Source organism: Arachis hypogaea, chromosome 15 (assembly GCF_003086295.3).
Source record: "Arachis hypogaea cultivar Tifrunner chromosome 15, arahy.Tifrunner.gnm2.J5K5, whole genome shotgun sequence".
Lineage (NCBI taxonomy): Eukaryota > Viridiplantae > Streptophyta > Magnoliopsida > Fabales > Fabaceae > Arachis > Arachis hypogaea.
In genome coordinates this window covers 131,459,252-131,522,237 of record NC_092050.1, presented here as the reverse complement: position 1 = coordinate 131,522,237, position 62,986 = coordinate 131,459,252, and the positions used below count along the sequence as shown (strand labels likewise).

At 36.3% G+C, this 62,986-nt stretch overlaps 1 protein-coding gene, 1 long non-coding RNA gene and 1 other non-coding gene across 42 annotated transcripts; all 3 read right to left on the bottom strand.

Moving 5' to 3' along the window:
- Positions 1–31,940: 31,940 nt before the first annotated feature.
- On the bottom strand, positions 31,941–34,370 carry LOC112750715 (uncharacterized). The gene is made up of 2 exons (XR_003175982.3): positions 33,591–34,370; positions 31,941–32,301 (listed from the first exon to the last, which is right to left on the bottom strand). It is a non-coding gene; the product is annotated as an uncharacterized lncRNA (long non-coding RNA).
- Positions 34,371–44,328: 9,958 nt separating this feature from the next.
- Positions 44,329–44,436, bottom strand: LOC112753141 (small nucleolar RNA R71). The gene has a single exon (XR_003177538.1). It is a non-coding gene; the product is annotated as a small nucleolar RNA R71 (small nucleolar RNA).
- Positions 44,437–46,494: 2,058 nt separating this feature from the next.
- LOC140178975 (uncharacterized) lies at positions 46,495–51,870 on the bottom strand. 40 transcript variants are annotated; one of them, XM_072216797.1, is made up of 13 exons: positions 51,282–51,870; positions 51,091–51,179; positions 50,985–51,015; positions 50,264–50,352; positions 50,099–50,132; positions 49,911–49,990; positions 49,701–49,832; positions 48,725–48,959; positions 48,011–48,116; positions 47,324–47,459; positions 47,058–47,127; positions 46,882–46,955; positions 46,495–46,697 (listed from the first exon to the last, which is right to left on the bottom strand). In XM_072216797.1, exons 9-12 carry the CDS (start codon positions 48,016–48,018, stop codon positions 46,927–46,929), a joined length of 243 nt encoding a protein of 80 aa, XP_072072898.1. In that variant the 5' UTR covers positions 48,019–48,116; positions 48,725–48,959; positions 49,701–49,832; positions 49,911–49,990; positions 50,099–50,132; positions 50,264–50,352; positions 50,985–51,015; positions 51,091–51,179; positions 51,282–51,870; the 3' UTR covers positions 46,495–46,697; positions 46,882–46,926. The 40 variants fall into 40 exon arrangements, 26 of the variants coding, with proteins under 26 accessions (XP_072072898.1, XP_072072892.1, XP_072072887.1 ...); XM_072216791.1 differs by having other exon boundaries at positions 48,734–48,959; XM_072216786.1 differs by having other exon boundaries at positions 49,701–49,809.
- Positions 51,871–62,986: the final 11,116 nt, after the last annotated feature.

Here is a 62,986-nt window from a genome sequence, read left to right as displayed (position 1 = left end):
AGCATAACTTGAATCTTGATTTGTAACATGTTGCTGTGGCATTATGATTACCAACTTGAGTTTTGTGAATTCAAAAGCAGTAAAGTATTGACGATTGGATTTTTGACGGTTTAGAAATTCACTAATAAAATCTCGTTGTAAAGTATAGTTCCTAAACCAAGCAATAATCCTTTCATACAAAAAGTTGTTTGTCACTAGTACAAACCCCTAAAATTTATAAACCGAAGTATTGGACCTCGGGTCGTTCTCCCTAGGAATCACAATAAAGTGTCTTGTTATTGGTTATGAGTTATTTTGGGGTTTTGGATAAGAAGCATGAAAAGTAAATGGCAATGAAAATAAACTAACAACTATAAAAGGCTCTTGGTAAGGTGTGAGAACTAGAAGTCCTATCCTAGTTATCCTTCTTAATTGTGATGAGAATTGTTCATTGCTACCACTTAGTTAACCCTTACTAATTAAAGGAAAGTCAAGTGGATGAATTGACTTGAGCCACAAGTCCTAGCCAACTCCCAAGGAAAGACTAGCTTTAGTGCACCCCAAACCAATTAGCAATCCCTCCAATTATCAATCAACAAAGGAATTAGATAACTCAAGTGTCACTAATTACTCTACCTAGGCCAAGAGGAACAAAATCTACACTAGAACTAGAAGAGACATTTCAACAAACACATAAAGTGCAAGAGGAGTAAACATTATTAAATGCAAGAATTAAAGGAATCTACAACTACAAAGGCAAGAGATCAACAATAGAAAAGCAAAGAAGAACAATTATTATGAATTACCTCTTATTGAATTGGAAGAAAGTAGAAGGAACAATACTAGATCTACAACAAAATATAAGAACAACATAAAGGAAATTACAATAAAAGAATAGAAGAAGATGAATGTAGCAACAAAGAATTGAGAGATAGAAGTGGAAGAAAGCAAAGATTAAAAATCTAGATCTAAGAACTAAACCTAATCCTAATCCTAATTCTAGAGAGAAGTGAGAGCTTCTCTCTCTAAAACTCTAAACTAAAAGTGATTAGTGGTTGGAAGTGATGATTATTCAAAAAAGTGATGCCTTCCCCTTAATCCTTCATCCTTTTATTCCTTTCCCTTAGCAATTTGGCGCCAAAAATGGGTTCAGAAACCCTCTCAAATCGCCAGGCACGTGTTGCATTAGTGAGGTCATGTGCCCTCATCGACGTGTGCGCGCACGGTACGCGTGCGCGTCCCTGGCTAATTCTGCGATGTGCGCGCGAGCGCCTTGTGCGCGTGCGCGTGCATGGCTGACTTTGCTTCTTTGACTTTTTATGCTTCTCTCCACTTGTATGCTTCCTTCCTTGCTTCCTTTGATCCATGCCTAGCCTACTTCAATCCTGGAATTACTAGCAAACACATCAAGGCATCTTATGGAATCAAAGAAGAACTAGAATTCATCAAAATAAGGCTTAAAAAGCATGTTTTTACACTTAAGCACAAATATGGGAGAGATAACAAATTCATGCTAATTCCTAGGCTAAATGTGACAAAAGGTTATCAAAATGCTCTAAATTCAATACAAAACAAACCGTCAAATTGGGGTTTGTCAAGTATCATGATCATAAACAAACAAGGAATTAAAGAAGAATTTAGCATGTGCATACAAGTATTGGAAGGCTAGTATGATTAATTGTTGCTCAATTGCATTGGATGTTATTTAATTGAAGTTTTCATCTAGCACGTTTTGTGAAATCTTTTAAAATCATGAAAACCTTGAAAGCAAATGCAAAATAAAGCAAGAAAAGAAAAAGGGAAAGAATGAGAAAGTTGAAGGCTCTGAGTACCAATGACAATTATATTGTTAAGTACTTGTGGTGTTTATGTATCAAGCCAAATGCTTGAAAACAAAACACTTAGAAGTCAAGGCTAGGCTCAAGTGCAAAAGCACTCCCTCAAAGCTCAAGGTTCTGAGCATCAATGATTAGAGAGTAAAGAAAAGAAACAAATGAGCTTAATGAAGTCCTCTAATTCAAATGCTTGTGGTGCTTATGTATCAAATGGTAATACTTGAAAACAAAGCATTTAGAATCGTAGCTTTGTTATTAACTCGTGGAGCAAAGCACCCAAAAGGAGAAGCTAACAAGAAAATCAAAAGCTTGCTTCAAGGAAGAAACATAAAGAAAAGATTTCATAAAATGAGCTAAATAGAAGCATCAATCATTTACATTTCTTTTGTGATTGTAGCATGCATAGAAAACTAGCTAACCATGAATAATTGAGTTGCTATCATTCTCTCCTTGGGTTGTCAATCTTAATTGCATGATTCTTTTCTTGCTTGGGGACAAGCAAGGTTTAAGTTTGGTGTTGTGATGACATGTCATCATGTCATGTTTTTCTATGCTTTTTCATACAAGAAATTAATGATTAGTGCTTAAATATTGCATTCTTTGGTGCTTAAATGGTATATTTCTTTGATCTTTTGATTTGATAAACTTTGTAGGAAATAAGAAGAAAAAGAAGCAAAGAAGCATAAAATAAGCTAAAAAGGAGAAAAAAAGAGCTTTGGGGCACACTTTGAAGTTGGAGCACACTTTGGAGCCTTAGGCCACGCTTTTAAAAGCGTGGCCCATGACCAAATCAAGGAAGCTTCATCAGCACAGCCACCCAGGAGCTCAACGTTTGTGCCAACGTTTGCCTCAAACGTAAGGTCAAACGTTGGCTAAGGAATACCTTGGGAAATGTTGCTCCCCACAGCCTGAAGGGGCATATTTCCAACAAGAATAACTTGAGCTACAGAGCTCCAAATGAGGTGATTCAAAAAGCAATGGAAAGTAGGAATCGAGAGCTTTCCAAGCATATATGGCACTGCATGGTGGACACTAAAATTGAGGGAGAAAACTGCCCCGAAATGTGCATAAACGAACATGATGGCAACCTGCAGTGAGGCCAACTGACCTCTACACCTTCGACGGAGTATAACTCGAGCTGTGGAGCTCCAAATGATGCGCTTCCAATGGCATTGGAAAGTAGACATTCAGGGCTTTCCAACAATATATAATAGTATGGGGTGGACAGCACGTTTGAGCTTCCGAATCTGGCAATGTTCCCAACGTTTGCGTTCACGTTTGACCTCAAACGTGGGGTCAAACGTGGGTGACAGCAACACCAGCGACCTTATCCCTTTCAAAGGAGCATAACTTGAGTTGTAGATGTCCAATTAAGATGATTTCAGTTGGGTTAGAAAGCTGACATTTAGAGCTTTCCAACGATATATGGCAATCCATATTTGGCTCTAATAGAGAGCATTAGAGGCTGGCTCCAATAGGGAGCAAGTAGAATAGAGAGCTCACTTTTACACCTTAGCTTGAATTGGAGAATTGAAGGAATTCTGTTTCAATTCTCATTCTGAAATCTCTTTGTTCTTCTTCTAGATAATTCAAATTTCATTTGCTGTTTTAAAATCTTCTTCTTCTGCGATTGTTTCTTTTAACTTCTCTGCAATTATTCTCTTGTTGGATCTAGGAAGGGAGTGAGATCTAGACTTGTTTTCTAGTCTCTTTGATTCCCTGAGATCTTCAATTTTATTTTGTAATTGAGCTGAGCATCTGAGCATTCCTTAATTCACTGCACTTCACAATCTCAATTCTGTTTTAATTCCCAGCATCCAATTTCCTTTATTCTTCCGGTAATTTAAATTTCCAATTGCTTGATCTATTGCTTTCTTTAATTTTCAGCACCCACTCCCCTTTAATTTCATGCAATTTACATTTCTTGCAATTTAAGATTCTTGCAATTTACATTTCTTGCTCTTTAAGTTACTTGCCAATTTACATTCGGCAACTTTAAATTCATTGTCCTTTACTTCCTGTTGGTTACAATTTCACACAATTCACATCAATGTTAGCTTGACTAAACAAATCACCCACTAAAGTTGCTTGATCCATCAATCCCTGTGGGATCGACCTCACTCACGTGAGTTTTATTACTTGATGCGACCCGGTATACTTGCCGGTTAGATTTGGATGTTGGAATTCGTTTTCCAAAAATTATCCATCAGGAGGTCGCCATCCCTGGCGTATCTTTTTGGTGAACCACTACAGACTCTTTTATCTTATTTTGTTATTTGCTTGTATTTTTATTTTTATTTTTCAGTACTTATACATTGTTCTTTTGCTGTATTTCTACCCTATTTTCCGTATTTTGCACTTTAGTTCATATTTTAGCCATTTAGTTTAGTTTGCAATTCTAAACCTATTAGTTATAGAATATGTGGAATAATTAGTATAAAGTTTACCCTTTTAGCATATAATAGTTTGATTTAATTGAAAATAAAAGGAGTAAACTAGGAATCTTAGTAAATTAAAACAATCCACACACCTTGTATATATAGCATTACATGTTAGTTAGTTAACAACATTTCATCAAGGAACAACACTAAGATTTTAAGGGCCACCCTAAGATTTACATTGAGAATAATGAGAACTCTTAATTTTTACTTGCATGACATGTATAACTAATATATGATTTTCGAGCTAGAGAACACATAGCCTGTGAGTTTTGAGCTTAATCGTATGGTTGCATTCAGACCATAAATTTCATTCCTGTGTGTTTTACCCTTCTTTTTCATTCTGATGTTTTTTACTTTGTTTTAATCTATATATCCAATTATAGAATATAGATACATACCAAGAGATGATTGAGGCCATCATTTGAATTTTTTCTCATTTATCCCAAATTAGCCTACCTTTTACATCACCCTTGTTAGCCCCTGACAAACCCCAATTTGACGGTTTATCTTGTATTGAATTTAGGGGATTTTATCACCTTTTACCCACATTTATTCAATGAAATAGCATGGTTTTGTATATTCTCCTTTAATTGTGCTTAAGAGTGAAAACATGCTTTTTAGGTCTTAAAATAGCTAAATTTAATTCTCCTTGATTCCATTAGATGCCTTGATATGTTTGCTAAGTGATTTCAGATTTAGAAGGCAAAGATTGGATCAAGGAAATGAAGAAAGAAGCATGAAAAGGTGGAGAACTCATGAAGAAATGAAAGAACCGGAAAGCTGTCAAGCCGACCTCTTTGCACTTAAACGACCATAACTTGAGCTACAGAGGTCCAATTGATGCGGTTCCAGTTGGGTTGGAAAGCTAACATCCGGAGCTTCAAAACACTATAAGATTTGCCATAGTTGCTACACGTATGGTGGCGCGCACGCGCAAAGTACACGCACGCGCCGTTGCTGCCACCTAGTTCACTTAAAGCAAAACGTGGCCAGCGAATTCTAAAGCCTTGTGGGCCCAATCCAACTCATTTCTGATGCTATTTAACCCAAGGAGTGAAGAGAGAAACATATGTTAGTTACCAATTAGTTTAGTTTTAGAAATAGTTAGAGTTAGAGAGAGAAGCTCTCCCTTCTCTCTAGAATTAGGATTAGGAATTAGGGTTAGATTAGGATCTCATAGTTCTAGGTTTAATTCAAGTCTCCTTCTACTTCTACCTTCAATTGATGATTGCTACACTTTGGTTCTTCTCTCTATCCCTATTCTCTTGTTGTAATTTCTCTTATTTTGTTTCTAGGTTTTGTAATTGAGATACTCTTGTTCTCTTTATTTTCTTTCAATAATGCAATTTGAGGTAATTCATGATAATTGTGATTTCCTTGATTGTTGTTGTTAATTCTTTACATTCAATTGTAGTTAGAATTCATTCTTATTGTGATTGACTATACTTTTCTTTTGTGCCTTCCAAGTGTTTGATTAAATGCTTGGAAGAATGTTAGACTAGAATTTTATGTTCTTGGCTTGAGAAGGTAACTTAGGATTTCTTGAGTCACTAGTGTCCAATTGATTGATAGTTGATAGCCATTAACTCTAGCCTTCATTAATCCAATTAGTGGAAAGCTAGGACTTATGGACTAGGATTGATATAACTCACTTGACTTTCCTTTGTTAATCGATTTAAGGATGACTAAGTGGGATTAATCCTTGCAACTACCATGCTTGTGGCTAGTGATAATGATGAAGACCCTTGACAACCAAACCTTGCCAAGACCATTTTATGAATAAAGTTTTCCTACCATTTACTATTCACATTCCTCATCCAAAACCCCAAAATAAACAAGTCCCTAACCAATAACAAGAACACTACCCTGCAAGTCCTTTGAGAGACGACCCGAGGTTTAAATACTTCGGTTTATAGATTTTAGGGGTTTGTACTTGTGACAAACAAATTTTTGCATGAAAGGATTATTGTTGGTTTAGAGACTATACTTCAACGAGATTTTATTTGTGAAATTCTAAACCGTCAAAAATCCGTTCGTCAAAATGGCGCCGTTGCCGGGGATGAGCAATGGTGTTATGTTATTGGTTATTGTACAAATGTGAATAGTGTAAATAGCTTGTCTTTTGCTTGTTTACTAGATTTTGTTAGCTTTATTTTTGTTTTTCCATAATGAATTCTCACTTTGGCTATGAGTTTGGCTCTAATTGTGTTGTAGGGAATGTGAACTTCAATGCTAACATGTACCAAGGTTGGAACACTCCAAGATGGGAGGAGCCTCAAGGAATTGATCACTCCTATTGGCATCAACCTCCGGACACTTATAGGTATAATTTCCATCCTAATGCATGCCAATTTAATGGCTATGGTGGCTCCTTTTATGACAACCAACCACCACCATATGCCTATGACTCGTACCCTCAACATGAACCTCAACCATTCTCACAAGCCTTTCATCACCAAACACCACCCTATGATCCATATCCATCATATAACCAATCATCCACACCATATCCTTGTGGCCATTATGAGCAAGAACCCTTAGAATCACCACCCTATCAAGATCACTACCAAGAACCACCTCAAATCTCACCATCTCCATACCTTTACCAAGAAGAACCACCTTCCTACTATGAATCCTCTCTTCAAAATAATGAACCTCCATATTCACCCCAAGCCCCAATAGATGAGCCTCTCACTTTGCTACTCCAAGGACAAGAAGCCATGAAGCGGGATACACTTGAGTTTGTGACCAATTTGACCAAGGTGGTGCACACTTTAGCCCACCAATGCTTGAATACTCAAGGTACTTCCGTGACCACATGTGAAAAGTCAAAAGAAGAGCAAAGCATGAAGGAGAAATTGGAAAATTCGGTGGAAAAGGAGGAGTCAAATTTTGTGTTGGAACAATTGGAGAAGCCTATGATCATTGAAAAAAGGGGAGAAGTGGTTGAAGATCTAGGAGATGTTGAAAGTCCATGGGAATGTAGCATCATGGAGAACTCTTCCAAGAAGCTTGATATTGATGTTGAGGAGGGCGCGCAATCTCCAAGACATATCATCGTTGGAAACTTGGAAGCGGTTCATCAAGAAATGGATTCAATCATGGATGAATTCCTCTCTACAATGGAATCCTCTCCCATTGGACATAGAGTTGAAAGTATAAAAGAGTGTGCACAACCTCCCATACCCTTGGTGAACAATGAGAAAGAGAGCTACCAAGAGGAAAATGTTGGCATGGTGTATATCGAAATTGAAGAATATGAAGAGGTTGACCAAGAAATGGATTTATTCATCAATGAATTTCTATCCAAAATTGAACCACCTCTCATTAGGCAAGAAATCAAAGTTCTTGAAGACAACACCAAGCTATGTGATAAAAGGGGAAAGGTTGAAATCAAGGAAGCTCGCAAAGAGGTGGAAATACACAAAGAAGAGCACAAGGAAGTAGGCCTTGCATTGTCTACGTGTGGGGAGGTCTCCCTTCCCAAGTTACCATCCAATACAATATTTAAGTGGGTAAAATCTCTATCTCTAGACTTTAATTTCTCGCTTGAATATGGTTTGATTGAAACGGATGGACAACTTAGAGCTCTTTGTGGAATTAAAAGCAAGAATGAGTTGTGTAGTGGTTGCGAGTTGGGAATTAGGCTCATTAAGGTCAAAGTTTCAAGGCATAGGAACGATGATTGGAAGAATATCACATTGCATGGGTCTCAACAGAAGGTTTGGTATGTTAAAGAGAATTCTATATGCCAACCACCCGGAAAGAAAAAGTATGAAGATCAAATCGAAGATGGGTGTGAAGATAAGATATGGGATCCCGGTTCGCTGAATGAAGACCAACTATGGGGACTCATATCTTGGGTAGAACTTTGCCCAAGCTTGACGAAAATGGTTGGAAATTCTGTCAACCAATTGAGAAGCAAGGATCCTTGGAGATTCAAGGATGAGTACAAACATAAGCCACCATGACAATAAGCTCCTCAAAATGTCCAACTTAAGGACTTAAACTAAAAGTGCTAGGTGGGAGACACCCCACCATGGTAAACTCTATCCTTCCTCTTTTAGTTTTGTTTAATAAGTGATTTGAGTTGCCATTGTAGGTAGATTTTCATTTCATATTGATTTGTTTGTAAAGATTGGTTGTTAGTATGTTGTATTCATTAGTAGTAGATGAATAAATCCTAAAATCAAATTGCATTTTTGTGAATTGTTTGATATTTGATTGAATAAGGAAGAGTTTTGGACATTATAGAGAGCTCTTGGGCATTTTTTCTGTTTTTTGGGCAAAAAAAAAAAAAAAAGGGCATCGGCGCCTAAGCACGCTGTGCGCGCGCGCGCACATTGCACTTCCGCAACTTCTGGTACAAAAACCAGAGAGTTGTGCGCGCGTTGTGCCAGCATTGTGCTGGGAGCACAAGCTCATCCACGCGTAAGCGCGCTGTGCCCGTGCGCGCAGATTGTCCTTGCTGCATCCACGCGTAAGCGCGCTGTGCGCGCGCGCGCGGATCGTCCTTGCTGCATCCACGCGTAAGCGCGCTGTGCGCGCGCGCGCGGATTTGCTCCCTGCTTTTCTCCTTCCTCCTTTCTCCTTCTTTCCTCTTCTCTTCTTCTTTCTTTCTAATTTTTTTTTTCTTCTTCCTCTCTTAGAATTTTTTTTTTCTTTTCATATAAATGAAAATTTTTTTTAAAAAAAAAAATAATAATAATAATAATAAATAATAATAATAATAATAATAAATAAATAAATAAATAAATAAATAAAATACTAAAAAAAATTTTTTTTTTCTCTCTTTTCCTCCATTTTCTTTTATTGCATTTGCTTGTTTTCATTCATTGCATTTTCATTTTGTTTTTTTACCTTGTTCTCATTTTATTTTCTAAGTTTTCCATTTTAATAATGGTGTTGAACTTTCCTACTCAATTGTTGAGACTTTCTTACATTATTTTGGTGCTTCTTGACTTGTTTGATATTGTTGGGTGATGAAACTTTTAAATCAATGCTTCATCTTGTATGACTTTTGTGTCTTTGTGCATTGATATGACCTCATATTGTCTTTCATGACCCACTTCTTCTCAGTTGAACTTGATGCTCAACACACTCTTCATACTTTAACTTTACTCTTGCATCGAGCTTAATGATATGCCTTAGCTTACATTGTTTTCTCACTCACATGCTTAGCTAACATGTAGTAGGAAATCATACTCTTATTTGGCATTAGCCCCGCCTATGTTCTAATTGCCTTGATATCTTTGTTATAGGCTTAATTTTCTTTACTTTTCTTTCCTTTTAGGTTGGCCACCAAGAAAGGAGAAAGGAAAAGCTTTTAAATGGGGCAACAAACAAGTCCTCCGCGCAACCTTTCGAAGAAGCTCATCAATTGTAGCAACCCATCCACCTTGCTCTTCTTTGCATGCACCGAGGACGGTGCAATCTTCAAGTGTGGGGAGGTCGTCTGACCGATCTCCATGGGTAAAAATTTCCTTTTCAACACCAAATTTTTTTTATTTTCTTTAATTAGATTAGCTATTGCATTGCATGATAGGTTGCATGTTAGTTAGAATTTGTACATATTTTTACCACTTCTTTGTTATTAGGACTACTTGGTTAGGGTGATGATTTTCTTTCCAAGAAACCGTTTTAGGGTAACCTACCAATTTGAAAATTTTTGTTGAACTTGCTTGAAAGAATTTATTTTGGAACATGGTTTTTGAGCTAAGAACATAAGCAAGTGAGATTTGTGCCTAATTGCGTGGTTACATCTTATAACCACTTATTTTTCCTTCTTGTGTGCATTATTCTCTTTCTATGATTGTAATCTTTGATTTGTTTGAATCTATATGTCCCATTATTCCTTGTATTCATGCATTTATATGATTGAGACCATCATTTCATTAGCTCACTTATCCAAATAGCCTTACCTTTTACTCTCCTTTGTTAGCCGATTTTGAGCCTACGCTTAACCCACTTGTTCTTACTTTAGCACATTACAAGCCTTAAAGCGGAAAACAATGAATGTCCTTTATTTTGATCTTTGATTGGCTTAGGCTAGTGAGTGTGAGTGTCATCCAAGAGTGGGAAAACTTTGGGACATTGGTTGGGATAAAAAGGTGTTTGTGTTTTGTATTTTTATATTGGGGAATTGGTACATATTCATGTATTGATTAAATGTATAGACCTTATGCATTGATGTTCTTGTGTATAGTTTGAAAGAAAAAAAGAAAAAATGAAAAGAAAAAGAAATAAAAGTGAAAAAGAAAAAAAGAAAAGAAAAGAAAAAAAATGTATATAGAAAAAGAAAGAAAAAAAAAAGAAGAGCAATAAAGGGGACAAAATGCCCCCAAATGAAGCTCAATAAGAATCAATGCATAAGTGTTGTGAAATGAAAAGAAAATGCATGAGTATGTGAAAAAGTGAGGAATGGGTAGTTAGATTAGTACTTAATTGTATAGGTCATTATATAGGTTAGGTGGGAAAGTTTAAGTTAATCAAAGATTCAAATCCTAAGTCCACTAGCCATATATGATCCTACCTTGACCCTAGCCCCATTACAACCTAAAGAAAAGACCTCATGATACATGTATGCATGCATTGAATAATTGTTGATTGTTAGAAGAAAAACAAATCTTGGAAAGCATGATTAGGGGAGAATCGAGAGAATCAACCCCAAACACCGAGCGACTAGAGTGCAAACACTTCCGGTGAGGGTTCGATGCTCAATTCCTTGATTCCCGGCTTTCACGAGCGTTCTTCTTGCAAGTCTATTTGAACTTCAATTTTTATATTTGAATTGGTAGGATTCATGAATCGTTATATGATCTTGACCCTACTTGTGCATGAATGACTTGGAGGATTGATTTATTTTTAACCAAGTAGGTACAACCATTTTGCATCTAGTTGCATTCATGTAGATAGGATGCATATAGATAGGTTACATTGAATAAATGTTGATGCCCTTTGCTTTCTCTTGGCTTAAGCATGAGGACATGCTTGGTTTAAGTGTGGGGAGGTTGACAAACCCCAATTTGACGGTTTATCTTGTATTGAATTTAGGGGATTTTATCACCTTTTACCCACATTTATTCAATGAAATAGCATGGTTTTGTATATTCTCCTTTAATTGTGCTTAAGAGTGAAAACATGCTTTTTAGGTCTTAAAATAGCTAAATTTAATTCTCCTTGATTCCATTAGATGCCTTGATATGTTTGCTAAGTGATTTCAGATTTAGAAGGCAAAGATTGGATCAAGGGAATGAAGAAAGAAGCATGAAAAGGTGGAGAACTCATGAAGAAATGAAAGAACCGGAAAGCTGTCAAGCCGACCTCTTTGCACTTAAACGACCATAACTTGAGCTACAGAGGTCCAATTGATGCGGTTCCAGTTGGGTTGGAAAGCTAACATCCGGGGCTTCGAAATAATATAAGATTTGCCATAGTTGCTACACGTATGGTGGCGCGCACGCGCAAAGTACGTGCACGCGCCGTTGCTGCCACCTAGTTCACTTAAAGCAAAACGTGGCCAGCGAATTCTAAAGCCTTGTGGGCCCAATCCAACTCATTTCTGATGCTATTTAACCCAAGGAGTGAAGAGGGAAACATATGTTAGTTACCAATTAGTTTAGTTTTAGAAATAGTTAGAGTTAGAGAGAGAAGCTCTCCCTTCTCTCTAGAATTAGGATTAGGAATTAGGGTTAGATTAGGATCTCATAGTTCTAGGTTTAATTCAAGTCTCCTTCTACTTCTACCTTCAATTGATGATTGCTACACTTTGGTTCTTCTCTCTATCCCTATTCTCTTGTTGTAATTTCTCTTATTTTGTTTCTAGGTTTTGTAATTGAGATACTCTTGTTCTCTTTATTTTCTTTCAATAATGCAATTTGAGGTAATTCATGATAATTGTGATTTCCTTGATTGTTGTTGTTAATTCTTTACATTCAATTGTAGTTAGAATTCATTCTTATTGTGATTGACTATACTTTTCTTTTGTGCCTTCCAAGTGTTTGATTAAATGCTTGGAAGAATGTTAGACTAGAATTTTATGTTCTTGGCTTGAGAAGGTAACTTAGGATTTCTTGAGTCACTAGTGTCCAATTGATTGATAGTTGATAGCCATTAACTCTAGCCTTCATTAATCCAATTAGTGGAAAGCTAGGACTTATGGACTAGGATTGATATAACTCACTTGACTTTCCTTTGTTAATCGATTTAAGGATGACTAAGTGGGATTAATCCTTGCAACTACCATGCTTGTGGCTAGTGATAATGATGAAGACCCTTGACAACCAAACCTTGCCAAGACCATTTTATGAATAAAGTTTTCCTACCATTTACTATTCACATTCCTCATCCAAAACCCCAAAATAAACAAGTCCCTAACCAATAACAAGAACACTACCCTGCAAGTCCTTTGAGAGACGACCCGAGGTTTAAATACTTCGGTTTATAGATTTTAGGGGTTTGTACTTGTGACAAACAAATTTTTGCATGAAAGGATTATTGTTGGTTTAGAGACTATACTTCAACGAGATTTTATTTGTGAAATTCTAAACCGTCAAAAATCCGTTCGTCAGCCCCCTTGAGCTTTTTAATCCCCTCTTGTTCTATAAATCACATTACTAGCCTTAAGCAGAAAAACAAAATAAAAATCCCAAGTTGAATCCTTGATTAGCTTAAGATAGATATTGTGTACAATTTAAGAGTAGGAAATTTTATGGGAACATGGGATGATAGAAACAAAGTAGGAATTTAAAAAGAATAAGATGTTTCAAAATAAAAAAAAAAAATTGGGAAGAATGCTCATGAGAAATCAAGACAATTGAATTACCATGTGCATCAAAAAAATAATAATAATAATAAATAAATTTTCAAAGTGTTTAAATAAAAGGGATACAAAAATTCTCCAATTGTAAAATAAAAAGAATCAATGCACATGGGACAAAATTAAAATTTAATGCATGAGTTTGCAATACGAAGAGGGAAAATTTGGGCAAATAGGTTAAGAAACTTTGATTTATAAAGTATGTATGTTAGGTGAGATCTTAGACTAATCAAGGATTCGCTTATTAGCTCACTTAGCCTTATACATATACCATTACCATTACCTTGGCCCCATTACAACCTTGAAAAAGACCTCATGATTTTTGTATGTCTGTATTCTATAATTGTTGATTGGTTAGATGAAGAACAAAGTTATAGAAAGTAAGGATAGAAAAAGAATAGAGTGATTAACCCAATAAACACTGAGTGACTAGAGAGTAAACACAAATTCCAGTGAGGATTCAATAGCTCATCACCATATATCTCTGCTTAAATTGTTAATTGTCTTGCAAGTTTGTGAAATATTTTTACCCATCTCAATTGTAAAAGTGCTTTAACATTATCTAAGGTTTGGCTATGCATATATGATTCCTTGAGGATATGAATTAATTCAACTACATGTAAGCTTTATATATACAAGTGAATAACAATTAGAATTGCATGATTCATTTAGGTAGTTGCATTTACAATAGATTGCATTGCATGAGATTCCACCACTTTAACCTTACCTTACTCTTTATCTTGGATTTAGCATGAGGTCATGCTATTGTTTAAGTGTGGGGAGGTTGATAAACCTATATTTCATGATATATTTTGTTCTCAATTTAAGTGATTTATTCAACCCTTCACCCACTTATTCATGTGAAATTGCATGGTTTTACTTTTCCTTCCTTATTATGTGATATATGTGAAAAACATGTTTCCTATGCTTTAAAAATAATTATTTTAATTACCTTTTATTACCATTCGATGCCGTGATTTGTGTGTTGAGTATTTTCAGATCTCCTAAGGCAGGAATGATTTAAAGGATGGAAAGGAAACATACAAAAATGAAAGGAAAGCACAAAATTGAATTTTTGAAGAAACTGGTAGCGACGCGAACGTATGGACGACGCAGCCGCATGCCTAGCGCGAAAAGGCAGTGACGTAAATGCGTGATTGACGCGGACGTGTGCCTTGAGCAGAACACAGATGACGTGTACGCGTGACCGAAGCGAACGCGTGATAAGGAAAACTCCAGATGACGTGTACGCGTGACCGAAGCGAACGCGTGATAAGGAAAACTCCAGATGACGCGACCGCGTGACCCACGCGGATGCGTGACAGACGCCACGCACCAGAAACTGCAGAAAACGCTCCCAGCGATTTCTGAAACCCTTTTTGGCCCAGATCCAAGTACAGAAAGCACAGATTAGACGTTATAAAGTGGGGAAATGCATCCATTCAAAGGAGGCCTTCAATTATTCACTTTTCATAGTTTAGATGTAGTTTTTAGAGAGAGAGGTTCTCTCCTCTCTCTTAGGTTTTAGGATTAGGATTCCTCTTAAAGGATTTAGGATTTCAACTCTTCATCAAGTTCAATATTTCTTTTACTTTATATTTCTCTTTTACTTTCAGATATTTTAATGCTCTCATTTAATTACTTATGTTACCAAATTGGCTTATGAACTCTCTATGTTTAGATTGATTTTCTCTTATTAATGCAATTGAGGTATTTCAGATTTATGATTCTTGTTTAGCTTTTTATATTCTTGGCTTTAATTGATTAACTGGAGGCTCTTGAGTTATCAACTTATCGTGATTGATTGTTATGTCAGCTAATTGACTGGAATTCCACTAACTCTAGTCTTTCCTAAGGAGTTGGCTATGACTTGGGAATCTAACTAATTAGTTCACTTGACTTTTCCTTACTTTCGTAAAGGTTAACTAAGTGGGATTAACTTCAATTCTCATAGGAGTAACTAGGATAGGACTTCCGAATTTTCATACCTTGCCAAGAGTTTATTTTACAGTTATTTATTTATTTTACTTGTCATTTAAATTACTTGTTCCTTACTTTCAAAACCCCCAATTTACAAAACTCATAACCAATAATAAGAACACCTCCCTGTAGTTCCTTGAGAAGACGACCCGAGGTTTAAATACTTCGGTTATCAATTTTAAAGGGGTTTGTTACTTGTGACAACCAAAACGTTTGTAAGAAAGGATGATTGCTTGGTTTGAAAACTATACTTACAATGAGAATTTATTCTGAATTCTAAACCGTCAATCATCTGTTCTTCAGACGGCCTAAGGGTAAGAGACTTAGAGCAGAGTTGGACAAGTCAATTAAGAAAACTATGCAAAAAAGGAATAGGAAATCACACCCGGTATGTGTTATCTGCAGCTTATATTTTAAATTTTTATATATCAATGGTGTTGATCTTGATTAATGTATGTTGTTCTATTTGCGTTGTGCATCTTGTAGGATGAGGTTGACCTTCCGTCAGATAATGATCATCATCGGTCCCTTAATAAAAGAGTTGAGGATTCTACTATGTAGAACTCATCGGAAGGTGGCGGATTCATGCACCTGTTGAATTCCTTTAGGCATATATAGATAGGTTTCTTGGTTTGAGTTAGGTGTCATTCTTTACATACAACTTAATAAACTATTCCCTTTTCTGTTTTGTCACCAATGGTTATCATGTTTTATTGTAATCTTTTCAATGAAACAAAAGAGAAGACAATAAAAATCACAATTGATAAATGGTTTAAATTTGCCGTGAAAACGGACCAAGAGAATTTAAAACCAAAATGTAAATTAACAAAACGCATTGATATCGCAGTGCAGTGCACGCAGTCGCTAATGCATAACGCACGAAACAAAGAAATCATATACAAAACTATCCAATTTACAATGAGAAGAAACATCCGAGTCCCTACCAAAGACACCATCCACTTAAAATCCTACCTACTGTAGCCTGATCACGACCGAAGTCCGTGCAATGCGCTAATTACCAGCAACTTCGCAATTCTACCAATAGAAAACAATGATAAAAAAATAAAGAACACCTCCAATTAGTTAACACCACGCAAGTTAATGAACAGAAGAGTTACTTAAGCATAGACATGACCAAAAGGGTTATATACACCGATCATAGTTCACTCAATATTATCAATGTGCAATGACTTGCTTAATGAACTAGTGAAATCACTACTAAAGACACCATCCACTCAGAGGTTTACGATTCATTGTCACCCTCAACTTGAGAAAATCACCAACATGAAATGATAAACCTGCAGCGAAACAGTAATTATCAGGCTCACAAGAAACTAGATTAAGACGGAAAATGCCATATTAAGCTACATAAATCTACCACAAGCAAAAAATAGATGTAGTAACGCAGGTGTCTATATTGAATTTTTCCTACCTAGTAAAAAATTCTACTTCCATTGTCTTCCCCCCTTTCTCAGCTTTCTTGTGGGTAACCCCACACGCTGCAGCATGCTCTTCGTGCTCGGTGCTGTGAAAGGTGATCTCACAGCGTTAGACTTTTTCCTAGGCTAGTTTCGGCGCACATGATTTCTTTTCAATGCCTGCAGTGCCTTGCCAATTTCTGAATTATGAGGACCCATCACTATATCTAGAATGATCTCCTTCCTAAACTCATTCACAACGTCCTGCATGGCAATTACGTGTTGGAGGGTAATTTCAAAAACGAGAAAGAAATTGACTACAAATGGTTTCAACCTAATTATTATGACATTTAAATTCATCTGGTCCCAATGCTGCAATGGCTTATCCAAACCCCAAAACTGCATGAATTTGATGACGAATACACTACAATCACAGCTACATATACAAACACAGAATATTACCTCCAACCATGATATCATTATCAAGTGAAGTGCTATTAAGAATATTGTTAGGTGTATATTTAACTGACCCGTTATCCTGTTGTGGGACGCTAGCATAGAAACAAGGTAGGCCGTTCTCCGTGTGCTCATATGCGAGCATAGAGACTTTTGCCATGTCTTCAATGAGTCTCCCCTGGAGATCAGCAACACGTTAGGAATCATACAGTTTCAATTACCAAGTCTAACGTCGAACTAATTGGTTGTCGTATACCTACCGCATAAGCATGTACTTTTAATCTTTCATTGTTAGGCACTTCTGTATTCATACTATCCAGCACCCACAGCCTTTTCTGAGCAATCTCAAAGGCATACATCCACCAATGTCGATCGATACAGACTGGGGCAAATCACTACGATTGAAACAGCAATATTAATTTACATGATCAAGTTAGTCACCAAACAGATATAGTTGCAGAATTTCTAACACATTTAACGTGTTGCAATACATCCATTAAAATGAAAGCCAACGACATCTCAATTAAGCACACGCAAATTCAAGTGACTGAGACACGAAAACCAAAAACCATATTCAGAATCATCCAATTGACACTCAAGGGGAACATCTTATTGCCTATCACAAGGAACATCCAAGTAATAAACACCAAGTTGTAAGTACTTAAACCAAAACATCAACCTTCAAGCGGTAGCTAATACAAGAACCATACAGTTTTTTTCATGTAGCGAATTAACTTACCCATTTTTGCATGGAAGCTGCTATCTTGTCAAAAAATCTCGAATCATCACCAAAGTGAGGACCCAGCCCCACATAACTAACGGTGGGACCCTCCCTGTATTAATCCAAGTTCCTCTTCTGAAACACAGTTTCCTGTTAAAAAAGACACTATTTAGGTCCAGATCTCAAATCATTATCGATTAGAATCTGCAAATTTGTGTATACCAAAATTCCAGAAGGAATACAGTAAAAGTCATCATTAAAGCGCAGCGATTCTGAATCATTAAAGGTTGAACACATCCACTGAACGATCTGCATAAAAAAAGGTTAAATTGCGTTAGCGTCATCTATTTTATCCACTATACATATTAATAAACATATTCATTATATCAATGTGTTAGTATGTTATACTTACGTTGCTGGTGACCCAGTGCTGGGGCAGCAGTGAGGAGATGTCCTCTCAGACCAAAGATAGATGCTGCCTTCCCTCATAGGACGCCAAAACCTGACTTTGATCCAATGATCCATTGGCCGCCCATCGTCGCACTCTCTCCTCATCATCCTCATCGATCTTTCACCCTTTCAGAAGTGGATGCACCTTTATAGGAGTACATTGGGTATACTTCTGTTCCGTCCCAGCATTGCCCAGTGAGATTTGCTTGCTTGGTGGGCTAGGAGTCATGCAAGACAGATTGGCTGGCATCACGGCCTGTAGTGGACTCGTGTTCTACAGTTGCTCAAAGTATTTCCATATTCGTTCACTCTCGGGGTCTCTGTTCGACAAGAAATTGGGATTACTACAAGCAACTCAATCGATGTTAGAGAAATGGCAGCTGTATACGGATACAATCCCTAATTCACTAACAAGCAAAATAGACCACAAAATGAGATAGTTTTGGTTAGGAGACTTGCCCGTCGAACTCCCATTCTTCATGTTTCACTAGCGCAACAGAGAGCCTTCCTGCATCGGGAACTACAGAGACTGGTGTTTCATGGCTTCCCTTGTCCTAATTGAGGTTGCCTTCTGTTGCTTCCTCCTTTGGTTTTGTTTTTTCAACTCCCTTATTATAGAGTCGGCACATCTGCTTGGCAAGAGGCTCATTCTCCTCATCATCATCTGTGCTACTTGGGAGATCCTTTTTCTTAGATTTTTTTGGGGTGCACCTACGTGGTTGGGCCTTTTTAGCCCCCCTTTTTTTGCGCAGCTCCCCTGCTAGGCTGTTTTACGTACAACAATTAAATTGTGTAAAGAAACATCCAAGTACATTCAAATGAACCTAGTACACGTAATCAAAGCTAGTCGATTATTTAAGCTGTAGACAACAGTAATCGTATAGTCACCCTCGAGCTAGTTTCTGATCGTTCGGCGTGCCGTGAACTTCTCGCTGTTGGAGGTGGAGATGATGTACGTCCTCTTGGTCGTCTTTCCTTTGAAACCTTCTTACTCTCTCCACCGACTGACCTCCCCTGTTTGAAGCAAGAGCATGAACCAAATTAACAATGGTGAAGTAAGCTAGTTAACATCCTAAAGCAGTAAAATGTGCTTACCCTTTGAAGCACCGATTCCTTTTGCCGATGCTTCTGTGGTTCCTTTTTCCCCGGTTTCCTCCTGGAAGCTTGTGGTGACCGGCCCTTTATGTCGTCACCTCCCCCATGTCTAGTCAAAAGGTGCCCCTGAATTAAGAAACGAAGAGAAACAATGGTTTTAATCAACCCCCAAAGCACCACCATACCAAAAATCGGAAACCGCAAAATAAAAAAATATAAAATAAAAAAATCTCAAACACACGGGATAAATTAACCGATTATGAGATAGAAACGAGTACCTTGAATAGAATATATTGCGCCTTCTTTTCAAGTCTCTCTGAGGTCCACGCATCGAGCCATAGCTCATGCTCAAGACAGTTGTCAAGCACACTGTATTGCAGTCGCTAAAAATAGAGTATCTACACAGAGGATGGACCTAATTTAAGTTATACATGACGAAAAACCACGCTGAATATACTTTTAAGTTGAACAGTTAGCATCAGATATGGTTCAAGATTGTATAAGGCTCGCAATGATTCGGTATATAGCAACGGGACATAGAACTTGTCACAAGAAACATTCAGATGAAATCATACATGGAATCATCTAAAATTAGTGAACAAAGATTCAAGTAATTCAGCAACATATCAGTATATCACATACAAATAACAGTAGTAGGTCCTGAGCTCTCCAAACTAATGTATAGGAAATTAATTTTATACAATTTATGATATTTATAAAAAAAAGGCAAACAGAATTTATTAATGGTGATTGTGTCCTACCAGCATGACGAACATGTAGCCTTCACACATTTTGTTCCCTTTCAGCTTATACTTCTCCACTGCTGTGTGGAACCACTTCAGAATCTCCAACGGCCAATTGAATATCCGTGGACCAGAAACATCTAGCACGGGGTAGATGTGCCCTGGAGAAATTACCTGTTGAGTGGTGGGGCACAGGAACATCTTCATCACCACCAGTATGAAATATCTCCTAAACTCCATCCTATCTGACTCTGTCGCCATTGGTCAGCTGTAGACTAAATCCCGGAGCTCGGTTGTGCTCCGTCTATGAAACCGATTTTTTATGGCGACGTGGGACGGATTACTCTCATCCAGTGCTGGAAATGGATCCCCTGCAACATGTTCATGTGTTATTCAATGTTAATATGTATGCATAATCAAACATATTTACACCAGCACGCCTACGCAGGACAAGGTAGCATAAGTTACCTCTTGACGGAATGCCGAAAACCTTCTCGATTAACTCGGTATTCAGGCAGATGTTGCCAATGTCGAGTATAAAGGTTCTCGGCTTAACTTGGTATGACTCAGCTAGGTGAACCATGATGGCTTGCTTTACTGACCAATTTGGAACAAGCCTCAAGAATCCGAAGCCAATAAGATCAATCTCGGCAAGCTTCTCAACGGAATTATTTTTTGACAGCGTGCTCATCATGTCATGTATGTAGCTGGGCGAGCAACAGGACTCTAACAATTTCTGATAATTGTTACACTAGTTATAAGTCACACATAAGATAATGCCCGAATGGTAAAAAATGAATGCTAGAAATCATTTTACCTTTTTTCCCATTTCACTTGGGTTTTACTTCAAATTAATCCTGCTGAGGTCCACAAGAAACAGCCCCTCAAAATTGCATAATGGGAAAATAGCAACAATTTCAGCAGCCAATTTACAGTCATTTCATATAATAAATTATTCCCATAAACATACAGAGATGGACAAAAAGAAACTCTTTTTCATCCCCTTCATAATTGAAACATGATGCAACAAAACATCACCATCTTATGACAAATCAGAAGAAATCATAATAAAAAAACCATACTTTCAAGAGCTTGTCAAAAATCTGAAACAAAGAAAAAGCACCCTACTTATAATAAAATTGATCTCATTTCATTAATTATATCTAATGTAAAATCAAATTTAAGTTCATTTTATTCTGTTTCAATAACCAACCCCACATTTAATTTCAAACTAAATTTAGCCCCATAAATTATGTAGCGTGACTTTAATTAATTTGGACAAGTGTAATTGTAGAGGCATGTGTTACGAGGAAACTACAAACTCAAACATCAATTATAAGCTTGAGCTATCCTAAGTCTCTTATAGGACACGTTCCCTATTATGTGCTTTCTAGACATCTAAGACATCAACCAAAGTATTTGATAAAATTAAAACTACTTCTTAATTTAAAAATCTAACACACAATAATCTGATAAGTTGATAATATAAAACTCTTAAAACTATTATAGCACAGAATTAAACTCATTCCCTCATTCTTTATAACGTTATATTGACATATGGCAAAGCATCAAAATGATATCCGGTATGTTCTTTCAGTAATTTGCTCCTCACAATAAATAGCTCAACTCCCACCAATTAAGTTCCTTCAGCCTTTATGAAGCAAAATGTTCCTTTCAGAAAAAAGTGGAAAGGAAGGTCTTAATTGAACAAGAATAGCACCCTAGAGCCTTTGCACTTGTTAGTACCTTCAAGTTTCACTTTTTTTACAGAAACGTCTCTTAATTTAGCAATATCAAAGAACATCTCATATCAACACCATTCCTAGTATCTAAACCATATATCAGAACAAAAACATATAGCCTCTAACAACTACAATTACAACATCCATCACAGATAAAAGCATCATCAAAACTCTACCAATAAGCAACATCCGAAAAAAATATCAACAACATCCCATATCTAATTAGAATCCACCCAAATTACACTCTCTAATTCTCTTTTCAAGACATGCATACGAAATCAAAGGAAACATTTACCATACTTACCTATTAGTGAGCCGAACCGGGGAATTCCAGGCTGGAGGAGTCTAGGTTAAAATCACCTGACGACGCAGGTGCACCAGGAAGTTTCGGCGGTGCCGGAAAAACCCACATGCAACGACAGAGTGGCGTCGCTCTTATTGCAAGTTTGGAGGCACGATGGTCGGAGAGGCTCGGCGCGGCGTCGAAGCGGCTGGAGAAGTGAGGGAAGAGGGTTGCGCCCAGGTAGCTTCAGTGGAGTCTCGATGGTCGGAGAGGCTCGGCACGGCGTCGCGGTGTCCGGTGAAGAGATGGAGGAGGGTTGCGCGATGGTTTCGGAGGCGTGGCACGGGATGTAGATGCTTTTTGAATTTTCTGTGGTAAAATAGTGAAAAAGAGGTAGGTTTTTGGTGAAGGTGAATATGTTTTTACCCTGGGTCATTTTTTGGATGGTGCTGGATGTGGTTTGGGCTTTTGGATCCCAGCCCAGGTACATTTTGGCTGGGTTTTGGCTGATTGGCTTTTGGTTCCCTAGCTTTACTCTTTTTGAATTGGACCCGACAGTCCAATTTACCAAAAATCATCCCCCAAATTATTCAGTTGTAATTCTAATTTTTTAAATTTTATTATTGTACCCCAACACCTTCTATTCTCACCGATTCTTATCCTCCACCTCAAAGCCATCGTACATACATCTTGTCCCATAACGGCGCATCAGTAAACACGAACACCAACTCCCACAGTGGCGCAGCACCCACCGCGAGCACCATCCCCGACGGCGGCACATGACGGAAAAAAAATGTCGGTAAAGAATTTCTAAATAAAATCGCGTTGCAAGTATAGATCTAAATCGATAATTAAACCTCAATAAACATTTAATATGTTTGTCACAATGCAAACCAATAAAAATAACCGAAGTATTTAAATCTCGGATCGTCTTTCAAAGGAATTATAGGGAAGTGTACTTATTATTGGTTGTGGGAAAGTATTTTTGCGTTTTTGAATGGTGAACAAGGAATGTAAATAACGAGAAAATAAACTAACAACTAAGAAAAGTCCTAGCAATGGTTAAGAATTGGAATTCTTATCCTCATTATCATCGTCAATTGTGATGGTAAACATAAATTGCCTTCACGTAGTTAACCTCTAACCAATGAAGGAAAGTCAAATGCATACAATCAACTTGAGTTCACAAGTCCTAGTCAACTTATAGTGAGAAACTATATTTAATGAAGTTCAAGCTAATCGGCAATCTTCAATTACCAATCAACAAGAGACTTTGACAATTCAAGAGTCTCCAAATCATCAGCCCAAGCCAAGAACACAAAAATCTATTTTAAAATCCAACCAAGCATTTCATCAAACACTTGGAAGGCACAAAATAAAAACATAAAAAATCAACAAAAAATAGTAAAATCTAAGACTAACAGTTGCATGAAAATAATAACAAGAAATTAAAGAAAGCAACAATAAACATAAAATACCTCTAATGCATTAAAAGAAAATTGAAATCAATAAGGAGTCATGAACAATAAAGCAACAAGGTAAAGGAAACAACATATAAAACTAAGAAAGCAAGGAAGCAATAACAAGAAATTAAAAGAGGAACTTGAATTAAAATGAGAAGTAGTCTCTAAACCTAGATGAAACTGAAAATAAAAGAAGAAACCCTAAAACCTAGAGAGAGGAGAGAGCCTCTCTCTCTAGAATTCTACATCTAAAACCTAAAGTGTGTAAAAGTGAATGAATGATGCATGATGCCTTCCAGCTCCACTCTATAGCCTCTTGTCTTCATTTTTGGGCCTAAAACTGGGTCAAAAGCAGCCTAGAAATAGCCCCCAGCGAATTCCCTTTACTGAGGCACGTGCATGACACTCACCACGCATACGCTTCAGTCACGCGTATGCTTCAGTCACACGTACGCGTCGTTTGAACTTTGCACTGGCCATGCGTAGGCGTCAGCCACGCGTGCGCGTCAGTTAGACTATGGCTTGGTCACGCGTACGCGTCATCCACGCGTATGCGTCGAGACCAGCTTCTCAAATCTCCAAATTCTTGTGTTCCTTCCACTTTTGCATGCTTCCTTTCCATCCTCTAAACTATTCTTGCCCTATAAACTCTGAAAATACTTAACACACATATCATGGCATCGAATGGTAATAAGAGAGGATTAACAATTAGCGATTTTAAGGCCTAAGAAGCATGTTTTCAATAATAGCACAAAATTAGGAAGGAAACTTAAAAACATGCAATTTACATGAATAAGTGGGAGAATAATTGACAAAATCTACTCAATTTAATCCAAAATATACCATAAAATAGTGGTTTATCAATCTCTCCACACTTAAACATTAGCATGTCCTCATGCTAAACTCAAGAGAACCAAAAGAGTGAAGGAAAAATGGTAAGTCTTATGCAATGCAACTTATCTATATGAATGCAACTACATGCTAAATGCTTTTACCTACTTGGTTACAAGTAAATAAATCTTCCAAGAGCAAATATGAACTTGATTCCACTAATTCAAATCTCAAAATAAAGTACAAGTAGACTTGCAAGAAGAAAGCTTGTGAAAGCCGAGAACAAAGAATTGAGTATCGAACCCTCACCAGAAGTGTATATACTCTAATCGCTCAAGTGTTTAAGGTTCGATTCTCTCAATTCTCTACTAATCTTGCTTTCTAAGACTTGCTCTTCTTCTACCAATCAACAAAAATTTAATACACGAATACACATATCAAGAGGTCTTTTCAAGGGTTGTAATGGGGTTAGGGTCAAGGTAGGAATGTATTTGGTTAAGTAGATTAAAATCCGAATCCTTGATTAACTTAAACTCCCCACCTAACCTAAGGCACTCCAATTCATTACAATGCAAAACCTAACTATCCATTGACTATCTTTATACAAAGTCATGCACCTTGATATTTTTGAATACAAATCATATGCATTAATATCATTATTTACCTTGGGACATTTTGTCCCCTTTTTATTGCTTTCTTTTCATCTTTTTTTTTCTTTTTCTTTTTCTTCTTTTTTGTTTTTTTATTTTTATATATGTGGTGGATTATATATACGAAGATCAATGCATATGATTAAGGTGTTGAATGCATGAACATGCGCCCAAAATTTCTTTCACATTTTTACAAAAATATACAATACCCAATTTCCAAACCAAATGTTCTCAAATCCAATTTCTCCACACTTAAATCATACACTCTCTCACTAGCCTAAGCTAACCAAGGATTCAAATTAGGGATATTCATTGTTTTCCGCTTAGAGTTAGTGATGTGCTAACATAAAGAAATAAATGGGGTAAATAGGCTCAACATTGTTTTTTTTTTTGCAAAGGATGATGAAAGGTTAAGTTCATATGGGTATGTGAGTTTTAGTGAAACAAGGGTCTCAATCACATAAATGCATGCATTTATCAAACAATGGAAATATAAAATCAAGCAAGATAAAGATCACAATCTTAAAGAGAACAACAAACACCGAAATAAAATATTAGTTGATAAGATGCAACCAATCAAATAGGTTCAAAAATCTCACTGTGTTTGTGTGTTCGAGCTCTAAAACCATGTTTCAAAATAAATTTCTTCAAGCAAGCTCAAAATTTTTTTTATTCAAATTAGTGAAATGTCCTAAAACAGTTTCTTGGAAAAGGAATGATTACTTCAACCAAGTAGTCTTAACAAGAAAGAAGTGGTAAGTTATGCACAAATTCTAACTAACATGCAATCTATCATGCAATGCAACAACTAATATAACAAAGAAAATTAAGAATTGGTGTTAGAAAAGGAAGTAGTTACCCACAGAAGTCAGTCTCGACCTCCCCACACTTAAAGATTGCACTGTCCTCGGTGCATGCAAAGATGAGCAAAGGGGATTAGGGTGGCTACAACTGATGAGCTCCTTCAAAAGATTGTGCGGAGGGACTTGTTGTTCGCCCCAATTAGAAGCTTTTCCTTTTCCTTCTTGGTGGCTGGCCTGAAAGGGGAGGAAAGACGGAAGATTAAGCCCAAAAATAAGGTTTAATTACTCTGCTGGTCCCTATAGTTTCGCAAAATTTTCAATTAGGTCCCTATACTTTTTTTTTCTTTTAATTGAGTCCTTGCACCAAAAATTTTTTTAATTGGGTCCCTACACTTTTTTTTTCCTTTTATTTAGGTCCCTGTACCAATTCTCTTTTTTTTTAGTTGGGTCCCTATAAAGTTAAGCCAATTACTACTAAGAGGGACTTAATTGAAAAAAAAATTTGGTACAGGGACCCAATTAAAAAGAAAAAAAATATAGGGATCTAATTAAAAATTTTACGAAACTATAGGGACCAACAAGTAATTAAACCCAAAAATAAAGATATCATAGCAAATAAAATATAGGTGGGGCTAATGCTAAATAAGAGTAGATTTCTGAACTACATGGTAGCTACAACATGTAAGTGAGAAAGAAATATAAGCGAATGGCATATCAACAAACACTTGATGCAAGAGTAAAGTCAAAGCATAAGTAAATGGCATGAAAAGAACACTCGGAAGCATCAAGTTCAAATAGGAAAGAGTGGGTCATGAAAGACAATATGAGTTCATATCAATGCACAAATAATGCAAGTGTCACAAAAGATAAGCATTGACCTATAAATATCATCACCCAATAATACAAAACAAGTCACGAAGTACCAAAATAATGCAAGAAATATTCAACAGTTATGTAAGAGAATTCAACACCAATGGAAAGATAGCGAACTTAGAAAAGAAAATAAGAACAAGTAGCAAATTTAAAATGCAATAAATGAAGGTTTGTAAATGCAATAAACAAAAGAGAATGAAAGAGAATAAAGATGAGAAGTGAAAGGAATGAAGAAGAAGAAAGGTAGAAAGAAAGAAAAAGGAGAGAAGAAAGAAGAACGGAAGAAGAGAAGGAGAAGAAAGGAAGAAAGAAAGAAGAAGAAGAGGAAAGAAATAAAGAAAGAAGAGACAGGGATGCGACACGGATGCGTCAACCACGCGTACGCGTGGTGTGTAGTAGAAGGGAGTGACGCGTACGCATCGTCCACGTGTACGCGTGGGAAGTAAAAAGCAGAAGGTGACGCGTATGCGTCGGTCACAGGTACGTGTGATAACCATTCGTGATGGACGCATGAAACCTACAGAGTGCCATCACAACTCTCTGGTTTTTGTACCAGAGGCAGCATGAAGAGACGACGCGCATCGGTCACGCTCACGCGTGGGTGGCCGAAAAATGAAGTGACGGTACGCGTCAACGAGGCGCACGCGTGGGTTGCATTGTGCACCTAGCACCCCACCCACATCGTTTCCGCGCAAGTCTCTATTTTTTATACGAGGCAGCAACAGCATCCCAGCGATGCGTACGTGTCGTCCACGTGCACGCGTGGGATGTTCCCTTTTTTTTTAATAATAAACTAACAAGCTATTAAAGTAATGCTAAACATTATTAAACAAGCTAAACCACAACTTAGACTAAATAATCCTAACTGAAAATGAAAATTCAATTCATTACCAACATAAACAAAAGGGAAAATGAAAAGAATTTACCATGGTGGGGTGTCTCCCACCTAGCACTTTTAGTTAAAGTCCTTAAGTTGGACATTTAGTGAGCACCTTGTCATGGTGGCTTGTGCTTGAACTCATCTTGAAACTTCCACTAATGCTTGGACTTCCAATAAGCTCTAACATTTCTAAATAAATTCACCAAGCCTTGATGAATTTCTTCACAAGCTTTGAGCTTCCAAAGTTGATCCTCTTGTATGCCGGGATCCCAAATCTTGTTTCTACACCCGTCTTCAAGTTGATCATCATTATTCCATCCGGGTGGTAAGCAATCCGAATTCTCACTAAGGTATCCAAACAACTTCCTAGACCCATTCAATCTAGCTCTATACCAATCTTTGCACTTCAACTTTGAGCATGCAACCATATTGAACCTTGCATGGCAACTCCAACTATTAACCATCTCCTTTTGCTCTTAAAGCCACAAAGAGCCCTAAGTTGACCATCCGTCTCAAGCAAACCATGTTCAAGTGGGAAAGTAAAGTTTAAGAATAAGAATTTTACCCACTAAAATGTTATGTTAGATGGTAATGGCTTGGGCAGAGGTGTTTTTAATGATCTTGCAAGTTCCACTCCCTTGTGCTCTTCCTTGATTACTTCCACCTCTTGGCAAGCTTCTTCAACCTCAACCTCTTCCTCTTGGTAGCTTTCTTCCAATTCAATTTCTTCTTCATTGCGTACCAAGGGTATGAGAGGTTGTGTATCTTCTTCTTTGGCCTCTATTTCATGTCCAATGGGGGAGGATTCAATTGTAGATAGAAATTCATCAATTATTGAATCCATCTCTTGATCAACCTCCTCAAAGTCTTCAACCATGATATGCTTTGGAGGTTGTACACCCTCCTCAACATCAAATTCAAACTTCTTGGAAGAAGGCTCTATGACTTGAGGTTCCCATGGACTCTCAACATCTCCTAAGTCTTCAACCACTTCTTCCTCTTCAACAATTATGGCTTCCTCTAATTGTTCCAATACAAAGTCACATTACTCACTTTCCACCAGAGTTTCTAATCTCCTTCATGCTACACTCCCCATTAGATTATGGGGGTACTCTGAGTGTTGAAGCGTATGGAGGCTAAATTATTTACTACCTCGGTCAAGGTAGCCATGAGTTTTAGTGTCGTCCTTTGCATCTCTCCTTGGCCTTGAAGTAGTGCAGTGAGAGAATCATCTATTGGGGCTTGGGGTGGATAGGAGTGTTCATTGGGTGGGAGAAAGAGCTCATAATAGGAAGGTGGTTCATCTTGGTAAGGACATGGAGGTTGTGTATATTGAGGTGGTGGTTCTTGGGAGTATTGATGTTGAAATTGTGGTGTTCTAAGTTTGGTTTATATAGTGGTTGGTAAGGTGGATAAGGGTTAGGATCATATGGAGGTGTTTAGTGGTATGGGACTTGTGAGTATGGTGGTTGAGGGCTATATTGAGGATAGGGCTCATAGGCGTATGGTGGAGGTTGTTGATATTCGCAAGGAGATCCACCATAACCATTGGATTGGCATGCATATTGGAATGACTCTTGCTCATAGTATATTGGAGGAGGTTGTTGCCATGAAGGTTGTCCATAAGCTTGAGGCTACTTCCACCTTTGATTGTTCCATCATTGATGCATATTCTCATTGAAGCTTCCATTTCCTACAACACTATTGTAACCAAACTCATAGCCAAAGGGGTGAGAATTCATAGTAACAAGAGAAAATAAAAACAAAAACTAACAAGAAATAATAAAATTAAACTCCTAAAACTAACAACAACTAACAAAGAAATAAAAAGCAAACATATTCACAATATTCACAATAACCAATAATAAGGCACACATTTGCAATTCTCCGGCAATGGTGCCAAAAACTTGACAGAGGAAAAATGTCGATAAAGAATTTCTCAATAAATCACATTGCAAGTATAGATCTAAACTAACAATTAAACCTCAATCAATGTTTAATATGTTCGTCACAATGCAAACCAATAAAAATAACCGAAGTATTTAAATCTCGGGTCGTCTCTCAAAGGAATTACAGGAAAGTGTACTTATTATTGGTTGTGGAAAAGTATCTTTGAGTTTTTGATAAACTAACAACTAAGAAAAGTCCTAGCAAGGGTCAAGAATTGGAATTCCTATCCTCATTATCATCGTCAATTGTGATGGTAAATGTAAATTGTCTCAGCGGCTCTCTTCCAGAGGTTTCAGTCGCGTCTCCGCCGCGCATGCAACAACAACCATTGCGTCAACCAGTTGTCCATTGTCTGATACACTCAACGCTGCCACGTGAAGGCCATCCCTGCTTGCTGGAGGCATGGACAGGTCTCCTTCAGTTCAGTCGTCGGCTTCAGTTCTACAAGCATTCTCAAACGGCTGTAACAGGTAAGTGGATGGTTCTTAATTGATTTTGTGAATGTACATGTTCAATTAGGGTGTGTTCTACAGTAGATTAAATTTTGATGAATTGTTGGATGTTGTTCTCTAAATTTCTTAATTTTGGTAAGTTGATGCAGTTGGAACTTGGACGTTGTTGAAAGTAGGGATTGGAAGTTGCAATTGTTAGAGTTTTCCAGTTCCTATTTGCAATTGTTAGATATTGGAAGTTGCTTTATCTTTAGGAGTTGGATTTTGCTAAGTTACATGTGTGTGGAGATTCGATTGTGCAGTTTTTTAAATTGGACTGTTTTTTGCTACAAAATTTCGTTTGTTTTCCATTAAAAAGGTTGGATGTTGTTTATTTTAAGTGTTGGTGTCTTTGATGGTGTTCAAAATTAGGCAATTCATTACTACTTAGTTTACTCTACATGTACATACTAAAATGTGTTGTATCGATATGCGTGGTTTGCAATTTAAATAGAAAAACACAAAGGGTTCAGTTATCTACACATGGTGAAACAGAGCCATTTTATCTACAAATTTTCTGTTTATATATTGCTGATCATATTAAACATATGTTCGTTCTAGCGTGTATGTGGATGGTTCTTAATTGATTTTGTAAATGTACATCTTCAATTAGGGTGTGTTATACGGAGGATTAAATTTTGATGAATTGCTGGATGTTGTTCTCTAAATTGCTTTATTTTGGTGAGTTGATGCAATTGGAACTTGGATATTGCTGAAATTAGGGAAAAGGAAGTTGCAATTGTTAGAGTTTTGATGTTGCTGTTTGCAATTGGTAAGAATTGAAAGCTGCTTTACTTTCAGCATTAGACGACCATCCTGTATGCCGCAACCAGCCTAGAAACAAACTTAAGGAAGTGAGAACCCCCTTCACAGGACCGAGCACGAAGACCATGCTGAAGGGTGTGGGGTTACCTATGAAAAAGCCAAGCAAGGGGGGAAGACAACAAAAGATGAAAGATACCTAGAAAAATCATGATTTTGTATCCGTTTGAGACACTTGTGATACTATTTAAAGTATATACTTTTTTAGGCCATCACGTGTTTTTGTGCAGATAGCTGCTTGTTTTTGGCAACATCCACGTGGATGTTGCTCCTATTATACAGCAGGATGTTCCTTTACCTGACTAAATGGATGTTTTTGAATATATGTTCCTTTATCCTTCTAAATGGATGTTTCTGAATATATGTTCCGAGTTTATATGTGTTAATTAGTAGAGGATGCCTCTATTTCTTTAGGTAGTGAATGTATTTTCTGTTTTCCAATATTCTTCAGCAGGTTTCTTGGTGTTTGTACATTCTTTTTTTGCCAAGATATAAGTGGATTTTTATTCTGTTAATCAGGAGCATCTTTCATCTTTAGACTAAATAGAAGTTTATTTATATATTTTACTAGTTTTCTTATGTTGCAGTTGTGGATGTATCTAGTTCTTTAAGCATTGTATGGTCTATTTATGTAATTAACCTACTTGACAGGTTTCTTTGTGTAGATACCAGTTTGTTAATACTAATATTGCTTTTGCTAGGAATCAGGATGTTCCTTTACCTTACTAAATGGGTGTTTCTACATATATGTTTCCGAGTTTATCTGTGTTAAATAGTAGGGATGCCTATTTTCTTTAGGAAGTGAATGTCTTTTCTGTTCTCCAATATTCTTCAGCAGGTTTCTTGGTGTTTGTACCTTATTTTTTAAGCCAAGATATATGTAGTTTTTTGTTCTGTTAAGGAGCAGCATCTTTCGTCTTTAGACTAAATGGAGGTTTCTTTATATATTTTCCTAGTTTTCTTGTGTTGCAATTGTGGATGACTGTAGTTGTTTAAGAATTGCATGACCTTTTTTTTTTAAAATCCTACTCGGCATGTTTCTCCGTGTAGATACCTGATTATTTTTGCAAAGGTCTAAGTGGATATTATTTCTGTCAAGCATCCGGATGTTTTTTTTCCATACTAAATGGATGTTACTTTAACAGAAGCTATGTGAATGACAAATAAAAAAAGCTTATCCTACATAAGTAACGATAAATTTATCATCATGCTAAAATGAAATGAAAGGAATCATAATATTTATTCAACTTATTCATACAATTTGCAACACTGTAGAATCAGGAATTCATCATGACAAAAAATAATACAAGAACCCTATATTTTGTTAGAGGGGTGAGGCTACATTGTTTAGAAAATTGTTATATAATTACTATACAACTAGCTAAACAAAGAACAACTTTCTATTTGCTACACTTAGATCACGTCTTTTTCACTTCATCCGGTTCATCAACTTCTTCAAATTCCTTGTCTATCAGTTCAAATTCATCAATCATCTTAAAGTAGACTTTCTATTTTTCAATGTAATCCTGCAGCTTGGAATCCTTGAGCATATCTTCTGATTATGTGATACATTGCTTCTGCAAAAAGTAAAAATGAAGAATACATAGAGCCGTTGTGATTTCTTAACAACTCAGCTTCTTTAATTTGTTGATCTTCCTCTTATTAAATTAAAAAACATAAGCATAGTTTGAATGTAATTAACCAAGTTGCCTACTTACTATAACACATGCAAGGCACCATACCTCAGGGAACCAGGAGCAATACCAATCAAGATCAACCATTTTTTTACAGGGACATATCGATAATGAATGAGTTGATTATTTGCCAAATTTGTTCTTTCAAACATCTTCATAGGTTTAGAATCCCATACATGATACATATATCACAGACTAACAAACTATTTAATAATTTTTATACAAGCTACAAGCACCTCAATCAAAATGCATAAGATGGAGAACATAATTGAATTAGCAGAAAAATCTATGTAAAATAAAAAGAAATATCCAGCTGAAAACAAATGAAACATCCACCAAAACAAGAATAACCCATAAATTAAAACACATAACAACTAGAACAAATCTTTAGGAACTTGGTTTTGTCTTAGTGCTTATGTCACAATATAAGAGCAAAGTATAATTCTTATGCTCTGCATATGTCTTCAACCAGTAAAAAGCTATGGTGCTCTCAAATTCTAACTCTTTGGATTCTCATAAAGGAAAATATATAATGATAACTAGACACCAACCAGAAACTAGTAAAAAAAGGTAAATATATAAATAGCCAAAATATAAATTAAGTAAATCTTCATAATTTTATTTCATAGAGGAAATTCGAATGAATTTAAGGAGTATATGAACCATAACAAGAATAAGAAGCCACATAAGTTTTTCTTTCTTTTCTTTTCTTACACCTTTAATTTTTTTTTAATGGAATAGAACAAGATCATAATATGCAGAAAAACAAAACTTAGAAGTAGTAGCTTAATAATTTTTCATCCATATGTACATATAAAAAAAATATCCAAAAATATATAAAAAAATAGCCTGAACAAATAACTCAATTAATACACCGCTAACATTAGATTTTAAAGAAATAAGGATTTCAATGTTTTAATTATAATCATCCAAATGCTTAAGAATTTGCTATGCAAAAGTTTTCTTTAAACAAAGAACTATCTTATTACATTGTATAGTAAGTTGATAATTAATTTAAATCAGGAAAGACTGATACCACTATATAACTTCTAACCAAAATATTACTTCCCTTGTTATCTTACTTAATTAATTTCAAGTATTAAATCCCAACAATGCATCTAGCATTGATCAATATAATAGAAGTTTCCAACATTATCCAAGGAAGAACTTACCATCCCTTCTAAGATGACCAAATCTACATCACTGGCAAGGTAAGCAAGATCTTGTGACACTTTTGTAAGATCAATGACCTACAATCCGTTGATTGAAGGAAGAGACGACAACAAAATTATTACAAAAATTTGATGATCTGATATCATACATCTAATCAAAGTACTATAATTTTTAAAACTAAACAGTATTGTTTATTTTCTTTCAAGTAAATCATTGTCGGAGTTAGTAATTAAAAGATTTGGAATTTTAGATACTATATGGTGTTGCTGTGTAGAATTTCCAAAGATGATGGCATGCCTAAATCTTCATCAGCAACAACAGAACAAAAAATATCAAAATTAACAATAAAAAACAATTGAATTTTAAATTAAACTGCAGGAGAAAGAAGGAAATTAGAAAAGAAAAACTAAAAGAATATGAATTGGTTCACTGAATACAAAGTAGAAAGGATTAAGAAGGTGGAAATGAGAGGAGAGGAAGGGCGCTGTGGTGATCGGCGTCGCTTCGAATCGCGGGGGAAGAGGGGCTGCAGTGGTCGGGCGGCGCTGCTGCGACTCGCGAGGGAGAGGTCGATGCGGTGGTCGGCAGCGTTGCTGCCAACGCCAGAGAAAGCGGCTGCGGTGGTCATTTTTGCTGCTGCGAATCGTGGAGTGGAGGGACTACGGCGTTCACGCGAGAGCTCCCTCTAGCGGCGACGTGCGTGACGCAATCTGGTAGTGGCGAGGCGGCACAAGGAGGGGAGTGATTACTGAGAATGTGTTTAGACCTCTAGAGAGGTTACTTTTTCTAACCCTAATTATCCAAAACTTAATCAATGCTAATTATTTAAATTTTGATTTTTTAAAAGTTTAAAATTAATTATTAAATAATGTTGTTTAAGTTGGCTGGTTCAAAGTGTTGGTTCATATGCTTTTCTTTTGTAAAAACTTATGTTAAAGGAGGTGTAAATGTAATTTTTGTTTCGTATATGTAAACGGAAAGTAGATGTCATTTTTTAGATCGACCGAAGAACGGTTTGTTCACACAATGTGAATTTACCGATCAGGTCAACGATGAGGAAACCACACATTCGTTTTCTTTCTAAAGGAGGTGAACACTTTATTCATCGAAAGTCAATATACTAACCGGTTCATCGGCAAACAACCATATATTCGCGAGTAGTTGAGGGTCCTTAGGCATTATATATCCAGTTTAGTGAGAGGAAACTAGGAGCATATAAAAATAAGCTGAGGTAGGTGATTTTTTTTTTGTTTTTTTTGAAATTTTCCTTTTATTAGTTAACAATGTTAAACAACATTTTCACTGTGGATGTTTATAAGATTTACTGTGCTTTTATCGGGTCACAATGATGGTCAATTGCAGAAGAACCTTGCACACATCACTCCCCGATTCGTCCCTTGAACATAACCAACTTAGCCACTAAGAAAAGTATATTAAGGAGCTTCAACTTCCAATGTGTTTTTTAAATTATGAAAAAATACAAAGGTAAGTTTGTAATATTAAAATTTAATTTAAATAAAGAAAGCTCCCAAAGTTTACCATTTCCCACACTATTCCACCATCACCAATTTAATAAGAGCTCAAATCGCAGTTGTATAGAATAAGGATCTCATATCCAACAATTGATGATGACTTGTTGCTGATGATGAGATACTAAATATGTTTTTGTACTGCAAACTCAAGAGAGTTCCCCTTCTCAACTTCAAAATTTGGAAACTATTTTAATTATTAATTATTTATTAATTAATCGTTTTCTTAGCATTAAACCTCTTTTCGAATGAATTCTACCATTGTAATGCTAGTTAGTACTCATGAGTTCCTCTGTCGCATAATATAATGTAATAAAGTAAAGTTTATTAATGTTCTTTGTAGCATAAGTAGAGTTTCCAGTTTTGAGCTTTTCAATATATGTTCACGCCGAATTTAAATTCTCTAAATTTTAAATTTTATTTTAAAAAATAAAATATAATTTTTCATTATTTATTTTATAAATAAGACAAAAAAAATAAAAAAAATATTTAAAAATAAAAAATTACACTTTATCATCTCAAGTAAAAATCAAAATTTAAAGAATCTAAATAATTTGTCAACGCCATCTAACTTGCGGCTAGAGCGAAACTTGAAGAGATTTTTTTTATGGAAAAAACTTTTAACATAAAAATCATATAATAATATTTGTATTAAAATAAAATTTATAAATATAATTATTTTTAAGTTTATTACTCATATGACAATAAATAAATAATTATATAGACAAATATTATAAAATATTTTAAAAATTTTAAAATTAAAATTATAAAACAAATAATTATATAATTAAAAGAAATTAATTTTACTACAACTAATTTCAACATTAAAATCGTAAAATTTAGTTGATAATGAAAATAATAAATAATAATAACAATGAGGTTTTAATTTATATAAATAAGTCAATAAAATTTTTAATTTGTAAAAATTTATTAAAGTCTAAGTCTAAGATATTATTGTAAAATAAATAACTATATATAGATAAAAATATTAATTTTATTACAACTAATTTCAACATTAAAATTATAAAATCTTGTTGATAGTAAGAATAATAAATGACAATGAGAATTAGATTTTAATTTGTATAAATAAACCAATAAAATCTTTAATTATGAAAGTCTAATAAAATTTAAGTTCAAGATGTTAATGTTTAAAATTAAAAAGATTGAACAAATATTGAAAATAGGAATTGATCCCATAAACAGTGGAGGAGGTTGGAACAAAATTTTGAGGGGTGAAAAATTTAACATAAAAATTTAATAATAATATTTATATCAAAATAAATAAAATTTATAAATATAATTATTTTTTAAGTTTGTTACTAATAAGATAATAAATAAATAATTCTATAGATAAAAAATATAAAGTAGTTTATAATGGTACTCTTCAGTTTTGAGTGACTTGAAATTTTCAACAATTGAATCAGAATTAAACTTTTCAACAATTTCTTTTTCAATGTAAATAATCAAACTATCTGCGAGAAAGTCGTCCTCTATCTTGTTTCTTAACCTTATCTTCATTATTTTCATTGCTGAAAATGATCGCTCTATAGTAGCTGTAGAAACTGAAAGAGTTAATATCAGACAAATCAATATATCAATCAAGTAATACACTTTTGACTTTTTTGCTTTTGCTAAACATCTATATAGTTCATGTATAGTTGACAAATTCTTCATTTCTGGATGATGACGAGCATCAAGAATAAAATGTTGAAGTTGAAAAGGCAAATTAATCTTCTCTTGTTCAATAAAGACTTCGGGATAGTAGCTATCAACAAGAGTAGAAATCTTAACAATGTCAAAATTTTTGTAAGCATTCTTAGGCATGAGAGTAGAGCTCAGACTTAATAGATCCATTGCTTGATCATTAAATATACTATTTAACTCTTGTAATTGCTTATCACTTGTGACTAAAAATATCTGCACTCTAAAATAATGCTCAACTGTAATATGATCTTTTTGGTGACGCGAGCGTCCTTGCCTTGCTACATAAGAAAAGTTAAATAAGAAATTAGAATATCATGTCACTCACAAAATGATTTCACTTTTTTTAATAATTCCTCCCATCTGTCATCTCTCATACTTTGGATAAGTGTTTTTGTAGAATGAACTAGCTGCACAACATTAACTATGTCTTGAGACTACTTTTGTAAAACTTGACAAAGAACATTAGTTATTCCCATAATATCTTTCATCAAATGCAAGATTAATACAAACTCAAATGATGTCAGGATATTGTAAGCACTATCTGCATCACCACGTTGAGAATAAGTTGATCGATCAACAATAATCTTTTGTAAAACAGTCAATATTACAACATACATATTATCAAACTACAAACAGAAGAAAAATAAGAATTCCATCGAGTATCACCTGCTCGTTTCAAAGTACCAATTTGATTTGCCCTTTTACCAGTTTTAAGTTTATCAATCTCTAATAAATAGGCAATTTCATCTGTCTTGGCAGCATGTAACTCATCATGTCACTTATTAGAAGAACAAATGATATTGACGATGAAAGTCAATTTAAAAAAAAAATTGATGCATAGAAATAACTTCTCTAGACGCAGCAACTAATGTAAGTTGTAATTGATGAGCAAAACAGTGGATATAGTAAGCATAAGGGCAATCTTTTAAGAATAATTCTTTTAACCCATTCCATTCCCCTCTCATAGTGCTGGTACCATCATATCCTTGACCACGAATATTAGAGACATCAAGACCATATCGAGAAAGAATGTCACACAATTCTTGTTTCAGAGTTAATGACGTAGTATCTTTAACATGTACAAGATCAAGAAAACACTCTTGAATAAAACCATGTATATCAACAAATCTAAAAATAAGTGCCATTTGTTCTCTTTTGGATTTATCACGAGCTTCATCTACTACAATACAACACTTAAAATCTCAAATTTTCTCACAAATATGCTTTCTCACCTTTTTTGAGAGAACATACAAGATTTTTCTTGAATTTGATGTGCAGTATATTTAGTATTATATGGAGCATTTTCTAACACAGTTTTTGAAACTTCATTATAAGATGCTATGAGTTTTATCATTTCAAGAAAATTACCTCGATTTTTTTATTCTGGAGTCTCATCATGGCCTCTGAAAGTACAAGCTTGAACTATAAGCTAACGAGTTGCATTAATGGAGGATTTTAGACGCAATCTATTCTTTTGAATTTCTTCAGAAGTATAATCCTCAATTACATTTTGGATGTGACTTACCTGATTCAATAAATCTAGACATGCTCCAACTACATTATTGTGCAGTGAGCAAGGATCTCCATTATGTTTAAGAAAATCACAATTCTTTTCATCATTAACCTTTTTTCCAACTTCTAAATCCTTTACTAATAAAAACATCTGGCCCATTACGTCTATTAGATTTTTTGCTAACCAAATAACAAAATAAACAATATGCAACACCTTCAGAAGGTGAATATTCTAATCATGAAGAAAAAATATCAAACCAAACATATTGAAATTGTCTTGAATGCTTTGTACTAGATAGAAGATAATTGTCAAGATGCTTTTGATATGGACTCCATTTAAGATAAGTTCATCTAACCTCATCTCTTTGGTTGGGTGATATTGCCAAATTTAAAGCCGTTTTTTAGGGTCTCGTTTCAAAGAATTAAGGTCAAATTCATCAGATGCAACTCTGTGAACCTTTGAAGGTTGTATCTCACTTTTTTCGTGATTCATTGAAGTAGAAGAACTATCTACAGATGTTGATATTGTAGAAATTATATTTTTTCCTTCTTGAAAATTAGCCTTCCTCTTAAAAAATGCATCAATTCTTTAATTTTTTATCATTATGTTTGTATAAAAATTTGAATATATATCCTGTAAATATATATAGAAAAAGTTAAAAAGATAAATATTAAAAGTTATAATATTTATTGAATATTTTAATATCTTTTCATAATATAAAAAATTAAATTAAATAAACAGTAAAATATAAAATAATATTAAATTAAATAAATAAAAAATACCTAAATTTTTATTATTGAATGATGATTCTTATCTTTTTTTTTTTGTTAGATGATCTTTTTTAATTTTATTTTTTTTGTTAGATGACTTTTTTTTATTTGATTTGATTTTATTTTTTGATTTTGATGTGTTATGAAGCCAATAGCTCCAATGAGTCGCTCCTCGCTGGAATCCGTCAATTCATCTACTCACTATCTACGAAATAACTTATCCTCGGCCCCTCCTCATTCTCTACGCCATACCTATCCAAAACTTGCTAGCCGACACCAGCTACCGCAAAGGGTTCAGTTGGTGGGTTGAAATCTCGTCACTTCTTTTGAAAGTCAAAAACGGAGTTTGGTTGCTCGTTTTAGTGCTGAAGCAGAGTACAGGGCGGACGCCTTATTCTCCTTTCATCCGGAGCAACCGTAACTTGGGCTCATCATGCTATACTCGCGGGGAAGGAAAAACGAGCACTTTACGCTTTAGTAGCTACCGTTTCACTGGCTCTAGTATTCACTGGCTTTCAAGGAATGGAATATTATCAAGCACCCTTCACTATTTCAGATAATATTTATGGTTAATTCACCTACTTTAGCCCAAGTCTAATATATTTTTAATTAAAAATTATTATTCAATAAAAATAAGAGCAAGAAATGAGATTGAACTTAGATGTTTTAAGTTAAGCTTAAGTTATGTCCCATTGCCTAACTTAAGCTTCGCCACTGCCACAAGTAGTCTAGTATACAATAAGTATGAGATTTAAAACTAATTGAGTTACGTTTATTCTTTTATAATTATATTATTAGCTTTTTTTTTTTTGGGAGGCCATGGCCGGATGGCCTCCATTGTTCGATACTAAGCTCTGCATTTGCTCCGCCATTTTCTTCGTCCTCCAACACTCATTCTTACCCGAGAACATTTTTTTTTGCTTTGTCACCGTCGCCTCATTTCTCAACATCATCCTCTCTTCTCCTTCTCTTACCTCAGGCGGAGAGTGCACAAATTGAAATATCGACATGCAATTGCAGTGATGAATCTGAGAGGTTTTTGTTTGTTTTTGGGTACAATAAAAAAAGAACAAGAAAAGAAAAATGAGAAATAGGAATAACTGGGGATTAGATCAAACTACCCTTAAGACTTCACTGTGTAGCAACTTGTAAAATTCGAGTAAATCCCCAAAATAGTCCTCCAGATTAGGCCCGTGCACCAATGTTGCCCCTCAGTTTCTAAATGCTCTAAATGCACCCTCCAATTTGAGCTCCATGCGAAATCCTGGTCCTTCCCCACAATTCCGGCATAACTCAGCAGCCGGAGCGCTGAGCTAGCGGTTCCACCACCTCCACGTAGGCTTCACCACCCTCCACCATCACCATCGTTCCTCCTCTTCTCCCAACGGAGCCACTACCCTTCTCTCTTCTTCCAATCCTCCTTTCCCTTTCTCCCTTCCTCAAGCATTATAGCCCTTTCCTTCTCCCAGTTCACCAGCCTTCAGATCACTACCTCAGAACCACCGCCGTAACCCTTTCTCTTTTCTTCTTCCTCTCTTCTTTTCTCTTCTTCCTCAAGCTTGGAGAATATTTCCATACACTTTCAGCAAAAATCAGAATCTAACAAACTAAATTAACCTATCATAACCACCTAAAATCAATTAAAACAGATAATTAAACTAAACTAAGCCTAAAACTGGTAAAAATTAAAATTAAATTCTAAATAAACCTAAACTAATAGGGGAAGTTGGGGTGGTCAGACAGGGAAAGAAGGCAAACCGAAATGTGAGGAAGGAGAGGAGGGTTAGTCATCGTGGGTGATGGAAATGACAAGGAGAAGCAGACGGGGGAGGACACCGGCAGAGTAGTGGTTGCAGCGGCTATTGCGGTAGCAGTAGTTCGGTGATGAGGAACAAAGATGAAGGTACCCGGCTCTTTAGCTGAGAAGAGGAAATGGGGGAGGAAGATGTGGCGGCGCTGGGTAAAGGCCGGAGGTGATGGTGGTGGCGATGGAGATGTTGGAAGCTGCAATAGGGCTAGGGTTCGGTGCGTGGAAGAGGGTGATGAAAATGGCAGATTGGCGGTGACAGTAAGCTCGGGACCGGCGGAGGTGGTTCGCCAAGAAGAAAGCTCGACGTCTCTGGACCTGACGGAAAAGGAGAGGATAGAGGGAGGAGGTTGGACGCAGTGGTCACAGATGGTGGAGGCTATGGTGGCTTGTGGTGGTGGTTTAGCCTTAGGCCAATGGAAAGGGCTACAATGCTTGAGGAAGGGAGAAAGGGAAAGGAGGATTGGAAGAAGAGAGAAGGGTAATGGCTCCGTTGGGAGAAGAGGAGGAACGATGGTGATGGTGGAGGGTGATGAAGCCTACGTGGAGGTGGTGGAACTGCCAGCTCAGCGCTCCAGCTGCTGAGTCATGCCGGAATTGAGTGGAAGGACAAGGATTTCACAGGGAGCTCAAATTGAAGGGTGCATTTAGAGCATTTAGAAACTAAGGGGCAATATTGGTACACGAACCCAATCTGAAAGACCATTTTGGGGATTTACTCTGTAAAATTCGTAATGTAACATTTTAATTGGTTTATTTTTTTCATAGCATAAAGATTATGTAATTATTAGTGAACTCAAAAGAAAGCTGACCCATAAATTGAGAGTCAAATAATTTCCAAGACTTGGAATCAATTTGGGCATTTAAGAGTTTTCAAATTTTAATTCATTATTCTCGTGGATCATTAATGTAAATTATAAAAATGGCATAAAGAACGAATAACATCCACATAAATAAATAGAATATTCTAAGATAGTCCCCTAAGTTTCAATTTTTTATTTTTCCACCAAAACAAAGCCTACTTTGTAAAATTGTAATTATTGACCAAGTTTATTTTGAAAAAATAACTATTTCTCACCCTAAAAGAATCGGTTGCTGATAAATTTATTCAAAAACTAAAATGAAATTAATGTTATACTTATAAAAAATAATTTTTAATTAACAAAAAAAAATATTCAAATCTTAAAAAATTATTTAAAATTTTCAAACTATCCCTATTAATCTTAACTTAACACCATCCGAAAATTTCAACTCCAACTAATTTTAACCCTATCTCATTCCAAGTCCCCAACCCTTCACTCCCCAACCCTTCACTCTGAACAAACCTTGAAAGTAAACATGTTTTCAATTATTGGTTATCCATATATAGATTAAGAACACACCCTAAAATAATTCATAGATGAAAAGTCATGGCAAATCTGTTGAAGCACAACAACAAAGAAAAACAATAACGAAGAGAATCCTCCACATAACTAACTAAATCCTTCTTTCCATTATTGGGACCAGCAGCAGCCCTCTCATTATGTACATCTTCTTCCTCCATGGTAGCCACCGCGTCTTGCTTTCCACCTACCTCAATACTGTTGGATTCTGATAAACCATTATTTTATGATTTATATTGTATTTAATTGTGTGGTTTTATCAAATCTTTACCTACTTATTCATATGATTAGCATGTATTTACAATTCCTTCCTAAAATCACTCCATGGTTGAAAACTTACCTCCTAGAGACTTTTAATTATGTATTTTAATTCTTCTTTATCCCATTCGATGTCGTGATCCGTATGTTAAGTGTTTCAGGCTTCATAGGGCATGAATGACTTGGAAATTGGAGAGGAGGCTTGCAAAAATGGAAGGAACACAAGAAACTAAGGAGATGACCAGCGAGCAATGACGCGAGCGCACGGCCCACGCGAACGCGCGAAATGGAGAATTCACAGCGACGCGAACGCGTGCCTGACGCAAACGCGTGGATTGGAGTATGCACGAATGACGCGAACGCGTAACAAGGAAAATCGCTGAATGACGCGAACGTATTAATTTTAATTAATTTTAATTCTCTATTTTATTTTATTTAATTATGTCTTCTCATATTTTTATGAATTTCATGTCAATGGAGTAAAATTTCTACTTGACATGGGGGTTGATTAAGAGGAGATACTTGAGTTGGAATGCTCAAGTGCTTGGTTGAATTGGATATTGTTAGCTAATTCCATACCTACTAGCATTAGACCTCCCCAAGGGAGAGGACTAGGATTTGAGGGTAAGAGTTAGTTTAATCACCATACTTTTCCTTATTTAGTAAGGGATAACCGAGTGAGAACAACACCCTTTTTACACTCACTTGAGAAGATCCCAACAAGGATAGAAATTCCATTTAATTATTCCCCCAGTCAAGGCCTTTTATTCAGAGTATCAATAATTATTCTTAGTTTATTTTTATTGCTTTAATTTTTAATCATTTTAATTACTCGTTATCAAAACTTATTTTTTCTGAAAGCCCCTAGTTAATAAAATAGCACTCTTTCCTGCAACTCGTTGGGAGATGACCTGGGACTCATACTCCCAGTATTTTTTTTCTAAAATTTGTGGCAACCCTTTTTAAATTGGTGAGGTAGATCCGGTTAAGAGCTATACGTGCAACGCTGTCCTCTTAATTGAAATCTCTAAATTGGTTAATTTCTGCCATGCATCAATTTTTTGCGCCGTTACCGGGGAGTTGCAATAGTGTGCTAAATTATTAATTAGTGCATATATTTTATTTTTATTTGCATATTTTATTTTTACTTCTGTTACCATGAGCTATTTGTTTTTCTCATTGAATGACGCGTTCATTGACTGATCCGAGTTTAGTCCCATTTGATCCTGAAATTGAAAGAACTCTTTCACATATTAGACGAACTCGACGTCGGTTAGCCTCCGAGGGTAGTGAAGTGATTATTATCAGTTCACCAGTCTCATCTGAGGGCGAATCTGAACCACCATCTGAGAGCGAAACAAGCTCCTTTACTACTGATTCAGTTGATTCACGTGTAGATACCATGGCAGCACCTAGGAGAATTACCCTCCAGGAAGCTGGAGCCCCAGATTTTACACTGCAGCCGTATCAAGTGCATCACCCGACCGCAGCTGTAGATTTTGAACTAAAAACCGCACTGATCAACTTGATACCCAAGTTTCATGGCTTACCTGCTCAAGAGCCTATCAAGCACCTTAGAGATTTCCAGATAGCCTGTTATACTGTTAGGCGTCATTGTGCAGATGAAACTTCTATTCTGTTAACTACTTTCCCATTTTCTCTTGAGGAAAAGGCAAGGGAGTGGTACTACTCCCAACCTGAAGCAACTGTTACCAACTGGGATACACTCAGGAGAGAATTTTTGGAAAAATATTTCCCAGCTGAAGTCACAGATAGACTGAGAAAAGAGATCTCCTGCATTGTTCAAGGTGACTCAGAGACTCTCTATGAATATTGGGAGCGCTTCAACAATCTCCTGGACGCATGTCCCCATCACATGATTGGTAAACTAGTATTGATCAGCTACTTCACTCAAGGCATGAACCCCCAGGATAAGACTACATTGGAAGGTGCCAGTAATGGTTCTCTGAAAAAGTATAAAACCGCAGATGAAGCATGGCAACTGATCAGTGACTTAGCTGAGTCCACTAGGAATCACAGACAGAGGTGCAACCATCCCAAAGCTGTTGCAGAGATTTCCTCTAGCAAATAGACTACTGCTCTCACCCAGAGTATATGTGAAATGACCAACCTACTGAAGCAGATGCAGTTAAATCAACAACAGGCACAACAAGCTCATCCTTCACCACAACAAAGCCAACAGTTAGTTCTACAAAGAGTATGCGGGATCTGTGCTGATTATAGTCATTATACTGATGAATGTCTGCAGCTCCAAGAAGACAACACCGTGGCAGCCACTCACAACTTCTATGACCGCCCGAATCAAGGATACAATCAACAAGGAGGCAACTATAACCATGTATGGCAGGACAACTCTAATCAAGGATGGAAAGATAATTCTAACCATGGCTGGAGGGATAACTTTAACAGAGAAGGCAGAGACAATAATGGAAACCAGAGGTGAAATAACAACAATAACAACAGACAGCAGAATCAGAATCAACCTTATAGAGCACCTCACCTAAGACAGTCACAAGGAACCCAGCACAACCAACAACAAGTTCCTCAGATCACTTATTCTAATTCCTCATCAAATGACGAGATGCTCCGTTCTCTTGTGCAAGGACAACAAGACATGCAGGCTCAGCTGAACTCTAGTCTGAATGGCTTGACAGTCACTTTACAAGCTCTCGTCTCCCGAATGGATTCATCACTTAATTCCACACATCAACCTTCAAGCTCCAGTGGAATTCCTTCTCAACCACTGCCTAATCCCAAAGGTGGCATCAATGCCATCACTCTAAGGTCTGGAACCACACTGCAGGAAAGAAACCATGAAGAGCCAAGCCCACCAGTACACGTGCCAACAGAGGATGTGGTAGAAGTGGAAGATGCTGAAGAGGAAGAGGACATACAAGACATAGTTGAAGAAGAAGCAGTTCAACCACAGAATGAAACACCAAAGGATGTTGAAGCTACAAGGAGTGCCAATGCTATTCCCTTTCCACAACTTGCAAGGAAGCCCAGAAAGCAGATGGAACTTGATCCCAAAATGGTAGAAATATTCAAAAAGGTCGAGGTAATTATTCCCCTTTTTGATGTTATTCAACAGGTACCTAAATACGCAAAGTTTCTAAAGGATTTGTGCATACATAAAGATAAAATTAATGAATTAGAAACTATTCCTTTAGGTAGTTCTATATCTGCTTTAATGGGAAATATACCTGAAAAATGTAGCACTACAACATTTTCAGGTTGAGGCAACATTTAAAAAGTGTTGCCTAAAGGCTGACAAAAGGTTGCTTTTGATCTGTTGCAACACTTTTGGACCTAAGGCAACGTTTCTGGGCGGCGTTGCATATGCAGCCGTTGCCTTAGATAAAGGCAACACTTTTTTGTTTCAAAAGCAACGCTTTTGAGAGCAACACTTGGTAAGTGTTGCCTTTGGTTGAAAAACAACAACACTTCAAAGGTGTGTTTGAGACAACACTTTTTCAGTGTTGTCTTTTCTCTTATATTTTGGCCACTAGTAAAAAATGTTGCCTATTTGCAATAAAATGCAACCCATTTACGTGTTGCTTATAAGTTTGAATTCGCAATACTTTGAAGTGTTGCCTATTAGTTATGAATATGCAACCTTTTAAAGCATTGCCTTTTCTTTTGGATATGCAACCTATACAAGTGTTGCCTTTTCTTTTGGATATGCAACCTATACAAGTGTTGTTTTTTTCTTTTGGATATGCAACCATACAAGTGTTGTCTAATATTCAAAATATGCAACTAATAGAAAAGTTGCCTTTTTGATAAAAATAAAAGTTACTTTTGTAATAAAAATACACAAATAAAATTTACAATAAAATTTTTTATTCATACATGTGTAATTATTTTATTTAATAAATTTGTGCACAATAGAAAAAATTTATAAAAGAGACAAAATAACTAATAATAAAATTCTAATTAAAATAGATATTAAAAGGTTTAATTAGTATTTCAAATACATGTTCATCAATAATTCTCAATAAAATAATAAAATTTTTGTCTAACAATAATTGTCATAACAAAATAGTAATTAATATTTATCAAAAAAATATCAATTTACTTGCATATTTTATATCCATGCTTGACTTGTCCCATATGCTAAATCTGCAAATAATACACAACAAAAAATAAGCAACTTATCATTAAAACTGAAAAATTATAATAAAAATTTATTTATTTATGACAAGCAATAAATAAATTTTGTAAGCATTGCAAATGGTTATAAGTAAAATCTAATGTAAAAAGATAGAATTATCCAATGTGTATGCATGCAAATGTTTGTGTCTACCTCCAGGTGCTGTCGTACTTCATCGCCACCATGATAAGAGTATATCTAAACAATGTGCCTTGAGTAAGCAACTCCTGTTTGTTGAACAAAGTCATATCAATGATTGGTTGCGTTGACTTCAGAAAGTATACATTAGAGAATATCATAAACGAATAATTTAAAAACTTTCAACTTACTGAATAAAGCACCATCTGGACTCCAAATCACATGGTTGACAGAAATACCTGGATCTTTGACAAGAGCAGCCTGAATTGCACATATATAGCTTTATTTCAGTAACTATAAGTTACAAGTAGCCGGGCTTGGTATAAAAATTCATGTATAAAAGAGAAAATTTTTCAGGAACCAAGATTAAAGATTTTCAAAGATAAAAGACCAGAAGAAAACTAAACCCATATAAAGAACCATAGAACTATAGAATAGAAGGAAAGCATGAATTTACCTGTGGAGTGCCATCTAGAAGCAAAATAAGGATTAATAGCCTTAGACTTTGCAAGACAAACTTCAGTATCTCACCATCTAAAAGCAGAATAAGGATTAATAGCCTTAGCCTTAGATCAATGTCACCAGACTCCACACTACAAGGGGAAAAAAAGTAAAAATAATAAAAAAATGCAGTTAGCACAAAAAGCAAGCTCATAAAATAAAAATTAGAAAAAGGGTATTTGTCCAACCTTATTTTTAAACATGGCACTATGCAATGCTGCCATCAATCAAGTGTGATGAGTTGAATTGATGGGTGTATTTATTAGTAGGGTTTGCTATATGCTTAAAACTAGTGATTATTTCGTATGTGATGGGTGTATTTATATTTTATAATCACTTCAGACATTAAAAACACTACATATATAAACTAATTATACAAAATTCAGTATACTTGTACTAATTCAAGACAGTTTATTATCACTAAGGACTTCAATCCCTTCCTTTCTGTATTCGAGTTAATATTTTTAATTCAATGCGAGATAGTTTTTCATCCCTTAATTAATCTTTTAATAGTGAGTAACCCTTCTTTTTGTTTCAGTCATTTCCTATTAGCTTAATTTAATTTGTTGGAATCGGGTAACTGAAACTCAAACAAATCCAATTCTATTTCCAAGTGTAAATTGAAGAAAGCAAAGGGAATTACCAGCTCATACTTTAGGATCTAAAGGCTTCCTTGGAGCAGCACATAAAATAGCCACTATTCACTTGGCAACTCTTTGGATATGAATCCAGTAGTAGGATCAGTTGTGCTGTGCAAGCCAAGGAGGCAAACTACTTTTAAATAACATTCATCTACATAATATTATTTAAAACAAGCAGTAGCACATCACATAAAGACCAAATTCGTATGAGCAGGCACAACCACTAGCCATAGGTTCAACAAGCATTAGAGTCTCTTCTGAAGCTCCTATTAGTACACTACACATTTGGTGTTTGTATATTGGATTATACAGTGAATATGAAATGGAGCTTGTGGAGGTGAACTTATAATTCAACTGAAAGGTTAAAGGGAACCAGATATATGGCATTCAAATGCTAGATTCTTGGAAATAATATTCATGTGATGTGATCATGTCTAATTGTCTGATAAATTCATAACCAATCCCTGCTACAATCATCTTCCTAGTTCAGCACATAATGCAGTGTGCATGCTTGTGTTTATATCACAATCAGTGTTTGTGATATGATTCTATACCAGAAGCTTCAACTACATATAAAAAAGTCTAATTACTTGTTGAAAGCTATACTTAAATTACTTGTTGAATCACAATCCAGCAACGCAGCAAGCAACAGATCAAAACAGTAGAGTAAAATCTAATTAAGCTGATGAAGATTGCAATATTAAGAAGGAAAGAACATTTCAAACCGTCTTTGCTTAGCTTCCCAAATTCTTTCTCTATTCTATCCTTGCCTCCAGCATGAAGGAACATAGAATTGTCAACAATAGAGACAAGCTTAGAGGCATTGCTTGAATCTGGTTCTTCAGGCATGATCATCTCAAAGATAATCACTTTTCCATTCTCTTCGAGTGCTTTATAACAGTTTTTCAGCACTGTTATGCACTTCTCATCTGACCAATTATGACAAATAGCCTGCCACAATTTTATCATTAGCATCGTGATTTATCATTGTATAAATTATAGTTGAAATATAGTCAAACAAAATTATCACTTTTCATGAATATATAGCATTCTTATTTTTCTTGTTGAAATATAGTGCTAGTTATAATTCTTATGAGATATATTTCAATAGTTGATGAATATATAGCATTCTTATTTTTCTTGTTGAAAAATCTTGAAAACCAATTTTATTAGTTGAAAAACAATTAGTTATCTAACTTGTTCACTAAACTTAATAAGGGTTTCCACTGGCTCATTGAACATAAAAATAATCACCAGATCTTCTTTGACAAAGATTGCAGGCAGTTCTGAAAAGAAAAACTTGTTTTGGTATTTTGACCTTGAAAATGGTAGCTAACTTATACTCTTATCCATTTTGCATATCATTATAGACATATATGAACAAGTTATGAGGTATAAAACAGCATAATCAAGTTTGAATATCAAATAGCAATGATCATTATGCTGACAACTGCATTTAAAACCTCATTGAAAGTCAAATTGCACTAACTGCTTTAATTCATCAGAAAGATAGATATAGTTGGGGATGTAGTTATAAGTTGTCCAACAAATACACTTGGAAGATTAAATTAGTTCACAACTCTCACAAATGTTACCATAGCTTTACCAAACACTGATGACATTTGAGGGCCTTGGTGGTTCATGAAGAGCTCATGAATGATTACAATCATAATATAAATTGTATCAACTTACAGTTTCAAAATTTATAGGATCCATTTCCTACACCTTATGAACATGGCCTCTAGTGTCAGGATCAAAAACGCTTCCAATAAAGCTGTAAATTCAGCAAAATCTGGCAAACCTGTAAATTTTAGTCAAGTTGAGCTGGTCACCCCTAGTTAAGTACCGATTCAATATGATTACAAATGTAAAACAAAAATCTAACATAAATAAGATCATTACCAGGAATTACACAAGCTTGTTTTCCATGATTTGGCATCTCAGTAGCCGCCAGCATTCTAATCCCCTTGATCCAATATCATCTGAATCAGTAATACAATAAGTGGTGAAAAATTCCAGTTAGTACTAAATTATAGACTATTAACATCAACCAAACAACAAAAACAACAGAGAGAGTAATATATGCATGCCTTCATTTCCATTAAGATTTGTGATGAGTTCATCCTGGCAGGGCATGAGTTCATCCAACAAAAACTTAATCATTCAAGTGCTGTACTGGGCAAGCTAATCACATTTATCTGCTTGTATTTTTTTCAATGAAAGATTAGCTAGTAGATATTAGAAGACAACTTTACCTACAGTTTAAGGAAGCTTGTTTACATTGTCCATCCTACAAGACTCAGCTCCCTCTAAAGAAAGAGCTCATGCCCAAGTATGGTTCACACTTCATAGGGATAATATCAATACTTTAGCAACAAGTGTTCACAAAATAGAAGCTTCCTAAGATATAGTATAGCTGTTTCAGTAGTGCAATTTGTACCACATATTGATCTATATCTAGTATGTGAATAACATCATACTTTTTCTTTAATTTACAAATAAATGAAAATGACAATTTATTCAAATTAAGTCCTTGTCTAAAAAAAGGAAAAAAGAAAAAAAAGAAGAAACATGTAGAGCATAACAATAATGGTTTAACTCTGCAATCTAATTTTCAGCCAAATTTTTTTCTATATAACTCATACATTAAATAACAATCAGAGGCATGCAAACAAATCCAAACAAGCACTTACAAAACCTATACTCTCTGATTATAGCAGTAGAACTAACAAATATACATAAAATGGTTACAATAGTCAAAAGAGGTTAACAACAAAGGCAAAAGAGGCGAGTGACTTTGGATAAACAATATTCAATTTCAAATGAAGGAATACTAACTAATTGGCAACGAGTTTAAGCTATTTGAGCAATGCATAGATACCTCAAAGCCCTGGAATTAGAGCAACGCAGAGCAAACCAATTGAACATCTAAATAAGAAACTAACTAATGAATGAACTCAAAAGGAAAAACCTAACCTTGCTTTTCAATAATGTTCCCGACTCTAACCTGGACAGCAAAACACACACATAAAAATTGTTATTTATTAACTTATATTAATATTCAATGATGAATAAAAAATACCTCACTGGATATTCATTTTTTAAGGCTTCAAATTAAGAAGTGGAGAAAATGGCTTGATTCTGCAGGATTGAAGTGTGGACCATGGAACACTGAAGAAGAAGAAGTAGAAAAAAGTCTCTGAATAGTTTTGTTATTTCAACAATTCAACCAAATTAATTATGTAAAAAATCTGGAAGAAATTTTTGTCATGCCTGAGAGATCTATGCAAGCCTTCAAGGATGACGGCGCCTTCAAGGAAGAGATGCCCGAGGACCGAGGCGAGAAGCTTGAGAGGAAGAGGTGAACGACGAAGAGTTGTCGACTTGCCTGCGATGGACAGAGCACGGCACCACGGCGGAGCAAATCAGAGGTTTCAGAACGGTGGAGTGGAGAAGAGATTTCAAAATTGCTGAGAAGAGCAAAAGTTTCAAAACGGCGCAGGTAGAAGAACACATTAGATCAGACTATAGAAGAACGCGATGCGAGCAAAAGAATACGGCGCAAACAGAGTAGAACATGGCGCGAGCTTAAGCAGTGATGAACACGACGACGACGAGCAGAGAGGAATGCAGAACGTGCGTCAATGTCGTTAAAGGGGAAAATTGAGTTAAGGTTAGGATTTTGATTCTGAAATGGTATGGTTCAAGTTTTGTTTCTAAGTAATGGTAGCCATGAATGTGAAGAATCAATTATTACTTGATGTATTTTGTGGTTCTTTTCTTATTTTTGGTTGAGTTCAGGAGCAAAAGAGTAATTTAAAAAAAGAAATAACATAAAAAATCTAGTGAAAAAACTTTAGACAACACTTAGAAGCCACTCTTAGAAAGTAAAATAGATAAATATTATAAATGTTGCCTATTTAATTTATAAAGCAACGCTTTTTTATATGTATCTTAAATTGATCAAAGAGAACGTTTGCAGTATGTTGGCTAACAAAGAGTTGCAATAATTTTATTTCTTTGCAACAAATTTTAAATGTTGCTTTTGACCATTTTAGACAACACTTTTTAAGGGTTACTTATATTATATGTTGCAATAGCTCAAAAATGTTGTAGTGTAGTGATCTAGGTCCATGTATGGTTAACTGTACCATTGGAGGTGTAAATTTTTCGGACTGCATGTGTGATTTAGGAGCATGTGTTAGTATAATGCCTTTGTCTATATATGATACTTTGAGGCTCCCTCCCTTAAAAAGGTCGGCAGCTCGTTTTGTGTTAGCATATAAAAGCATTATTACAGTAGTTGGAATTGCTGAAGATGTATTAGTGAGCATTAAGGGGCTCACATTTTCTATTGATTTCTACATCCTGGAAATGCCCCCTAATGACTCAGGAAGACCATCATCAATCCTTCTTGGAAGACCATTCCTGAAGACTTCAAAGTTCAAGCTGGATGCATTCTCAGGAACTTACTCCTTTGAGATAGATGGCAGAACAGTGAGTTTCAGTTTAAATGAAGCTATGAAGCATCCTCCGGAAGATCATTCTATCTTCCAATGCGACATTATTGATGAAACTGTAGCTGAAGTTCACCAGGAAGAATTAGTAGAGAAGTACATGGAGCAAGGTCCAAGTGTGGGGACACTTTCTGAAAACAATGAGAAGACTTTACCATTATCACCAGCCCCGGATGATCCAGAGCCTAGCTATGAGCATAAATTAGAATTAAAGCCCCTTCCTCCACACCTCAAGTATGCTTACCTTGAGGACAAGCAGAAGTTCCCAGTTATCATTGCAAATGAACTCACTTCTCAACAGGAAGAACAGCTACTCAGTGTGCTGAGAAAACATAAGAAAGCAATTGGATGGAGCTTGGCGGATATAATAGGCATTAGCCCTCAAGTTTGTGAACCCAGAATATTCTTAGAAGAGGGAGCAAAGCCTGTCCGTCAGCCTCAAAGAAGATTGAATCCCACCATCTTAGAAGTTGTCAAGAAAGAAGTAACCAGACTACTTGAAGCAGATATCATTTACCCCATCTCAGACAGTGAATGGGTCAGCCCAGTAGAAGTGGTGCCCAAGAAATCTGGAGTCACAACAATAAGAAATGAGCATGGAGAGCTCCTGACAACTAGAGTGCAGAATCCATGGAGAGTTTGCATTGACTATAGGCGTCTCAACCAAGCCACTCGCAAGGATCATTATCCCTTGCCATTCATTGATCAAATGCTTGATCGCCTGTCAGGTAAATCCCATTACTGCTTTTTAGATGGTTATGCAGGCTACTTTCAAATTCATATAGCTCCTGAAAATTAGGAAAAGACCACTTTTACATGTCCTTTTGGGACTTATGCTTATAAGAGAATGCCCTTTGGCTTATGCAATGCACCAGCTACTTTCCAAAGATGTATGATGAGTCTTTTCTCTGACCTTATTGAGAACTGTATGGAGGTTTTTATGGATGATTTCAGCATATATGGTGATTCATTTAGCCTTTGCTTGGATAGTTTATCTAGAGTGTTAGACAGATGTGTCAGTACAAACCTTGTATTAAATTTTGAAAAATGTCACTTTATGGTCAAACAAGGAATTGTACTATGACATGTTGTGTCTAATACTGGCATTTCTGTAGATCCAGCAAAGGTGGATGTTATTTCTAGTTTACCCCTCCTTCGTGAGGGAAGTCCGTTCATTCCTTGGCCACGCAGGTTTTTACAGGAGATTCATTAAAGACTTCAGTAAGGTAGCATTATCTTTATCCAGATTGCTACAGAAGGAAATTGAGTTCGAGTTTAGTGAGGATTGTATGCAGGCATTTGATAAGCTGAAGACCGTCCTGACTCAAGCTCCAATTGTGAGAGGACCAGACTGGAGCCAGCCATTTGAAATTATGTGTGATGCTTCCAACCATGTAGTAGGAGCAGTGCTGGCTCAGCGCAAAGGTAAGAACCCTTTTGTAATTGCTTATGCATCTAAGACTTTAGATGCTGCTCAGTCTAATTACACTACTACTGAAAAAGAGCTTCTTGCTATTGTTTTTGCTCTGGATAAGTTTCGAGCCTATTTACTTGGTACTACGGTAGTAGTGTACTCAGACCATGCCGCTCTAAAATATCTATTAGCTAAAAAGGAGTCCAAACCAAGGCTAATACATTGGATACTACTGCTGCAAGAATTTGATTTAGAAATTAAGGATAGGAGTGGTAACCAGAATTTAGTGGCAGACCACTTGAGTCGCCTTGAGCACATTAAGGATGACTCCACTCCTATAAATGATAATTTCCCATTTGATAGCTTACAGGCAGTATCTGAAGTAGTTCCTTGGTATGCACCTGTAGCTAATTATCTAGTTAGCCACACTTTTCCTCTAAATTTTACTAAGCACCAGAGAGACAAGCTGAAAAGCGAGTCCAACTATTATATATGGGATGATCCATATTTATGGAGGTGTGGTGCTGACCAGGTAATTAGACGGTGTGTGCCTCAATCAGAATTCCAGTCCATTTTGGAGGCCTGCCACTCATCTGAGAGTGGAGGACATTTTGGCCCCCAAAGAACAACTAGAAAAATTCTAGACTGTGGATTTTGGTGGCCTACTCTTTTTAAAGATGCTGCTGAATTTTGTAAATCTTGTTCCCCATGCCAAAGGTTTGGTAATATATCCAAGAGGGATGAGATGCCTCAACAGATTATGCTTTTCTGTGAAATTTTTGACGTTTGGGGCATTGACTTCATGGGTCCGTTTCCAAATTCTAATGGGTACTTTTATATACTGTTAGTCGTAGATTATGTTTCTAAATGGGTGGAAGCAATTTCTACCTGCACTGATGATGCTAACATTGTTGTTTCCTTTGTTAGAAACCATATTATCTGTCGCTTTGGATCTCTACGAGCAATCGTGAGCGATCAAGGCATCCATTTTTGTAATAGGAGACTAAAAGGATTACTGAAAAAGCATGGGATAATTCACAAAGTAGCAACAGCTTATCATCCCCAAACCAATGGGCAAGCAGAAGTCTCTAACAGAGAGATTAAACGTATTCTGGAGAAGATAGTAAAATCTCATAGGAAGGACTGGAGTGTCAGGCTACAAGATGCACTCTGGGCATATAGAACAGCGTACAAGACACCCATTGGGATGAGCCCCTTCCGCTTGGTATATGGAAAGGCTTGCCACCTCCCCGTGGAGGTGGAACACAAGGCTTTCTGGGCTGTAAGAGAGTGCAACATGAATCTTACAAAAGCTGGTGCTGAAAAAAAGCTACAACTAGCAGAACTAGAGAACCTCCGCCTAGAAGCATATGACAACTCCAGGTGTTACAAGGAGAAAATGAAGGCTATCCATGACAAGCACATTAAAAGGAGAGAATTTAGACCAGGGGAGTTAGTTCTACTATATAACTCCAGACTGAGGCTCATGCCGGGTAAACTGAGATCAAGATGGGAAGGCCCCTACAGAGTAGAAAAGGTAGAGCCATACGGAGTTTTCCACCTGTGTCATCCTACTAGCTCCAAATTTCTAAAGGTTAATGGACATCGCCTAAAGCTTTATCACGGTGAGAAGATGAAGAATCAAAAGGAACTAGAGATTTTCCTCTTGGAAGACCCACCAAGAGAAGCAGAATGAGCCTAAAGAGCGTCCAACTTAAGGACGTAAAAGCAAAGTGCTAGGTGGGAGACAACCCACCATAGTATGATCGTTCCGTTACAATCTTAGTTTTATTTTTACTTTATTTTTATGATGTTAATGACACTTCTCATCATCCCTGCATATAGCTGCATATAGTTTGCATAAGCATTCTGCATATTATTTTTATTTAAAAAAAAGCACGCATGCGACGCGGCAGCGTCGCTGACGCGTCCGCGTCACCAGTGCATTTCGAAGAAAAGAGAATTGGACAGAGAGTCACGCGAAAGCATGGCTGGAGGCGTGCCTTAGGCACAAACATGCCCACGCGTCCGCGTCACCCACGCGAATGCGTGCCCTTAAAAATCGACGTAAAGAGGTGTATGGCAGCAAGTTATGATGGAGTGGGGCTGGAGTGATGCTAGAAGCACCAGTCCTGTCATGCGATCGCATGCCCCACGCGTCCACGTCGTCCTCCAAACATGACCATCCACGCGATCGCGTCACCCAAATATTTTGGCAAAATAAGTTTGATACAGAGAGTTACGCGAACGCATCGCTGCCCTCGCGCCATTTGCACAAATCAAGTCACGCGACCGCGTGACCCACGCGTTCGCGTCACTTGAAAAACATCATGTAAGACCCAGAATCTTTGAAAAGTCTTATTATGATCAAGTCTCAAATCATACGGTTATTTATAGCCTTAATTTCGGAAATCACTTTATTAAATATAATTAAGGCAAGTTTTGATTTATAAGATTTGAGATAAGTTATGATTATTATCCAATTTCACAATTATTGGATTATTTTCTATATTCAGAGTATAAAGTTGGTAGTTGTGAAATAATAAGGATTTCTATATGATTTGAATTAAATAAGTAATATTTTCAATATTAATGCTGCTACTTTGGAAAATAAGGGATTTAATTATATTACTCCTAATTATTTGATTTGGATATTTTATTGAAAATAATTTGTGAAATTGGTGAGCAAATAGTATTTTCTATATATAATTAGTGTTGGATTTAAATTGGGTTTCAATTACTATATTACCCTATTTTTAAGTGAAATTACTAATTTGCCCCTAACTCTAATTTACACACACCTCACCAAAAGCAACACTCAGCCACCGAAACCATAATCCAGCTACCCTCTCCCCCCAAAACTCAACAGCAGCTGCGCAGCCCCTATGCTAAACACACACACGCTGTTCCTTGAGAAAGAAAGAAGGAAACAAAGAAAGAAAGAAAGAGCGATCTGAGGGAGAGAAGGAGGGGAGGGCGGGCCTTCACCGCTGTCCAACCCGCCGCGCCTCGCCGCCAGTGCCGTCATTGTCACCATCGATGGAGGAGAAAGGGGAGAGCGCTCGCGAGGAGCTGCTGCAAAAGCCACCGCCGTGCACCCTCGTGCCGTCGCTGGAGATCTGGCCGTCAACGCCGATCATCCTTGCACCGCGTCAGAGACAGAACTGCGAACTGGAGGGAGTGCGACCCACAGCCACCAACAGAGAAGAAAGAGCGCGCGGGAATGGTGAAGCCGCCGCTGTCACCGTCGCGTGTGGAGCTGCCGCCGCGTTTGACCTCTGTTGCTGTTGCACTTCGACCGCCGCCGTTCTTGCCGCTGTCGAGCCGCGTCGGAAGGAAAACCCCGCCGCCGTGTGCTGTTAGAACTTCTGGAGCCGCGTTGAAGCTCGCTGCGAGAAGAGAAAAAGACTAGGGCTAGCGCCATTATGCTTGGTAAGGACCTGCAGCAGCTGCTGCTCTTGCTCTGTTCTGCTTTATTCTGCCCTCTGTGTAATGGTTATACTTGGTGCCATTCTGTCCGCTAGAGCTGTTGCCATCGATTTGGAGTTGCTGCGGAATGGGGCCACTAGGAGAGTAGTGCTGCTGCTAAACCACAGGCTCTGCGGCCGAGACTCTGCCGCCGAAGAACGCTCTTCCGGTAAGGGTTTTAATTGAGGTTTTTGCCTTTTTGGAATTCGTGAAGGTTTTAATGCTGCATGGTTTTTCTAGTTGATCCACCAGAGCTTCTGGCCGCCGTCGGAGCTGTTGTCGGGGTCGGTTCAAAATTGCAGCTGCCTCATTGTGTTATTCGGTAAGAAGTTATGTGTCGAGAAGCCTCGCGTTAGTATCCTGTTATGTTTAGTTAACGAATATGAGTTTTGGTAACGTGGGGTCGAGTCCTGATTATTATATGCTGCTATTAGTGTTGCTATGGTTGTTGCGAATGTGGCTTGAAGCTGAGGTTGCGGTTGTTGTTGATTTCGGGTTGAGGCGGAAAGGACTCTGTGACGCGTTTGAGTTATGGATTTGCGTTCTGAGGTAGGGGCGCTTTCCAAAAACCTATGTTTTATGTATTGGAATTATTACATATGGATACTGATGTGAGACAATTGGTATTTGGTGATTGTATCTGCCTTGTGTGTTATTGGATTGTCTCGAATGGTTGTGGATGTTTGTTTGGCTGAATTATTGTGCGGCTTGTGAAATATAATGTTTTGAAGTTGATTCTTTAAAGATTTGAAATCTGAGTTTGATCCGTTGAGCATTGATTTGAATTGAGTCAATTATTTTGATAATATGAAAGGTCAGACGCACTTTTGAATTCAGCCTGGTTTACTTTAATTGACTTGGTTTTGGACAAATGATTTGTTATTGAGCCGTTTCTTTAAAGCTTTGGAAATGAGTTAAATTGGTGGATATTGATTTGATTTTGAAATGGTTTCCTTGAGATATGCCACTGAGGCGACTGTTGGATTTAGCGTGATTTTGAATTGATTTTTAGGTTCTGGACTGTTGAAAAGGATTGAGGAACGGTTTAGTTGGGACCCGAATCGGGTGGCAAAGTCCAACTTTTAGGGGAGATGCTGCCGAAATTTCTATAAAAACCGAGGCTTTATTTGAAATGTTATTTGGGAAATTTTGAGTTTAATGCCTTTCCTATTTACTTGGAAGATTGTGAATTTAGGGCTTCTTTTATTACCTTTACTTAGAACAATTATGAAAACGATGAAGCTACGCTTTGAAAGAATTATTGAAAAGAGAATCATGATTTCTCCTTATTTTTTTTAAGAAGAATAGTATGTCTTTGGGTACAAGTTATTCGAAAGAGAATTTTGCCTTGAGGCTGTTTTAAAAGGTAAAACGGGTTTATGTTTTTCTCTATTAAACATAAAGAGTGTCCATTGGAAGAGTTTTCGTGATTTTAAAAGGAATTGGATTTCGATTGACGAACCTCATTATTTTGACGTTTGAATAAGATTTAGAGCACCCTTTGAACTCTAGTTTAACATAACAAAAATGATTCTCTTATCAGTTTGAAACGCTTCAGATTTAATTACGGAATTGAAGCCGGTTTTGTTTAAGTAAAGGAAATGGCTTTGAAAGAAGTAAATGATTATGTGACTCGGTTTGGCTTAGATACTATTTTATTACTCAAATCGGAAAGCCAATGTTTTAATGATTTTAAATGAATTTGGCGAAATGAGTTATGTTATTCTCCCCTAAAGACTTGGGACTCTGCCGAGAAACTTTTGTTATAAAATTCCATTGTTGGATGGGTGATTTTGAATATCTCAAAGAGGCTTTTAACTTGCCATGATTATGGAAGTTTTGGAAAGAGGATGTCGAAAGTGGCATTGTTCTAAAAAGGGAATTTACCTTGAGTAAAAGTGGCTTATGAGCCTGAGATGATTTGGGAAATGAGATCTTTAAAGCCAAGGCTGAAAAGAGCTGAAACTTGATTTCAAAGTGAAATGAATTGAGAAAATGATTTATGGCTTAAATGCCGATTTCATAAATTTGATGATTTTGAATGGTGGAAGTGCTGTTTTATTATGAGCCGGAATGGCTATGTATGATTATGAATATTGACTGGTTCTGGATTGAACCGTGAGCCAAAATGGTTGTGTGTGATTATCAATATTGGCTGGTTCTGGACTGAACCGTAAGCCGGAAGGCTGAGATGGATGTTGATCCATGGATGAGAATGAATGCATGTATATGCTGAATTATTGATAATTGTGATTTTTGCACTTCCACTATTGGAGATGAGGGTTTCCCTGGGTAGTAGCAATGGCTAGTCACCATGTGCTCCAGGTTGAGACTCGAAGCTCTGTTAACCCAATGTCGTAAGTGTGGCCGGGCACTGTGAAAGGCCCGGATGAGCTCGCCCCCATAAATATTCACCAGTGAGGGTGATGGATATGGATCATGATTATGATCAAGTTTATGATGAGTATAACTCGAGTTGGGGATGCACGATAGAGGGACAGTCCAATGGTTAGCTACCAGGACTTGTCGGGTTGGCTCTATAACCGACAGATGATATCATCAGCCACTAGGGACAGGCATGCATCATATGCATTTGTGTGACATTGGTTGGGTGTGCATATTATACTTGGTTTGCCTATGTGATTAATTGCTAACTGTTCTACTTGTAATAACTGTTTGTTTGTGCTTGAACTTCCTATCTGTGTTTGCATCTGGGACTCTGTTGGATTGTGGTGATTGGTTGTTGGTTGGATTGTTTGGGCCTAGGGCCGTGGTTGGAAAGAGATGAACTGATGGTTGATTTCGGTTTTGTGTTTCTGGTTTGGAATAAAATTATGAAAGGCTATTTTGGTTCCGCATAGATAAACCATTTTGAAAGGGTTTTGAGTTTTGAGAATTGAATGGTTCTTCTTTCCGAAAATGTTTCCGACTTTACTTTCATTGTAAACCGTTGTTTTTGAAAGGGGCATAAGACGGTTATGAATCACTGGTACGGTTTATCTTCATGTATCCTATTACAGTAATTCCCAAAAACCCTCTACTGAGAACCCTTTCGAGGATGATGTTCTCACCCCCCTACATTTTTCCCCCTTTCAGGATATGGGCGCAGAAGTCACGAAGAGTTTATTTTGTTATTGAGATGCTCTATGTTGCTTTAGATTATTATTTTTGTACCCTTGACTTTATCTTGATTTATTCTGTAAGAGGGATAGGAATCGTATTGGTTAATGTTTGTAATATTATTTATGTATATGTATGTATATATATGGATGTACTCTTTATGAGTTTTTGTAAGTTGTATGGTATCTATGGATGTACGTTATCAAACGAAAGCAATTTTCGGGAGCGGTTTTGCAGTTTAAAGTTTCAAACAGGCTCATATTTTAGTATTAAATAGTATAAAAGTCGTCGTAATGTCCGAGCTATCAGAGTCGCGCAGCCGGAAGCGCGAGCTCTGGTAGTTAGGGTGTTACATTATGGTATCAGAGCAGTTCTTCCTGTAGAGCCTGAGGAATGGACTGACTATGCTTCAATTGCATACTCTGAGTGTTTGTCATGTATTAGGTCTTGTCGAATGACGAGGATTAGAGCTTTATGCACATGACGGTCTATTGATTTAACGCTGTTAGTCTTGTATTGCATAATTCCTGAGATTAAGTTTGGTCGGCTTAATACTAGTGAATTATGTATGTGAAAGCACTGATGGGTTATCATAGATGAAATACGACTTTTGAGTAAAGCGAATCGCGGGTTTTGGGAACGTTAGAAACTATTTCTCGAGGCTATTCAGTTGTGTGTCTTGAATTCTGTTCGAGTTGACCTGTTCTTTTGTATCCTAACTTGAAGTCCTTGTTTTCTAATCCTTTGGAAAGTAGTTTGATTTTTTCAACTCTATTCCTCTATCCATATGCATTCTTGTTTGACCCTAAGTGCATATGCTGTTTTAAGATCCTTGTTGCATCTATCTTCCTCTGTTTGAGTTCTTCCTGATTCATGTGTTCCTTGATGTAGCATTGAACTTGTCTTAATGTGCCGTGACTTTTAGCTCCGGGTTCCGAGTTCATTCTTAGAGAACTTGTTGATTCAGTTTTCCTCTTATTTGACAGTGATTACAGCTAATTTTGAGATTTTTATAAAAATTGCTGTTGATTAGATACATACTTATCTATATATGGACTTTGAAGATTTCTTATATAGTTTAACAATTATTTACTCCTAATACCTCGATTGTACTTTTACTGGTTTATAGAACTGCACCTACTTAAAATACAAGTTGACTTTCTAGTAACTTTACTATAGTTCCAATGGACATCTTCATTTGATTATGTATTTGGATATTTTTCAAAATTTTGGGAAAGAAATGGAATTTTTCACTTTTATCCCGGTTGAGTTTCATTTGATAAACTTTACTTAATTCATTTCGATTTGAATTTGATTTAGCATACTACATGGCTTATGCCATTGTTGTTTTTTTGAAAATGTTTGACTCATAACTTTCTTCTTATGAGCGGACTCGTTCCTTCTTAAGCTTTTCACCTCTATGAATGTCATACGTGATTCTGTTTTTAACTAATCTTTTACATCTTGTGAACATTACCATTGATCTTGGTTTGTCCTCTCTTGTGAATCTCATCCTTATATGAGTTGGTTTGATTCGTTTTAAATTAGTGCATTGTTTATTCTCTCATTTTCTCTACAAGAGTTTTTAGTCAAAGATTTATCATTGAGAAATTACAAATGATTGAGTTGTCTTTTTCTATGACTTTTGTATTCTTTTGGATCAATTGAAAGCTTGTTTGATGACTCATGCCTAGTGAATCTTGTTTGAACTACTTTGATTTAAGATCCTTTCTTGCAAGGCTTGACTCCTTTTTAGTACATCTTAAACTTCTTGAATGTTCTTCTAAGATGGTGATTTTAAGAACACTTTTGGAGTCTTGTTTTGAATTTTTTTAAAGAAGTTTTGAATTCTCTTGTAAAAAGTTTTAAACGAAATTTATTTTCTGTTGCTTGATTTAGATTGAAACCATTGTTCAATTTTGACGAAGTTAATTTAAAGTTGGGATGCGCTATTTTAAATGAAGTTTTGAAGAACTTCCTTGTTTAGTGGAAATCGGTTCGTTTGTAACGCACTACTTATTTCCTTTACCAAATTGTAAGTAAATTTTTACTTCGGAGTTTCTTTTCTAAAAAGAGTTTAGCTTCCTCTTTCATACTTACTATAAATGTTATGCACGCTTGTTTGAATATGGACTTTGGGAGTTTCTGAACAAGCATTTGATTTCTCTCCTGAGTTTTGTGAATTACTTTTGGTTAAGATTGTGCACTTAACTAATTTTCTAAAATATTTGATGAAAATATTTTAGCTCTTAGCCAAGCCGGTGTGCATCTTGTTTTTAAAACTCTACATGATCTATTTCAACATGAAATTGTATTGAAGTGAAGCCACGTTTATGCTATTGCTACCCTCTTGAAGAATGTTTGTTGCTCAACTTTTCTTCTAGACTGCAAAGTGGTTTTTTCTCAAGTTTTCGATTCTTTCATGAACAATGTATTCGAAAGTATTTTTAATCATGCTC

Coding starts and splice junctions, on each gene's coding strand:
- LOC140178975 (XM_072216777.1), bottom strand. Junction 47,128..47,323: donor TTCTAGATGGCACTCCACAG/GTAAATTCATGC, acceptor TGTGCAATTCAG/GCTGCTCTTGTCAAAGATCC. Junction 46,956..47,057: donor TCCAGATGGTGCTTTATTCA/GTAAGTTGAAAG, acceptor TTCAACAAACAG/GAGTTGCTTACTCAAGGCAC.